At 40.3% G+C, this 53293-nt stretch overlaps 4 protein-coding genes and 1 long non-coding RNA gene across 8 annotated transcripts; 2 read left to right on the plus strand and 3 right to left on the minus strand.

Annotated features, from left to right (window-relative positions):
- Positions 1-4361: 4361 nt before the first annotated feature.
- LOC120561165 lies at positions 4362-27890 on the minus strand. The gene is made up of 12 exons (XM_039804149.1): positions 27347-27890; positions 23038-23125; positions 15226-15272; positions 12444-12662; positions 12165-12279; positions 11965-12061; positions 9516-9603; positions 9283-9422; positions 8354-8564; positions 6829-6922; positions 6621-6699; positions 4362-5648 (listed from the first exon to the last, which is right to left on the minus strand). Exons 4-12 carry the CDS (start codon positions 12532-12534, stop codon positions 4632-4634), a joined length of 1932 nt encoding a protein of 643 aa, XP_039660083.1. The 5' UTR covers positions 12535-12662; positions 15226-15272; positions 23038-23125; positions 27347-27890; the 3' UTR covers positions 4362-4631.
- Positions 27891-28822: 932 nt separating this feature from the next.
- Positions 28823-31597, minus strand: LOC120565245 (3-mercaptopyruvate sulfurtransferase-like). Its single transcript, XM_039810867.1, has 2 exons — positions 30917-31597; positions 28823-29771 (listed from the first exon to the last, which is right to left on the minus strand). Exons 1-2 carry the CDS (start codon positions 31494-31496, stop codon positions 29473-29475), a joined length of 879 nt encoding a protein of 292 aa, XP_039666801.1. The 5' UTR covers positions 31497-31597; the 3' UTR covers positions 28823-29472.
- Positions 31598-32932: 1335 nt separating this feature from the next.
- Positions 32933-38055, plus strand: rps19bp1 (ribosomal protein S19 binding protein 1). The gene is made up of 4 exons (XM_039810880.1): positions 32933-33192; positions 33654-33830; positions 35484-35581; positions 37532-38055. The coding sequence occupies exons 1-4, from the start codon at positions 33138-33140 to the stop codon at positions 37679-37681; spliced, it is 480 nt and encodes a 159-aa protein (XP_039666814.1). The 5' UTR covers positions 32933-33137; the 3' UTR covers positions 37682-38055.
- Positions 38056-38774: 719 nt separating this feature from the next.
- On the plus strand, positions 38775-50301 carry LOC120555869 (apolipoprotein L domain-containing protein 1-like). Of its 4 annotated transcripts, XM_039795030.1 has the most exons (11): positions 38775-39366; positions 40538-40651; positions 41077-41184; positions 41537-41644; positions 42001-42108; positions 45384-45479; positions 45579-45618; positions 45696-45747; positions 46862-46991; positions 47171-47359; positions 49420-50301. In XM_039795030.1, exons 1-11 carry the CDS (start codon positions 39358-39360, stop codon positions 49846-49848), a joined length of 1383 nt encoding a protein of 460 aa, XP_039650964.1. In that variant the 5' UTR covers positions 38775-39357; the 3' UTR covers positions 49849-50301. The 4 variants fall into 4 exon arrangements, with proteins under 4 accessions (XP_039650964.1, XP_039650956.1, XP_039650974.1 ...); XM_039795022.1 differs by lacking the exon at positions 38775-39366 and having other exon boundaries at positions 40277-40651; XM_039795040.1 differs by lacking the exons at positions 38775-39366; positions 42001-42108 and having other exon boundaries at positions 40277-40651.
- On the minus strand, positions 41084-43046 carry LOC120555888. Its single transcript, XR_005638772.1, has 3 exons — positions 42988-43046; positions 41505-42091; positions 41084-41167 (listed from the first exon to the last, which is right to left on the minus strand). It is a non-coding gene; the product is annotated as an uncharacterized LOC120555888 (long non-coding RNA).
- Positions 50302-53293: the final 2992 nt, after the last annotated feature.

Below are 53293 nucleotides of genomic sequence, written 5' to 3' on the forward strand. Positions count from 1 at the left end.
GTTGTAAAGTATATCTCTATTGTTTCATATATAACGGTGTGCTTATATATCATAGACCATGCAAGCAGCGTTTGTTTGATCAAGTTAGAAAGGTGAATAGGAATGTTTTCAATTGTAGATGCACACTAATTTGCAAAAATGTAACTTAAAGCTTTAGTGAGTAACTTTTTTGATATTAATAAACGTCCGTTACATTCAAGCCATTGCCAAATGAGTTGCTAAAAAGCTAATTAAGACTATCAGCTCCACACAACTCTCTCTGGATTTCCCAGTATGACTTTCCCGCGCAAAAACTCGAGTGAAGACAATTACCTCTTCTGAAGAGTCCATCATGTTTTTTTAGTCCTCTGTCCTCCTTGGCTACTAGCAACTTCATCGAGGAGTATGAAAATTAGCATGTCTGTCTTGTTTTATTATCAATATCTAATGAGAGAGCAGCATAGGTAAGCCTAGAAATGCCCTTTGCTTTTGTAATTAAAGTTCTACATTTCAAAGAAGTCAGTGATTACATTTCGTTTGTGATCGGGGAAAAGTTTAAAGTAGCCTAACTTTTTGTTTTTGTATCGTCATTGATAGATATCCCCAAGTTTGTCAATGTATATTTTCAGTGGTGGAATGTAACGAAGTACCAATACTTCATTACTGTACTTAAAGGTCCAATATGTAATATTTGTACTGTAATAAATCCAAAAATGACACCAATGCCTCATCAGATATTAAGGAAACATGTTAAACTGAAATACTATCTTTTCTGACAACAATGCTAATGTCAGTATTTTTTCTTTTTGAAATTTACATTCCATGACGGAATTTATGTTTATGTTTTGATCTGTGTGTTGTTATCGGCCCAGTGTCACAGCCAGGACGGGTTGCCAGATATACCTGTAAAAACGTAAACCCAGCGCGCTACAGCTGTAACGGTAGTACAGCCATGAAGGCAGCACACAAACAAACAGGATCAACGGAGATAGATTCTACCCGACCTAAAAAAAAGAAAACAGCATGTTTCTAACAGTTGCGTGACCAGAGACGTAACAACCCCCTGGTAAATATTGGAGATGTATTTGAAAGATGGAGACAGCTTAGATCCCAAAAGGACGCAGAATTGGCTTATTTCCTCCTGAACAGGTAAGCATAGCTTCAGGCTAATTTATCACAGCCACAAGGGACGGGCATTTTATGTCATTTCAACATTTGTGTACTCACATTGAATTATATAGCTAGAGTACCCGAGTTGGTTACTCGCAAAAACAGTTGAGACACAGCCAGTAAAGTGATCCCGACTGGTCCTGGCTAACGCCGCCATGCTAACCCTGTTAACTGCTAACGTTACCGGGAGGACCAGGCAAGCAGCCCATGGCTGTTTAAAACGTGTAGTTAAGCGGTGAGTTATTTTAAGCCAAGAGAGGGGGGCTGTAAATCGGGAAGAGAGGACTGTGAGTTTGCAGTGAGTTTAGCGATTGTTGCAGTAATTCTAAGCCAATGAAGTGTGTTCCGTCGGCAAGGTAGTGGTATTTTTAGCGTTTCGTATTGTAATTCTAAGCCGAGGAAGTGTGCCTGACTGGCGTGTGGAGAGGACGGTGACGTTGTTGTGTTTTTAGCGGTTCAAACTGTAATTTTAAGCCTAAAAAGTGTGTCTGTCAGTTGGTTACAGAGCTCCGCGTGAGCACGGGCTTTTATGACTGTCAATATAGCCAGCATCTAACGTTAGCTACTCCGCTCAGTGACATATATAAAAGACTCTGCTGTGCTGTGGAGTAATGTCTGGCTATGTGAGACTAGTATCTAACATTAGCTACTCTGCTGTGCTGTGGAGTAATGTCTGGCTATGTGAGACTAGCATCTAACGTTAGCTACTCTGCTATGCTGTGAAGTAATGTCTGGCTATGTGAGAAAAGCATCTAGCAACATTGTTGTGAATGCTGCGGTCTCAGCCTGGCAACCCCCGTGAACTTCGAGTCTGGGCAGGAGGGGGCGGGGGAAACGACTCTCCAGTATTTTGAATTGGTAGTGCTGTAACTATTTTAACCGCTAGCTGCCAGGATTATATACAATATTACATATTGCACCTTTAAGTAAATTTTTCATGTATCTGTACTTTACTTAAATACAATCAATAGTGCATACGTCTGACTTGTACTTCGTTACATTTTGCAGCAATTATCTATACATTTCTACAACGTTCCGTTACATTTTCGTTACATTTTCTGATCAGTTTTTCCCCCTGGCAATATTATGAATCCCACTATGGCCACACCAAGACCCGCCCTTCAATAGCATTTATTGGCCAGGCGTCCATGCTTACGCAAGGTAACATAACCCCATTTGTTCAGGTCCTATCCCCTGACCAATCGGCTATCCTAACCTAAACCACTCAAGGTCAAATGCCTAACTCCAACCAATTGAGCTGCTTCGTAGGGCGGGTCTTGGAGTGGCCATAGTGAGATTCGTAATTTTGCTTCCCCCTGCCAAAACGTCTTCCTGACCGTCACACGTTTGCAGTCCGCAGGGAAGCTGTCAGTACCCGATCCGTGCTGCCTGTACAATCCGTTCTGTGCATGCGCAAAATGTTCGCTGTTGTACGAGGATTTACGACACTGCCCGATCTGTTCCACGCTTCCGGTCGACAGCCAAGCTAGCGTTAGTTTAGCTAACAGCTAACTGCTAGCTGAGACAGCATGTAAACTTTAAAAGACCCTCAAAATAAAACTTGAAAATAAACGTTAACATATATAACAGCTGTTACGTCAGTTCTACTTTACTTGTGCTCATTTAAAATACAATCACTCAATATTTGTTTTTATTGTTATTACTGTAAAGTCTTAATGTAGCTGTAGCCTGCTTCTCCCATTAGGTTTGACTTAACGTTATTTTAGACTGAATCTAGCTGTCAGCTAGCGGTTAGCCGAATTAGCTGCTAAACTAACGTTAGCTTCCGTGCTAGCGTGGAACAGATCGGGCAGTGTCGTATCCTCGGTAAAACAGTATTATCATCTGCGCATGCGGAGAACAGATCGTGCAGGCAGCACGGATCGGGTACCAACAGAAGCCTTCAGCAGCGGCCGTCTAGCTCCCGGTGCCGCTCGCGATATTACGAATCCCACTATGGCCACGCCATGACCTGCCCTTCAACAGCATTTATTGGCCAGGCGCGTACTACTGCTCCAGGTACTACTGCTCCAGGTACTACCGCTGCTCCTGTCACTGCTGCTGCTCCCAATACTCTGGTCGGTCATATGTGAAGCATCCGTTCACATAGGGTTGATATACAACCCTTATATTTATCTTAAAAACACTCCCAGTCCTCCTCAGCTGTGAAGCCACATACTTGTTGTCCAAGCACGTGTGTTCTCGCTAGATAAATGTGTGCAGCATTCACTGTCCCGTGGGAAATAATGTAAAGTCGAGCGTCATGTAGATCACCCTGATAGATAACCAGAATTGTAAGTCAGAATGTAAACTGGGCCACTTTTTAAGTCTTATGTGAATATTGTATATAGGGCTTTTGTTAATTTATTGATAAACGATGTATTTACTGTAGATGTAAATTTTATTATGCAATGTTTTGTGACCTGTGTGATCTTAGCCTGTGGGACTACGGATGGAAATTAGCCCTTGGCTACAATCCGGCATGTTTACATTTATGTATTCCATGTTTGTTTATTAACATGCACTGTCCCAATCAAATAAATAAAGTATTATTATTATTACAGATGGTAAGCACAATTACATTAACCTAAAACTAACTTAATTAAAATGCCACAGCCCATACTGTTATTATTAGAATATAGACATTAGAGAATAAATCGTTATGCAAGTACTTTTAATACTTAAAGTACATTTAAAATCAGGTACTTTTTACTTTTTACTTAAGTAGGGTTGTCATTGTTGTACTTCTACTTTTACTAAAGTAAATATATCTCTTGTTATTTGTACTTTTACTTAAGTACTCAGATTCAGTACTTCCTCCACCACTGTATATTTGACAGAAATGTTTGAAATTGAGTAAGTAACAAATTATTTCACTGCCAATAATTCATATTTTGTTACATTCAAGTATATTCCAGAAGTACTTTTAATACTTAAAGTACATTTAAAATCAGGTACTTTTTACTTTTTACTTAAGTAGGGTTGTCATTGTTGTACTTTTACTTTTACTAAAGTAAATATATCTCTTGTTATTTGTACTTTTACTTAAGTACTCAGATTCAGTACTTCCTCCACCACTGTATATTTGACAGAAATGTTTGAAATTGAGTAAGTAACAAATTATTTCACTGCCAATAATTCATATTTTGTTACATTCAAGTATATTCCAGAAGCTGGAGAGAATAGATGTATTATATCTACAGAACAAGATATCTGAGCAATGTTATTTTTTATTTTTAAACAGTGCTGTCATCTGCTAGTTGACTCTGCTGCAGTCTGTTCACATTTGACCGCTCTTACATCACATGTCAGTCTATCCAATTCAGAGGCATGTTGGTCTACCTCGGTTTAAACCGCCCCTTGGAAATTGGAAAATAAAGTGAGAGGTTTCAGACTACACACATTTGCGATTTGGTCTAGCAATGTCAGGCTAACAACATACAGTATTGTACAGCATTTACTGTAAGGCCTGCTGTCAGTTTTTAGCTCTGTTCCTGTCGAACTGGCATATATCCGTCACTAGAGGGCTCCACTGACTCGTTAGTTGACATTAGAGCAATCCTCTCAAGTAAATGACTTGGCAGAGTTTGCAGAGCTGGACTCAAACCTGGCCCAGAGAAGTTCAAAGGCAGTGGTGTGAAAGAGGGCAAGGAGCATGATAAGATGCTGGAAGGAGATGGAGGAAGCAGGAGGCTTGTAGATTCAGTGGACTTATCCATATCTTCCAAGCTTTCCTCCTGACTCATCTGCTCCTCGCCCCCGCTACCAATGTCTGAATCCAGGCTGCAGAGCTCAGGGCTGTCAGCTGGCAGCTTCTGGACTTGCTCGTAACCGGAACAAACCTGAATGGAGCCTTTGCCTAAAATATCTACACTGCCTCCAAACAACTTCTGGAAATCTATTTCTTTGCCATTCCCTCCCTCCACCTGCTCCTCTCCTTCAGGCCCATCCTCATGGCTATCAGTCACATTGATGCTATCTGCCTCGAAGCTCTCTTGACTGACTTCTTCACCACTGCACACGCCTGAATCCAGTCTCTGGAGCCTGAAGCACTCGACCTGGAGCTTCTCAGCCTTCTCATAGTCTGAAATTACCGGCATAGGCTCACTGTTGTTTCTGCCTTTGGAGAGCAACTGGCGGATCTCCACTTCTTTCCCTCTCACTTCCCTATCCTGTTCGGCATTGTTACCTTCACCTTGACTACCGACGGGTCCATAAGGTGTATCGGTGGCACAGGGCGCCAGATTCCCCGCAGTGAGCGAGGAAACAGGAGGAGGAGGAGGAGGAGGAGGAGGACACAGCTGGGAGTAACTGGGGTTGGAGAAGTTGGAACTGGTCGACTTGTGGCTGCTTTCACTTCTCATCTTCTCCAGCAGTGCCGCCTCTGGCCCGCAGGGTGCAACAGCATCCACAGTGGACGTTACCTCAACAGAGACGATATCCACCGGTTTTAAGAAGGACTGAAAGGATTCCCTGGTGAAGTAAGGGCTCAACCAATTCTGGAGGAGAAAATGTCAAAGATGGGGGAGCAAGAGGAGGAATTTGTCAAAGTTAAAAAATACAGAAGTAGTTTAATTTGTGATACAAGGTCTGTAAATAGTCTGCAAATACCCAGTGTTTGAGGTGTGTCCGTCTCTTTTCTCTGTAGCTACAATAATGTTGGATTATAAAGGTCACTAATGAGTCATTTTTTCTGTCTGGTTTCACAGCCTATGTGGGCTGCACATCCTGCTGTTTTGTGCCTTTTTAAACTGCTTTTTTAAGTTGCTGTGTTTAAAGCTGCACTAATGGATATGTATTTATTAACCATGGATCATATGACGGTGTACCACTGGTAATGACAAAACCACAGAGAACTATCTCCCTACTCTGCAGATCTGTTCATCTTTATTGAGCCTTTTAGCATATTTTAGAGAATTATTTGGGTTATTTGGATTGCAAATTTAGGGTAAAATTGTAGTTCAGCCTCACTGATATTGTCAAGCCCGTATCCAGCTGCAGCAGGCAGCTGTTTTCAGGAAAGAAAAAAAGCTCTTACAAACTCACTATATGCTAACTGTACAACTGACAGACACTCTCTGGAGAAGAAACTAAACATCTATCAGCCAAATTGACACCAAATAGAGTAAAAAAAACAAAGAGTGAACATTGGACGTACATGCCGATGGTGGCCGTGACACAACGCCATATAAATGCTAATGATGCTCTCTCTGTGCTAAATATGTAAATAGGTAATTTTACGCTAAAATACTTACCATAATTATACATTTGCACATCAATGCAGCTTTAATGTGTTTAATGTGCAGCTTTTAAGCTTGATCTAATACAGTTTTTACAGTGTGCTATAAACATTTTATAAGAATGCACATTTGAAAACAATTACAAATTGTTTCCACTGTAAATCAAGTCTGTATTTGCAGCAAAACCTGATTCAACTGAACAGGAAGAAAAAGAAGATTTCATACGCTCACCTGGAAATTTGCATCATTTAGGAAGGAGTTTGCTGGGTTCGGCAGGGGCGGACCTTTGATTCTCTTTGCGATGTAAACCCTAAAACACAAAGATGTAATCCTAAAACAGAGTTGTCGGAAAAAATATACTGCTCTTGAACATAAAAAACAACGTGTTATATGTTTTTGTAGCACAGGTGACACAAATTTCTTTGTTGTGTCTGCTTACCAGGTGGTTTTGTCTGTCTTAAAGCGTATGACAACCAGAAACACGGCCAATCCTGTTGCCACGGCAACAATGCCAAAAACACCCCCAGTAGGATCTGTCAAACACAGGAAAGAGCATATCACGTTAGCTAAGAGGTAAGACCACTGTATTTATCCCACCGTAAAGACCAAATCTGTCTTATATGTCTGTGATTTTCTTGCAGTTCTCCTGATACTGTACACAATGGCATGTTAATCAATTAGATACCCAGATCTAGAAATGTGCTCTGGGAGAGCAGGTAAAGATATTTCAACAGAACAAGTGGGAAAAGTATGACATTTCAAAAGAGAAACGTTAGTGTATGTTTTAAGTGCATTAAAAACACATTAGACTTGGATTATTATGTGAGAGTACACCTGTCTAATCAACATAAAACATTTCCGATGTGATGTATTTTTCCTTTAAACTTGCATTGTTTGTCCAACTCTCAACTCTCCTACTCCAAATCTCCAAATGCAGCCTGGTCTCCTGGAATGGCGTATGAATAACACATTGATTTGTTAAATCATTACATCACAACATTGTTGTTTTTTGCTTTGCTTTTTGCGTAGTTGTAGTTGCACCAGAATTTCTACTGAAAACCAATCTGCGTCAATATTAGACGGTCAGAGGAAATTCTCCATAAAGAGGTGACATAGTATAAAGATAGAAAGCCCATTTAGGGTGACTGGGAGAGTTGGTGGATGGGTCAAACAAACACATTGTCACCCAGGAGGCCGCTGTTCGTGTCCCGTGTGAAACCAAAAATCAACGTTGGGTCATTTTAATTTAAATAGTAATCGTCATTATTTCACCCAAACCACAATGTTTTCCTAAACTTAAAGGCATAGTAAGCGATATTAATCCACTACACTTTTTGTCAACATCAGATAATATCTCCTCACAGCCACCCAGCTCTCTGTTTTCTGTGTGTGTTAAAAAAAATCCGTTGTTAATACAAACAGAAAACAAACAAAGGAGTGCACAAGCCACAAAACACTGTTCCAGCCAATCAGCAACAGGCAGCGACAGTTAATGATTGGGGGGCAGGCAGCATTTGAATGTGCCGGCCGGCCGGCCAGTAGTTATCGGTCTGTGAATCTGGGGGGCGGAGCTTCTGAAGGGAGGGGGGGGGTTGTATTTGTTTGGCAGTTGAGTTCACATATCAGCAATCTTTGCACAGAATCACTTACTGCACCTAACCAAGATGTTTTCTTCCCAAAAACAAAGTGTTTGAATTTACAACGTTAACCATGTTTAAAACTGCAAACTGTAGTGAACCGTCATAGTTTGACATGTATAAGTGACGTCAAGTGTTCCTGAAAACTTATGTGACGAGTGGCGTGTTATTCATACTATTTACCATGAGCTCATAGTGCCAAATGCTCAGCAGGACTGGAAAGTAATCAAATACCTGAACTTGTCTTCAAATAACATGTTATTTCCCACTGCCTGCATTTCTGAAACTAAATCTCAATTGGCTTTGTTCACATTTGGCAACCTTTACCTGATGGTGGGGGGGGTGGTTTTGCTCTTCCTTTCCGAGACACCCATGATGTAGTGGGGCTCCAGTCACTCCACATTGACTCGGTGTCGCGTTCATTGGCCTTCACTCGAGTGCGTGCCTGGTACGTCTCGGCTTGTATTATCTGATTAGGGTCCAGCTCCGCTGTGCAGTTATATTCACATTGAGTGTCTATTATTTTCACAGAGGGATCCTGAAAATGAAGAAATGTGTGGATATTTAATGGGCTGATTTCATGTACAGGTGCTTGGATTTTCTACTACCACAAGGCATGGATCATTCGTGCAAACAATTTAACATTCAATCATAAGATCTATGATTTCTGACAGAATACACATAGGCCTACTCATTTAAAGGTCCCATGACATGGTGCTCTTTGGATGCTTTTCTATAGACCTTAGTGGTCCCCTAATACTGTATCTGAAGTCTCTTTCCTGAAATTCAGCTTTGGTGCAGAACTACAGCCACTAGAGCCAGTCCTACCATGAGCTTTCCTTAGTATGTGCCATTTCTGTGTCTGAAGCTATTGAGGAGGAGAGTGGGAGTGGCAAGGTGGATGGTGGGGGTGTGGCCTTGACCAACTGCCACTTTTCTCATTTGAAAGCCATGATGTCTCTCTCTCATGGGTTGGCCAAATTCTCTGGGCGGGCAAAGCAGGGAAAGGGGAGGTAACCTTGCTTGTTATGACCTCATGACAAGCAGATTCCAAAACGGCTCATCTGAGCTTTCATTTTCTCAAAGGCAGAGCAGGATACCCAGGGCTCGGTTTACACCTATTACCATTTCTAGCCACTGGGGGACCATAGACAGGCTGGGGGAACTCATATTAATGTTAAAAAACCTCATAAAGTGAAATTTTCATGCCATGGGACCTTTAAGCATTCACACACAGACACAGAATATATACACACACTCCATGACTCATCCTTTTGTTTCCACTGCAATTGGGAGATGTAGGAATTGATTCTTCCATGCGGTATGGGTGTAAGTCGGGATGACCAGGAAACGGTGGTAGAGTTGATATCTGGTTGTTGCGGAGGATCCAGCTTTACTGCAGTATCACACACACATAGTTTGTTTTAGGTTATCGTTGATAGCTCACAGGGTAAATCACATAGAGTGATATGATATTCATTGTACTCACTGTGACAAGCTGGCGTGAAGGAAATGCTCAAAATCTGCTTCGCAGGGCCACAGCTTAGATGAATATCCAGCTGGTGGTAGGTCACAAACTGAGAAAATTTCAAGAAAAGAATAGAGCTCTTAGGAAACATTCATAAGATAACAATACAGAATTAAATAAGATCTTAATTCATGTTGTGGTTTGAACATCATGATGTTTTTGCTGGTAGTAAAGGTGATCTGCTAAACAGGTGAACTAATAAGATGGTCTGATTAAAAGCTCCAGATAATAGCCTTAAATGTAGACATAAATGCTGTAGCCAGTGTTGGGAGTAACGGCGTTTAAGTATAACGGCGTTACTAACGGCGTTGTTTTTTCAGTAATCTAATTAATTACTTTTCCCATTGTTGCAACGCCGTTATCGTTACTGAGAATGTAAAGTGGCGCGTTACTACAATTTGGTTGAATGAAGCGCGAGGTGTCAGGCTCTGGCTACACATCAGCTGCCTGAAGAGAGTGTAAGTACCGGCACTACTTCTCGCTCATTGAAATTAAAAGCAAGAATGTTTATGTAACATGCACGCTATGCCCAGGAAAAAAATACTTTATCCAACACTGGCTATACTAGAGCTTGCCAGATGTCAATGGAACAAATGACATTGCAGGGACAAGGACTAAACTTTGAAAGACAGACTTAATGTATTTCATGAATGGTTACTTGTTTTGCTGCTATTCAGCAATAAAGACCACTGTTTTGAACGGTTTGTTTATTTAGCCTTAATCTTCCCACTACTGTGGGTGGGGGGGGAGCCTTTGGGACATCTCCCAGCTGTAGCTGCTCCCATCAGCAGGATCAGCACCTTGGAGAGCTCCTCAGTCCTTGTCTCCTCTGTCCTTGACTGTCCGAAATTGTGCACTTCTGTACTTAAACTTGCTATTTTGAGTACATAGTATGTTCACACTGACAAAGTGTGGCCAAATGCAACGCACTACCAGTACCCGGATGCGGCACTCAAAACGATCAAAACGTTGAGTCGCCATTTTTTCTAACTAGCAGAAGCCACAGGACCACCATGTATTTTTGAACTTGTAAATATATGGTGTGCGAGGAAGCTACAGCAGATTGCTATATTATATTGAAATGCTCATTCATGTGTAATTACTTCCACCACCTAATCAAAGTATTCTCGTAAGCGTAGAATCTGCCATTTAGAATCATTCAGAATACATAGGAGCGACTCACTCGAATGATGGCAGCCATGTAGCGCCTCCATCTTTAAAATACATTAGCCAAAGAGGGACATACCTCCTCATTTCGCCATCTTACACCTATTGGCACCGTGACGAATGCAAGGGGGAGATTACTCGCCAGGAAAGCGAAAAATATAATTAAAACGACAACACAACACAAAAAAAAAAAAAAAATTTTTTTTTTTTTTCTTTTTTTTTTTTTCTTTTTCCTTTTTCCTCTTCGTAGGAAAAAAAAAAATAAAAAAGATTTATTTTTTTTTTTTTTTTTTTTTCGTGTTACTGGCGGATGCCGCTCCTTGCGACCGTGCATTTGCGCGGCACTCAGACACTGCAAATCGTCACCAATGAAAAGCAAACAGTTATCCAAGGGGTGTGGCTTAAGCATAGGGGGCGGGCCAAACCATCACCAATGAAGAAGGAACTCTGTGCTGAGTTCAATGACACCTCACATAAGACTACCTTAAACGGTTAAAATGTTATGAAAGGGGCGTGGCCTGAGTAAGTGGGCGTGTTTAAAGTATAGGGGGCGGCTCAGTATCACATGTAAACCACACATAAGTTTAATGTAAATCGGATGATGTTTGTCATATAAGGCTGATTTCCTGTTGCCAGCGGGGGGCGCTATGACCAAAAGTCAATATTGGCCTGTAGATGTCCTCAGGCCTGGACTTTTGTTGATTGTGGGAAATTTCAAGCAGATATGACAAAGTACACTGTAGTTACAGCCACTTTCTCGTCTATGCTAAACACTCAAAATGGCCGCCACGCCACGCCCACACCATTTGCCGAAAAGTTTTTCTTTTAATAACTTTTCACCTTTAAGGTGTTGAGATGGTACAGACTAAATTTGAAGTTGATCTGATGAAATCTCTAGGAGGAGTTTGTTAAAGTACGACATGTGGAAATGGCCAAAATCACTCAATTCGAACTTTCAATTCAAAATGGCAGACTTCCTGTTGGGTTTAGGGTATGGCTCCAATGAGCTTTTTGGTTCGTGTGGCCAGGACCTAAGCTAAGCTAACCATCTACAAGCTGTAGTCTTATTTAACAAATAGACATGAGATAGGTTCTAGTCTTTTCATCTAACTCTCAGTAAGAAAGCAAAGAAGCATGTTTTGCTTTGCTAAGTGTTAAACTATTCTTTCAATGACCACTATTTCATTCTTCTCTCAGTTGAGATATTATAGTGTGTGGTTACATGAGAGCTCCTCAGACTCACATTGCCTTCTCTTTTGTAGCTCAGGACGCACTTCTTTGGCATTGGTCTGGAGACGTCAACAGGCTCCAGGTTACATGAACTGCTATGAAATTTAGTACTGGAAAGAAAATGTCATGTTTCTTTTCATTTTGCTGCACTCACACAAAATAACTGTATATTTGAATCTGTCCAGTGTTTCTTTTTGGGACTGATGTCCTTACCTCCCTTTGGATTGTATTGTGCACACATTGTCTGGCTGATCAGACACATATGTGCTGTTCCACACACAAGTGATAGTAGAATTATAGTCCGTGTCGCAGGTGAGATCTGAGACACCTAATGGAGATGAGAAGAAAAGAAAAAGATGAAACTTTGTTAATTTCAAGGGCTTTCATATTCACTTGTGTTGTCGTTATTCTTGTGTAACAAAATATATTGAACTCTATTATTATGCCAGGCAATATAACAGTTTAGAATAAGTTATCAAAAAATTCACTAACTGTTATGGAAGCACAGAGAGTTTCCAGCAGCACAGGCACAAAGCAGAGCCAGAAGAAGAAAAAGCACAGGGGTTTTCTTATATCTCTCCATTTATGGTGTCATCAATCTTCTTTTTTGAGAGATCTCAAACCAGTAGGGTGGTTGGTTTCCAAAGCTGGGGGTTAGATGGATTGTTTTCATTTCAGGGTGGAACTCACTGCTTCCTCCTTATTGTCATTCTGTGCAAAGGGATGACACACACTGTATGTCTTCTGCTTCTTGATTTTGTAGTATTTATAAGACACACACGTACGTGCGCGCGCACGCACACACACACACACACACACACAAACACACACACACACACACACACACAAATACCCCTGCCCTTACCAGAAATACAGCAAGAAAAAACAGAAATAAAAATGTTTCAGATCCTGCCTCAGCTTGTCTGTTCTGTTTCCACGTACACAGACTGATTAAACACCTGTGTAACATGTGATACACAGAATACCCAGATACAGTGAAAATGTAATAGCCTTGTGAGACCGTCCTGATCTCGCGAGCTCCAGTTTTCCACTCGCAGATCAGTCAGGCGAGAAATTTGGAGCCTTTCGCCAAACGACCAACCAGTCAGCGTTGGTTTTGAGCAACGAGAAGCAACCGTTCAGTCTAAACAACATGGCAGCTACCACAGATGAGATGAGAGTAGCTATCGCGCAAGTTTTATCCGAATTAGAAAGTATTCCTTCATTGAAAGAAGAGCAAAAAACGGCACTGGAGGCTTTTTTTGGAGGAAAAGATGTTTTTGCTCTTCTCCTGGTTTCGGCAAGAGTTTGATCTGATTGGTTAATTTGGCCCGTAGACCATAGACAGATGGTTTATCCAATCTGCTAACCAGTATTTTCGCCCCTTCCCAAAAGTTCTCCAATGGAAAGTTCCCAGATGGATATGCCGAGCAAATGCGAAGCGATCCATCTGGTGGAGTCAGGTTAACAATGTAATACTTTGTAAGTAAATCCCCTGTTCACTGAGGCTTCAAAGGTCAGGATCAGCACCACACTTTTATTTTTGTATTTCTTATCTTTTATTTAATTGACTGTAGATTGGAAACAGAATCTGGGATCGAGGGTCCTGCACTTATTGAAGCCAATATGTTGAGATTTAAAGAGGAACTTAACACCGGGCTGAAAGCAGTGTTTTGTCGCCTTCCAACCCATTCTCATGAACAGGTTCGTATGATATTTTACGAAAGGTTTTACAGAACAATTCATATGATATCCTACGAAATAGGCGGCTCCAGGCTGGTCACTTGACAACCAGTCAAATGACATGTTAAGTTTTCACATTATTATTAACTAAAACAATGTAAATGTAGATTTTGAAACATGGTCAAAGTATTTTTGGAAAGCCTATTTTTAGCCTAAATTATAGACAGAGAGATAACACAAAACAAGTGCAAGAGATACAACAAAGGTTCCCAGCTGGAGTCGAACCCGATGCAGTTCATGGATCTTAACCCCAAAGCTACCAGGGGCACCCCAGGACCCAACTTGGTTGATATTGTACATAAGTAGTACCAATTTCCAAATAAACATCTGCAATTAATCAAATTACCAAATTACAAGTAGTGAACCTGGAACAGTTGGGGCTCCTGAAGGTTTGGGGCCCCGGAGCAGTTGTCCGCTTTCGCTTTGCTAATTGAACCTTGGCTGAATTTTGGCATGAATTAATAATGTCATAAGTTGTTGTTTTTTGGGTAATACAATGACTTCAGGATGCCACAGTTCACATTTTCAAATTCTGTACATAAGTAACTTCAGAGAGACTGAAAACCGTGTAGTTTGGGGGTGCATGTTTGCATGTGTTATCTAACAAGCACTGCCAAAGCATGATGCTGGCATTAATACTCACTACTTCATTAACTCTTTAAAACGCTGACAAGCCAATCATGGTCTACAATGAAAATATATCTTGGACTGTATGCTGTCATTGTATCATTAACAAAACCAAATTTCTATACTACTTAAAAGACAATTCTGGCACAAAATGAACCTAGGGGTTAATAACATATGTGTGCCAAGTCAAAGGTTCTGTTTTCATGCTAATCGAATGCGTCTCTAGCTTTAAACAAGCTACCGCAAACCGGTGGTTAGCTGCTAACGCTAGCTTTTGGGGCAGTAAGTAAATCGCTATTTTATACCACTAACAAGACTCCGAATAGCACCACACTTCAACGGTAGCATAATGAGGGTCCCTACATGTAAACCGAAGCATTAAGAACTTTTTAAGTGTATGATGACTGTTTTCCCAAATGGCACCTGCATGTAAACATGAATGCTGCTATCTTTATAATCTATCTTTTTAATAAACTTTCTGTACACTTACAAAGTTCTCAATGCTTCGGCTTACATGTAGGGATTCGATTAGCATGAAAACATGTCCCAGAGAACGTTCGACTTGGTACACATATGTTATTAACCCCTAGGTTCATTTTGCGCCGGAATTGTCCTTTAAAATGATCTTTAGACGTGTTATGTAAAAAAAGAGGACCAACAATAGTGCAAGTAACAGCAATTGATAAATTAATTATCAAAGTTTCATTAGATGTGGGTGTAAAGCTCTGCAAACCCAATGGCTATGATTAAACTAAACAACGTAAACAACCCCCATTAAAGCAGATCAGCTGTCTGCCTGCTCAGGTGTCATATCATCTTACCTGACACAAACAATAAGTGATATGTAGCACATATGTCATACCTTTTACATGGAAATGTACTAGTCTTATTCTTAGTGTCTTACCTGTTGGTGAAGCTGCTCAGGATCTGCTTCAAAGAGCTGGGTTCGTTCTATTTAACAATGGAAAAAAAGGAAATGAAAAACCCACACACTTTAATTAGGCAAATAGAAGATAAGGTTTGCACGCTTTGAAGGTCACTACTAAGAAATGTAACCGCAAATCCAGAATAGTTTTTTACTTCTCTCGAGTTAAATCCACCTACGCTCGAGGGTGTGAAAATTGAGTCTTCACCTTCAAGTTTTTGTTGTGGTTAAGTATGTTAACACTTCAGAGCAGATTCCTCTTGTATTTTCCTTTAACTGATAATTAACGTTCTAATGGCAGTACTCGTTGTGCACCTGTTTCTAGAATTAGAAGCTGATACAGGATAAAAAAACAAAAACAACAACACGGTCCTCACACAGGTGGATGCTGGCAGTGTGGATGCTACAGTTTTATCACCTGTAATAGTTAATTGTTTACCTTCCTTTACTTCCTTGCAGCCTGCTTTTTCCCCAGTCTGTTAGGTCTATTTACACAGAGCACAGGCACTCGCACACACACACACACACACACACACACACACACACACACACACACACACACACAACACACACACAAACAAACCCCATGCACATATGTACATACTTATGCACACATACATACATACTCACACTACATGTTATTCCTGCGTGTGCAGTTGAAGTATATGCGCAAGTAATGTATCCATGTATGCTAACCTGAAGTGTATGTATGTGCAATTGAAGTATGCATGTATGTGCAAGTGGTTAGTACCGGTATATATGTATGTGCAAGTGTTTAGTACCAATATACATATACTCTATGTCCAAGTGAAGTATTCAATTCTAGCCTAGACGGCTTCTCATAGCTTTAAAGCTCAAATGTTCTCAATTCTTTTTTTGCATTTTATGGCAAACACTCAACTGATACATACTATATTGAACGGTTGTTTGCTTTTGAATTTGAACCACAGTGACATTTAAAGTTTGTCAAAAACAGGATGAAAAATAAATGTGTCTCAGATACATGATTTGTGGTATGTGGTTATTACAGCCCACTGCAACCCGACCCACAAACACCCACAGCATCAAATGCAAAAAACTAACTTTCTCTCTGTACAATAACAGCAACACTACATATTTTCAACACCCTCTAAACATTTTATATTTGTAAAAATACATTTCTAATAAAGTACACTAGCAAACTTGTCTTTTTTGCCATGTGTACACAACATTTTTTTCAGTCTTTTTCCATTTCCGTGCAAAGGGGAAACAGCCCAAGTTCTTGCAGACAACCCGGTCACTGGTTTATGTGGTTTAATAAAGGTCAGAGTGTTTTTTTTTTCCTGAGAACCTGAATGTTCCATTATTCTAAAAGGGACACTTCATACTAACATCACTTCCTTTTCTTAAAACAGCACTAATCAGACTGTAGATCACATCCTCAGCTGAAGTGTATGCCTTGCCAGTTATTTGCATTAAGGGAAACAACTTCTTTGAAAAATTTATTAACAACTTTTTTTCTTTTTGTATTTCTGGATGTTTAATAAAAGGTGAGAAAGAGGAAGCTGAACTGCATACATCCTCTTAAAGCCACAGTACTTAGAAATTTAGAAATTAAGGCCAGCTGCTTCTTGTAAAGGTCAAAAGGTTTCCAGTATTGATCACAAATTAGTTCTTTATAATTTTTGAAACAGAAGGTAAATCTGTATAAGAGACAAAGTACGTCCCGTTGTATGGTTCCGGATACCAAAACTTTAAAAGGTACAATATGTAACATTTCTGCATTAAAATGTCTAAAATCAACCATACCTATGTCATATATTTTTATGAGTTGTGTTCTTACACTATCACAAATGTTTCCACCAAATGTCAAACCCAGAGAAATCTGTTATTTTATTTTTTTGACACGGGACGTTACCTTTAGTCGCCTTTCAATGGCGTCATATAACCTTTCACCATCTAGAAACTCGTAACTTCCGTCAGAACACTGGCACTCAGATGATACGTTCAGGAGTAATTGTAAATCATACAATGTCACAGAAAAAAAATACTTGTAACCATAATACTGCTTTTTTTGCCACACAGCATCATTTTGTGATTAATTACATGCTACTTTTTAACACAGTAATACAACAGAGACCTTATTTATTGATACATTGCAATATCGATCCAGCTTAACGTTACTACAATGTGCTGGTTGGTAGCTAACAAAAGTAGCTAACATTGATGCTAATGCTTTGTGGGTAACATTATGAGGTTACAACATCGTTGAACACGCTCATTAAGTTATTTTTAGTATGATTGTTTTGACCACGGTCAACAGCACTGGGCTAATTATCAATTAAGTTCACTAGTAACGTTAACGTTAGCTGTATAGATAGACAAGTAATCTAATGCTAATTTAGCCAGCTAGCACACCCCGGTCTGTCTGCCTCACTCCCCCGGCACAGAGAGACTCAGTCGGGATGAGAGCTGACAACAGCCCCGGGACATATAGCTAGCTAGTTACCGTTAGCCCCTAGTCACCTAGCAGCCAGTCACTTTCATTACAGCAATCCACCCGGCCAGCACTTACAGCACGTTACCTTGTTCATCTCTGTTTTTAGCCATAACGTTATGTCTGTTTCTGTGTTGAAAGCAACACAAAGCCAGACTCGAATTCCCTTGTGCTTACACTTACTTGGCCAATAAATCAGTTTCTGATAAAAATCTGAAATATAAGTTCTTTATTTATTAAGTATCTTTGCAGTGTGGGACCAACCTTATTTTTCAGAATTAAAGCATTATTTTGCAAAATGCACCCACTGAACTTGTGAAAAACTTTGTGAAAAGGTATTTTTCATTGCATGGCACTAAACAAATTAATTGGAACTGCTTCCACAGGCTTGAACTAAAGTTATGTTAAGACTTTACAGTAAGGGTACATGAATTATGAATTCATGCATGAATTAATTCATAATTTGTGCAATACTTCATTCCTTTATATCTTATGAATCACCAGGAATTGACATGAGTTCATAGCCTCTCATTCATGACCTCATGCATGAACAACACATCAACTAAAGCATTAGGTAAGGTTGGGGAAACTGCAGCTATTTTATTAGAATGACATGAATAAACGTTACTAAACTTAAGATGAATAAACATGAATGGGAAAACTTGTCCGTGAATAGATGCATTCTAATCAGCGATGGTGTTTAAAACTAAAAACTTCAACTCCCATAATTCCACGCAACTTCCCAACGTCATCAAAAGTCTGTGTTTACCATCCATTGTTTTGGTTGAGATACCCCTAAGCGGCAGAAAGTTACATATTGTACGTTTAATGGAAAGGACAGCTATGAAAGGGAGGAGAGAGAGGGGGAAGACATGCAGGAAATCGTCACAGGTCGGACTTGATCCCTGGACCATCTGCGTCGAGGAATAAACCTCAGATTCATTTTAATTATCTGATAAGAAAGTATCAAATCAGAAGTACTACTGCTATGGTTAACCACATTTTAACATTCAACAATAACAACAGTGGTTCAACATTTCCACTTTTCCAGTGTTTTGCAACTTTGTCCATATTAGGGACTAATGGCTAATGATTTTAGTTGTCAAACTCTCTATCCTGATTGGAACTGTGACAAGATATGTTCAGTGGAACCAGCTTACTTGTCGTGTCATCATGACACACAATGACACGATTCAAAGTCATGATGTAGCAACTTCCCCAATTAAAGGTCTGTACTTATCCAGCTCATGATTAGTGACTGATAGTGGGAAAAACCTCACTGGTCAAGCAGCACTTTGAATCAAGAAAACAAATAGAGAACTTTTTCAAGTCTCACAGCTACTATCGGCCTCTTTCTAACCTCTCTCACTGAGTTCTGTTTTTATGCGCCCACTTCTAACATTTGGATTTCCCCTAACCGGCTCCAATAGCTGACGCTCTGTTCTCTCACTCACTTTCCTCTCAAAAGCACAGAAATAACCACAAACTACACGCACATAAAATACACACGCACACAAACCACTTCCTAACCCCCTTCTCTTCCCAGAAAGCTGCTGTTGTTTCTAATAAGAAAAAAACAACTAACTGACTAGCAAGTATGCTCTTCCTTTATTGATCTCTTATATACATTTTTTTATGTTACTTGTGCAAAAACTACTAAGGTCCACTGGTGCCAGAATAGGGGGGGACAATGTGACTTTTTGTCTACCCACTAAGCCACAGGTAATACAGTCACGCCTCTCTCGGCAAGGCTTTCTCGGCGCCCACCTGCGGTGCACTTGGGCACGGGGTGGGATCAGTAAGAACACATTGGGTGCATTAAAGACAATTATGGCTTTTCACATTTACTACTTTCACCCCCTTTAATCAGAGAGTTCTCCCAATCATGACCCACTGACAGTTTAAGAAACGTATTGTTATCTGGGATGAAAATTGTTTTTTAAACTTTGGTTTTGAGCCCAAACAATATCTCTCTATCAAAATAACAAGTTTGATTTACATAGTGCCAGAGGCTTAAAGGAATACGCCACCGTTTGTTGATGGTCTCCCCTGGCTGTAGATAGGTGGGCCAATGCATTTTTTGTCTCAGTGCAAGTAATTAGGTTGTTTTTTTGTCTTTTGTTGGCTTACTTTTACTCACAACATGCTAACTGGCATCATAGGATTCCATTCACTACGCTAAGCCAACTAGTGGCGGCGTTGCCGGTGTTGCACCGGACTAAAACAATGCATGCACAAAAAATGCGTTGGCCCACCTATCTACAGGTAGGGGAGACCGTGATAAGCCCTATTTCAACAAACGGTGGCATATCCCTTTAAAATTCTCGTAGGCTATTTTGAGGAAAATTATCGTACGCAAGTCGTAACAATGCGAACAAATAGGCATAAATGTGTAATTTAACAAAACATGTATTGAAGCAATTTTTGACACGCCTACATATCTGCCCACATTGTTTCTTATAGCAAAACGCACAGGCTGCCTGCATGGGGGTCCATCAGACTGACAATGTTTGTAATAGTCTACTATATTACAACATTTAATTACAAGACAGCACAACTGGAAGCCTGTTTATATTCTGCATGAAACGGTTAAGGCCATAAGCTAAGCTAATCAAATACTAGTACACAACTGGGCTTATTCAGCCTGGGAAAACTCTGAAACTCTGTCCGGCAAATTTGAGATTTGATTTGTTCTGCAAGTCAGTCTAGCCTAATTGAAGCCCATTTGCAATTTTTCCAAATCGAGGCACCAATCCCAACCGTTGAGGAGGGCTTTACACAATGACAATAGCACAGCAACCCGTTGATGACGCTGTCGCTGCTACGTCACCCGGATCGTTGGTCTGATTGGTTGAAGGACTATCCAATTGCGCCCAGAGGCATTTGAGTGGCGCCCGTTGGTGACGCCCCTTTGGAAATGGGCTGTGAATGAACCTTGCAGATCCACTCTCAGTTAAAACTGAGAAGGGTCGTCAACCAGGCTAGGGCTTACTGGTGCATTCAAAAGAACTTGACTTGAACACAGCATACCTTAATGAGAAAGTTCAAGCTTCATCTCCAAGTCGCTGGCTGTGGGTGCGGCAGGAGAGAAAGACAGCCGTGCTTGCGCTATAGCACAGACTAAAACCAACCACTACATTTAAAAATGGTCAAATTATCCTACATTATGGCACTTTTAGCATTATTGAGGGCAAAATGATCATACAAATAGGGTATTTATCGTACACGAGCTGATCTGCCGTGCATAACTGTGCGCAATGCTAAGGTCACATTTCTCTAACAGCTGCTACATTGGCAGGCAGAAGATAAGGGAGTCTAAGTCCTGCTAGCATTTAAATGCATTAGACTAATACTGACTGCTACGGTGGCTAGTTTCACGCAATATACAAACATTTTAATTAACTTATATCCATACATTGGAATTTGTGTTAAGAACAAAGATTCAGGATATGTAGGCTCTTATGAAGTTTGTGTAACTACTTGAATCAGTCGGTGTTTATTGTACACAAGATGGTTATTACTGATCCTTATACAAGTAGAACTAGCCTAAAAAAGCATGTTTAATAGTGACTTAAGTTATGCTGTGATCAAATAAAGCCTGCAGGATCCAATGTGCGATGGAGTCGCATCAGAAACACAGGGACCCACATTGTGTGAGCTCATATCGATAAAAAGAGATTAAAACATCAGTATTCTAGACTGTCTTCCCAGGAAGAACAACAGCATCAGACAACACACCATCACCAACACAGCCACCTGTGTTGTTTACACTGGTCTGTTTTCGGTTTGAATACTTGCTTAGCTATCGACAGTTCTTTGTGTTGGCATTTTAAACTCTGGTGGATTTATGAGGACTGTGGTTAACTGCTCCTCAGATCTCTGAAGGGTAAATCCAGACAGCTAGCTAGACTCTCAGTCCAATCTGAGTTTTCTGTTGCATGACTAAAACAACCTTTCAACAAATTAACATAACTTGCAACAGCATCATGTAGCACGTAGGAGTAAACAATAGAAGCCGAAACAGCAGCTGCAATGTGACAAATCAGCATAATAAGACCGTGGGCTTGAATTATATATTCAACATTTAGGCCTATTGAATAGATTGCTACAAAATTTGGGACAGACAATCCTGGTTCAGAACATCTATCCCAATAAATGTGATGGTCCTGGTTATTTCTCTTGTGCCACCTTGACATCATGTGTGAAAATGTCATAAAAAACTGTTGGGAGGATTGCCTTGAACTTTGGTTCAACCATTAATTGTCCCAACCTGTCCTGCAGGTCAAAATTTAAACTTGTCTAATACTTTGGTCGCTAACATCAGCATGTTAGCACTGCCATTGCGAGCATGTTAGCAATGCTACCGTTAGCATTTAGCCTAAAGGGTGTGGCTGTTCACTCTTGTTTATTAGGCAAAAAGCATATGTTACGCTGATATGGTCTCCTAAACACCCCATTGTGAGTTGTCTGGGTCCCTTTCTCTCTCTCTCTCTCTCTCTCTCTCTCTCTCTCTCTCTCCTCACTCCCCCACACTGTTTCCTTTTGTCTCTCACTCCCTCCACCTTCTCTCACCTTCCCACATATTAAACCCCACACACTGCCTTTCTCTCTCTTGTTAAATATATTTTGTATAAAAACTTGTGTGTATGTATGTAAGAATGTATGTATGGTAGGGTGTCATCGCTTACCTTTGAGCATTATAAAACCCATATTTTAATAATGACACCATGTGAAGAATTTCATGCCAAACTTTTATTTGTTAGTATTTTCTACACATAAAGTTGGATGGTTGGAAATTGTAACTAGGATGGAAGTCTTAATTTGAAAAAGTTCACCGGCATGACTTTATGTCTCACTAGCACTAAATTATCTTTTTTAAGATTTGGCTAAAAAGGTTTGTTACCACAGTGACATAACTTGCAACCCAATTTTCCAATCCAAACACCAAACATTTGCTGTCATTGTCATATTTCATTGGCAGACCATGAGAGGAAAACTTAAAAAAAACAGCTAGCAAGAGGACCTTGAGTTCAAAATATTGTATTAAACTTTGTGTAAAACATTTTTTTTTTTTAAATGTTACCAAAAAGGTCTTTCATCATTGTGACAGATGCCAAAGTTATGATCATCAAACACACCCAATAAACTGTCTCATGAACAAACAAAACTCGCTTTATCATCCACACCATCATCATTGCCACTTCTGATATAGCATCAGTTCCCGTCAGCGACTCATTCATTCATTACACTGAAAAAAAGCTTGATCTACATCAACAAATTCCTCTTAACCAAAGATAATTTACACAAGAACCTACCTCTCCAGTGTCTTTCTGTCGTTTTCATGTCTGTAGACTCATTCAGACTTAACTGAAAACTTAAAAAGCTAGACCATCTCTTGTCAGCCTGTGAAGTGACGTAAAAAAAAACGGTGGTTAATGTGGTTCCCCTATACCAGCATAGTGACATTACAATCCTGTGTTTCAAGAGGAACTGTGAAAGAACAGGGTGGAAACCCTTTTATGGTTGGCTCTTTTTTTTCCATTCCATTTTCACTGCTGTAAAAGAGCTAAAACGCTCTTAAGCACTCATTAAAACACAAAAATACGTAATACTTAATACAAACTCAAGGACCCTTCATTTGTCCTTGAGTTCCTTTACTTTGCAAACTTAAAGGATAGCTCAATTTATAGTGTAAGTAATACTTTTATTGAAATGCCGTTATTTGCTTTCTTGGCAATAGTTGACAATGAGAATATTAATACCACTCTCATATATGTATGATAAATATGATAAAGATGGTTAGCATAGCTTAGTATAAAGACTGGAAACAGGGGGAAACAGCTAGCCTAGTTTTGTCCAAAGGTAACAAAATCTGCCTATCAGCACCTCAAAAAATCACCAGTTGACATGCTATATCTAGTTTGTTTAATTAATTTAAAAACTAAGTGTAAAAACTACATGTTGTTGGACTATTTCCTGGCCAGAGGAGTACACATGGTTGGTTACTGTGATTATTCTTTCTCTCCAATTGGTTCTGAAGTTATCACTTACTATCATAATTCAACTCTGTAAGAGAACAGTCCTCTTTCTCTGTCAAACTCAAAGTTCAGCTGAAGTTAAAGGTGTAGACACATATAGCCGACAGGCGACCGTTGACAGAAAACCCCGTCGATATGATCAGTCGCGTCCCCGAGGTCCAAAAAACTGCCACAGAACAGACCAAAAAGACGAGAGGAGACGAGACGTAATACATCTCTATAACAGCAGGCGGCGCTAATCTGTAATGTTGCCCAAGAAATGAAAACCGGCAGCTGATTGGATGAATGCGTCACATGGGTTTGTTTTCTCCGGAAATTCAGAGCCAGACTGTCATAGCGGCCGTTCAGAATATACGATCTCATATTGTACTAAAATAGTTCACTGAAACATGTTTCTGAAAACATTTTAAGTGAGAAATAGGCCGTGCAGTTGCTGAATCTGTCTTCATTTCAGCTCAACAAAGGTCAGTTTAAAAGACTCTAGTCACCTCATTGCGCTCGTCATTTCCGGGTGAGTCCCGATTTCACTGCCGCCGACCGAACATGTCAGGTCGGCCAAAATGAACGCCGACAGCCCCCCAGACGGACGACGGCACAGGACACACCGAACAGATTTGAGTCACTGACCTCGCCAGACTGTCCCACGGCCAATAATCGGCCTGATGTGTCCCGGCCTTAATATGCAGCAGTCTGAGTCAGCCAAGTGGGTATCTTCCTAACTTAAGGTGTTAGGGGATATTTCCTGGTAGTCATGTCTAAGAATGAGATATCTTGAGTCACAAGCAGAGCGACTCATGCATTTGCACAAAGAAATAGTTATGTTGGACTTTACAAGGATGAGGAACTCCAAAAGACGGAGGCAGACTACCAGGAAGCAATCCTCTGCCACATAGGGTTGCAAGACTTTGGAAGAATCCAACTTTATTCATTTAAGTCAGACTGCTGAAGCCTCATATTGATTTCAGCTCAACTTTAAAATGCTATGAGAGCAGCTGAGTTTTGGCAGCTAAAATGTGACATACACCTCAGACCCACAAAAATGTGCGAAGTTGCTCTACTTGGGACTGTCTTTGACTTTGAATAAACAAACGGCAATTCCCGAATTTAAGGACGTTTCAGAATCCCACACATGCAAAGCACAACCAGCTACAGACAACAAGTGGCAGCGAGACGTATCTGTATATGTGTGTCCATGTTTGGGGCCGTGTTTGGGGGGAAGGTAACCTGCACATCACACGCAGACGCCACATGCAGAACGCTTTACAACAGCGGGGAGGGACGCTTTTCCTGCTATTGTATAAAATTGCTGTGAGCTAGCAGAATGTAGCGTAATCTCGGAGATTATTCCTTGACAGCACTTTGCAATGCGAGAAAATCTCAGAGTTGAAACGGGCAGACACATCAGTTTTCATCAGACTCACCCTGGATCAGGTTAATTAAATCTACTGCTAACTTACAACACTAATAACATTACCGTCGCCAAAGACAACACTGTCTAACTCTCTCTATCTCTGTCTCTCTCTCTCTCTCTTTTCTCTCTGGAGTAGGCTATACAGTGGAGGTGCTAAGTGGTTTGGGGTCCTTCTGTAAGTAATTTTGGGGTACAATTTGGTTTTGAAGAATTCTACAAGCAGCAATACCAAAGGCCAAGCAATCGCCCGTTCCAAACAGGCACATTTTCAACAGGCACTGCACTAGTACCTTTAATTCAGTGATAGCCTTCAATAATAAAGGCCTGGTCAGACTAAGGTGCAGGTTGGACATGTAGGGCTTCACTTTGTTTACCTAATTGTTTTTTTATCACTACAAGTAAGTTCTTCCATGCACTTTTTTTGCCTGAATGCTACTATGAAAAGTTAAAGGGATTGTTACTATAACAGAAGATACTGATTGGAGAATCTCTGCTTTGTTTGTTTCACTTTGACTCCCCCCAGTGGTAGCATCAGAAAGATGCTGAGAACATTTGCATGGATATGCACTGTGGCAGACAGCAACACTGCTAAGTCAAAAAATTGTTAACTTACATTGCAAAACCAACAGTTAGCCTTCACAGCGTTGTGATCAGTTAACAGCAAAAATACAAACAGGTTGCTGTTATGCAGACTGACCATCATAAGCTTTCACACCCACAGCGGGTTCCGGAAGTAAAAGTACAGTGCAATTTCTCCATTGACAATTGGAGTATAAGCCATAAAATGGTAACTGTCGATGGTAGACTTAAAACCAGCTATGACATGACTAAGCGATTGTATATGTTCATATAGATGCCAAAAGTTCATGGGGCACCAACCTTGTTTTGAGATAAATGTCTTTTATATGTCTTGGATAAGTACTCCATTACCCACAATCCTGAACAATCCCACAGTGATGCCTTTGATTGGTGGAACTCATGCTGGTGAGGAGGGGGAGCTGCCTGCACGATCCGTCATGCGCATGCCCAAGATGATAATCCTGTTTTATGAGGATTTACGACACTACACGAATCACGAATCTGTTCCACGCTTCTGCCGTTAGCCTCCACCGGGAAGCTAACGTTAGTTTAGCTAACAGCTAATTTGGCTAACTGCTAGCTGACAACTTGATTCAATCTAAAATAACATTAACTCAAACTAAAGCAGGCTACAACTGACGTAACAGCTGTTATATATTTTAATGGTTATTTTCAGGTTTTATTTTGACGCTAGCAGTTAGCTGAATTAGCTGTTAGCTAAACTAACGTAGCTTCCTTTATTCAGTGGTTTATGGCAGTGGTTCCCAACCTGGGGCCTGGGCACCCCTTAGGGGGGCGGCAAAGATCACAGGGGGGGCACAAGTCTTTATCTGGTTTAAGGTTGAGGTAAAAAAAAAAATATTTGCACATGTTAAACAAATTATGATAATACACCAGAATATATAATATACATACATACTTAGTAGGCCAGACCTCCGGGACCTCTTAACCTGGGACCCTTGCTGTCATCAGGTCAGCTGCTAGCTGCTATCATCCTCATTTTTCCTGCCGCCACGGCATCACTATTTTATGAATGAAACATTCATAAAACAAGGGCTGATAACTCCTTTGTATCAAAAAAGAAAGTAAGGCGCTATCTCGAGAGTTACCTCAACTTCGGTTTCGGGAGGGGGGGGGCTGAGCCTCTTAGACATAAGTAGGGGGGGCGACAAGGAAAAAAGGTTGGGAACCACTGGTTTATGGGATGAGTAGTTCTTTCATTTGGTTGTTGTCAGATGTTTTGCTGCTCTCAAGTGCAAACTGTTTAATGTTACCATCCTGAACAAGATATTTGTCATTAGCAAGGTCTGTTTGTATCAGTTGAAATCCAGAACATAATTTTGTTGTTAGAAAATAGAAAGGCCTTCATATATTGTTCACTGAACAATTCTAAAGATTACACGTTACTAAAGAAAATAATTGTCAATCCTGAAAGAAAAAATGACATGTGGTTTTATATTTTTAAAGTTTGATTTGAGAACAGTCTTGGCAGTGTATTTCTCCCGTAGCTCGGTCCATCTTCAACACGGTGTCGGAGGAACTCATGTTCACAACAAGATAACAGAAATAATTTCTTTATCAGATCAACACACTCACCAGTTAGGGCCAGGACGAGATGGCTACTCCCTCAGGCTGGAACAGCAGAGATGACGAAGTAGAAGAATTATTTGACTACTTTTTGTGCTATTTGTACAACATCTGTAAACGAGAATATTGTGAGCAGACTGACTTAGTTTCTGACTTATTATCCGCTTGAAAACTAAAAAAGGGAAGTTTGGAAATGTTAAGGCTTCATTTCCCTTTTTAATTTTAAGCTGTACTTTCCATGTCCTCTTTATTATTGGGGCATGTGTGAGAGGTAGTAGGACCTACTTAATATGATCAGTTATTGTATATATTGTTTCTCATTGTTTTTATTGCAATCCGAGAATATTTTGTACTATTGTATGTGTGTGTGTGTGTGTGTGTGTGTGTGTGTGTGTGTGTGTGTGTGTGTGTGTGTGTGTGTGTACGTGTGTCTAATCAGCAATAAGCTCAAAGGTCTGAAGTCCAAAGGTCAAATTTAAAGCGCACTTTTCTACCAGCCTGCCAAACTAGACGCTGCTCTCAGGTCAGTTTTGTGTACCTTCTAACTTAAAGCGTAACTCTCACCAAAATGCAACCTAGGGTGTTTTTATGAATGTACCCGAGTCAACCTTTTGTTTAAAAGCATATTTAGGACGGAAGCGCCACTTTTAAGATTGACCGTTTTTCGGTTAAATGGCCTTTTGAATGGGAGTGCTAGGGGCACTTTTATGCTAGCCTCAAAATAGCTATTTTTAAAACACTAAGAAGGCTCGAAACAACATGCTCAAAGTACCACCAGGGGCTCTACACCCTACACCCAAGCATTGACAACATTGTTTGTGTACCCAGAGTTTACTAAAAAGAAAGGTTTTGAACAACTCACTGTAGCTCTTGTTGTTTCCGGCCGCAGCCATTTTATCAGTCAAAAACAATCGATTTCTGAATGCAACGTAACAGGGAGGAGAGTAAAGACGGAAAGCTCCTAAAGCTTAGTTCCAGATAAATGCACGGATAATTTGTTGTTCTGTCGTTAGTGAAAAACAATACTGACCTTGTAGTTGAAAAAGGAGCCTCATGTAAGAATGACATTTCCTCCTATGGAGTCCGTTCATTCGCATTCGATATCGACTCGTTTTGACTGCTGAGGTGGTAGCGGCCGGAAACAACAAGAGCTACGGTGAGTTGTTCAAAACCTTTCTTTTTAGTAAACTCTGGGTACACAAAAAATGTTGTCAATGCGTTCGTTAAGGTGTAGAGCCCCTGGTGATACTTCGAGCAAAGTTTCATGTTGTTTCGAGCCTTCTTAGTGTTTTAAAAATAGCTATTATTAGCTTTTAAAATACAGTAAATCTTAAAAGTGGCGCTTCCGTCCTAAATATGCTTTTAAACGAAAGTCTGACTCGGGTACAATCACAAAAAGACCCTAGGTTGCATTTAGGTGAGAGTTACGCTTTAAAGCCCCTCAAAATGTATACTTACACATATTTCATGAAGAGTAAAAGTACATGAGATTTTTCATCTATAATTTATTCCAACATAAGCATTACAGCTGTAAACAAATCTTTTCCGGTTTCAAAACGGATTATAAAGTCAAGTTTAGTGTTCACATATTGCCGGCTCTTTAGTCAAGTCATCTAAGGTGTTTGAAACAAAAGAAATGTCCCTTAGTGATGTATGCTTGCGATTACCCATTGTGTTTTTAATGTCAAAGGAATAGTTCGATTTTTTTTGCTGAAAATTAAATAAGAATATGAGTTTAGCATAGCATAAAGACTGAGGACAGAAGAAAACAGCTAGCATGGCTCTTTTGCCCTTTCTTTTTGTGCACGGATTAAACAAGATATAACGTGATAAATTAGTCTAGTACAATAGTGCTGGATGGCAGATTTTCTAGATCTGTGAACAGAGTCAGGTTAGCTATTTTCATATTTAGTATACAGACATTAGAGTGGTATCAATCTTCTCATCTAATTCTTGCCAAGACAGCAAATAAGCAGTATAAGCAGAAAGTATTTCCCAAAATGTCAAACTATTCCTTTAGCTAAACCTTAGCACTCAAAAACAATCAAAGAACATCCCCCATCTTTTCTTGTCCTCCAGTACCAGTCCGATCCAGTCTTAACCCACCAACCACACCTCCTGCTATCCTGAACCAATCACAAATGTTTCCCTCGTCCTTCAGATATGACGTGCTCGGGCACGGCGCGGGTGTACCACTCCGACCACCCGCCGTCGTACACCGACACCCCCGGGTGCCCGCACTCGTGAGCCGCCAGCGCCACAATACACGCAGTCACGGCCGAGCCACACAAGACACAAATAGGGCGGCCGAGGTCCACGCCAGCCTGGGCGAACAGAACGTGGAGATGCTCCTTGGGCAGGAAGTGACCCGATGGGGACAGGAAGGAGTGGAAAGGCATGTTGATGGAGCCGGGGATATGGCCTGGCTCTGTGTCTGTCGATCAGAAAGAGAGAATAGAGTGAGATATATAGAGTGAGTGAGTGAGTGAGTGAGTGAGTAAGAGAGTGAGATATAATATTTTATAATAATTGGCAACATTTCAGTTTGCCTGAGGTCAAGGTTCAGTGCTGAGACTGCTTTTACAAAAGGAGTTTCACGTGTGGATGGGCACAGCACATGTGTGTGTGTGTGTGTGTGTGTGTGTGTGTGTTTGTGTGTGTGTGTGTGTGTGTGTGTGTGTGTGTGTGTGTGTGTGGGTGTGTGTGTGTGTGTGTGTGGGAGGGGTGGGGGTGTATGGAATAAGATAAGGCACGTACTATGGGTGTCTTATCACTGTAGACTTTCTGTAAAGATCAACATATCTAAGGGCCAATATCTACATTCTAGGCTATTCAGTCTACTTCTACTGTCCCGCAGTGTGTGTGTGTGTGTGTGTGTGTGTGTGTGTGTGTGTGTGTGCGCGCGCGTGCGTGTGTGGGTCCGTGACTGTAGATAAAATGCATGTCTTTATCACTCACTAAGCTCTGTGGTGACTAATTTGTGTTTGGCTAACGTGCCAGCCATTCAGCACTCACAGTAGTTTGTGTGTAAGCGTGATCAATGAGTGAACAGCAGCTGATCAGTGAGGCTCAAACACATGTAACTTGATTTGTGCGATCAATAAGGCTATGGATTAATTATTTGTGGGGCAGTTACTAAAGAGGTTTTTAGTTAAACACAGGCAAGCCAACCAAACAAGCTCCAAACCAGAATCCAGTGTTGCGGTTTTACGGGAGAAATACACCTAGTGTTTTTACCATGGGACTAAGGATAAAACATTAGTTTTTTATAGCCTACGTCATCTTTTATAAATGATACAGCAACTAACAAAGTGGAATAAGCAGTTCAATAAAAAGTTATGAAAATTAATGAAAATCTTTCAGTGCTGTCTGCTACATTTTCTTCATTAAAAAAACTCTGATCTCATGAGCACCCAAAACTGCAACTCAGTTATGGGTTAGCCTATGAAAGGAAGATAAATCAGCAGACGGCACAGCCTATGTTGTTAGACAATTGTAAAAGATATCTTAAGGTAATAAACGCGTCCTGTGAAAGGGATCCATGATTTAGAGCTCCACCTTAACATTACACACACTCACTGTCTCTGGGTTCCGGGTCCAGTCCTCTGAACCTGCCTGCAGGCCTGGCGTCTACCACCTGGAACCTTTTGGTGTCCAGGTTATTCAGGATGTCCTCATAGCTCTTGATCCAGGAGCGGTTCAGGGAGGCTTTAAACTCGGACGGTGTTGGTCTGACGCACTGGTCACTCACTGGTCGACCCTCCTGCTCCCAGTTCCCGAGCCCCCCGTTGAGCAACGAGACCGCTCTGTGCCCGAACACCCGAAACATCCACCACACCCGGGGCGCCGAGAACGCGCCGAACTTGCTGGCGTCGTACACCACGACGTGCGTGTCGCGCTCTATTCCCAAATTCCCGACATAATCTGCAAAAATCTCCTCCGACGGGAGCATGTGGTCCAGAGGAGAGGTTTTATCACAACACTGATCTATGTCAAAGAAAGCTGCGCCCGGGATGTGCCTCTTCTTGAACTCGCTCCTGGCGTTGCGTCGCAGTTTGGGCAAAAACCAAGAAGTGTCCAAGATGCGCATTTTCCCCCGGGCCAACACAGCCTCCGCGAGCCATTTAGAGGTGACCAGAGCTCTCGCTTGAAGCGCCATGGTTAACTCTGGAGAGGTAGACTAGGCTACAAAAGTTTACTATAGGTTACTGATCGACCTGGTTGTGTGTGAGAGAGAGAGAGAGAGAGAGAGAGAGACAGAGAGAGAGAGAGAGAGAGAGAGAGAGAGAGAGAGAGAGAGAGAGAGAGAGAGAGCACCGTGCAACAGCTGAAAGTGATTGGAACCGGTGACGCGGCGTTACACTAAACTGACAGCTTTGTAATCAGTAACTATACGGGCTATTCTGTAAACTGTGTAGGCCTACCTCGTACATACGTTTACAAATAAGCCTATAAGTCACTGCACAATCACATTCAGTTGTAGGCTACAGTCCAAAGTATTATTCCAAAGTGACAGACACTCGCTTACAGCTCTCTGCATTCATTAATTTCTGACCCGATGCAGCAACATACACGCTGGACCTTTGTTGTGACGCTGCAGGTCATCTTTTAGTGATTACTCTGAGATGAGTTTGGATATTTATCTATTTGTTTATTTAAATTCTTGAAGGCAGCTAAGGTTGGAGACAGCCAAATTAGGTTTGTTACGGAAAGTAAGTATAGGCATAACATAGTCATAGCCAAAATAAAAGTATTTGATTTTTCCAATATGTAATTATCTAGGCTTTGCTGTCCCCTCCTCTTGCAGTTGGTTATACTCTACCAGCTCCTTAAAATATTCACAACCATGCACAATTAGGATTGACACATTTGTGGACTGCACATTAAAGACATTTTTTTTTGCCATAGAAGGCTATATGCTACAGCTGCTGATAATGTGCGCTCCTCTTAAATCTGCAATCCATCGTTTCATACTTTTCTTTTTCTCTGAACATATTCTAGTGTGGAATTAGAGCTGGGCAATACATCGATATCGATATGAGACTAGATATCGTCTTAGATTTTGGATATCGTAATATGACATAAGTGGTGTCTTTTCCTGGTTTTAAAGGCTGCATTACAGTAAAGTGATGTCATTTTCTGAACTTACCAGACTGTTGTAACTGTTGTAACTATTATTTGCCTTTACCCACTTAGTCATTATATCCACACTACTGATGATTATTTATAAAAAATCGCATTGTGTAAATATTTTGTGAAAGCACCAATAGTCAACACTACAATATCGTTGCGGTATCGATATCGAGGTCTTTGGTCAAAAATATCGTGATATTTGATTTTCTCCATATCGCCCAGCCCTATGTGGAATGTTGGTGCTTTTATTTCACTGATGCTCCCTCAATTTGTTCAAATTATTAGGCTAATCAAATTAAATGTATTATTATTATTATTATTATTAATATTATTATTATTATTATTATTATTATTATTATTATTATAAGTAGTAGCAGTAATAGTAGACGGCCTAGTAGTAGTAGTGGCAGTTGCCTATAAACATAATAGGGTAGGCATCATATGTCAATGGTAGGCATAGGGGTAACAAGTTCCCAAGGGGGAACGTTACACATCTTGGACTGTTTTCCAGCCGGTTGCTTTTAAGTGGTACACAGGAGTAGCTTACCGGATGTTGATAGATTCACACCGATTCACACGCGTTGATGTTCAGAATTAAAGGCGATTTCTTCTCGATGTAGCTTGTAACGTTAGTCATTTGAACTAAACCTGATATTATTAAATCAGGATGTCGGCGTCGTTGATCAGGAGAGGACTGGAGCTGCTGAACGATGATATTAAAGGTCAGTTTAGCCTTGAGGCTTTCTAGCTTTATTACAGGTGGCTAACAGTAGCTAGCATTGGACATCAGCGGTACAGACGTGGTTAACGTATTCACTCACTGCTGCTGTCTTTAAATAAAAAATGACTTCTTTTTTTTCATTATAAGTGATCATGTAATTCAAAAACAACCCACTACAAGTTAAAGAGCTCTAACATATATATATATATATATAACATTTTTTTTTTTTTTACTTGTACAAAATAAAGAAAAGTATACGTTTTTAGCATTAACAAACCGAGAAAAACTAATTAAATGTACATTATGTTAAGGTAAACCCACCAAAATGTATGGTTAAATATTTTATTGTATTAAATAAAGTATACTGTACTATATCCAAATAATTCCAAAATGTGTTGAGGTTAGTAGGCCTACACAGAGAAATGCGTTGACTTTGGTTTTCTGCCTTTCTCTTTGTCCTAGATGTCAAAAAAGTCCAGAAGAAGAAGAAGCAGCAGACCCCCAGCTCGGCCAAGGTGATGGAGCTGGTGAGCACGAGGCGACAGGGAGTCACCAAGCAGGTCAAACGGCTACAGGGTCGCCTGGGTCCCGGCAAGAGCAAAGCTACAGTCAAAGACAAGAGAATCAAGTCTGCAGTGGGTCAGTCCGCTCATAGTCTATATCGACGACGTTTCATTTCTGGGATTGTTCAGGTGCCGCCTGGAAATTCCGCTTTCTTTGTGTTGTCATTTTAAACTCCGGTGGAAAGGACAATTCCGGCGCAAAATAAATCTAGGGGTTAATAACACACGGGTACCATCTCTGCAGGGTAAATCCAGACATCTGTCCAATCTGAATTTTAGGCTATTTTGCAGCAGCACCGTGGCTCTGTCTGGTGTTGAGTGCTGCCCAAGACGATTGTGATTTGTTTAAAGCAACACTATGTTATGCCGCGTTCTATTTACCTCGGAACTCGGAAGCCGGAACTGGGAATGACCTCATACTAGAGCTGCGATTTTTTTTATTTTTTTTTTTATAAAAAAAAACTTGATTTTCGATTTTTTTTTCCCCCTTCCATTTAAAACAAAATAACTGCGAACTGTAAATATATTTTAAAAATATATATTGTATTTAATTGAAGTGCATCAACATAAACAAAATTGCAAACCCTTTCTCTAACTGAAAAGTCACTGTGCAGTGTGCAACAAAGATTGTTAAACATCCAAATAATTTATACTGTATTTGGATTGAGCTAATAAAACAACAAAAAATCCTGAGGTAACTCTTAGTTGAATTGAACATGTAAACAGTAACACCATTCGCCATAAAAAAAATGTAATTGCATTTTAAACAAACTTTGCAAGGAAAATGAGCCTATCAACAACAGCAGGCTTGAGGCAAGCTCAGTGACAGTTGACAATACCCCCACCCACACTAAAGCCCCTCTCCGATGGGGCGCTAGTTGCTGGAATAGCTAGGTATTTTCTTGGCAGTGTTGTTATACAGCTGAGGAAGAGCAACGTCAGAGAAATACTTGCGGCTAAGTACTGTATATCGAGCGTCCAAAACTTTCAGCATGTTGTTAAACCCTCTCTTCTCAACAGAGTAAACTGGCAGCATATCCGTAGCTAGGTAGAGGGTAATTGCCTCCGTTATGGCTTTCCACCTTGCCCCGCTCTTCTCATACGGTACACTGTTTGAAAAGCTTTGTTGAAGAGTTGTTTGCTTTGCAAACGGGGTGCTAGCGCTAACGCCACTAGAGTAGTTTTCTTTTCGAAGAAGGCAACACTTCTGCCACTCAGCCACATGTCTTCGCTTTAAATGCTGAAACAGATTTGTCGTACTGCTACCAGCAGCAACAACAGCCTTAAGACATCGTTTGCATCGAGGTGTTTTCGGTTCCTCATCAGATGCCGTAAATCCAAACCAACTCCACACGACTGAAGTCGAGGAGCATTTCTACAGCTGCAGCTCAAAGTTACATAGTGTTGCTTTAAAGAAATTCCAATAAACCAGAGCACGTTTTTCTCCCATCTTGGAATGTTGTGTGGACTAGCCAGACCCACCCCCGCAGAGCTGTAGAGGAGGGTCTGGCAAAGCGAGACTAGTCCGCTTATAGTCCTGCACAGCATTGGCGTTCCAAGGGAAACGCATCCTAAAGTAGAATTTTCATGTGTTTTTTCACAAATGTGCAGCTGAAAATAGAACATTTTATCTTAACAGCATTCATAGTTAATGTTATTACAGTGTATCACAACCTCTGTTATGCCTTTCTACTCTAAATGACCTCTTCTTCTTTGGTGTCGATTGTAGAGGAGTTCAGGAAGAAGCAGGGGAAGAGTCACATGAGCGATAACCTCAAGTACTTCATGGAAACTGGCTACAAAGCAACAGATTCTGACACTTCGAAGGTAAGAAAGATCTCTTAGCCTGTTTTAGTTAACAAAACAAATTCAAAAAATTTCAAAAAAGGAAATACTCTCACACGTAAACAGAAAAAACACAACCGTACACCTTCAAGTTTGTCTCTTTTACCAAACCAAGACCAGACCGATGGCCTTGTTAGCTCATCATAAAACACACTTCATTCAATCAGCACAGAAATGGAATAAAACTCACCAACACCGTCTTTCCACTGTTCCAACAATCACCAGCTCTGGTTTGGTCAAAATAAATTCATAATTCACTGAGGAAGATGTGAAAATACGCCTGAGCTGCAGCTCGTTATTATAAAATAAAATGACCAAATAGAAAACCCCAAAAACCTCTTGCTGGTCTTGGTATTAAGCTGCAGACACACAGACCAGACGACCAACCCTCGGCAGAAAAGGCATTTGGACTGATCAGTCTCCCCTAGTTGGTCAAAAAAGTGCCTCGGAACACACCAAAGCGTCGAGACGTAATACGTCTCCATAACCGCAGGCAGCGCTAATCTGTGTCGTCGCCCAAAAATGAAAACCGGCGGCTGATTGGACGAATGCATCACGTGGGTCTGGTTTCTCCGGAAATTCAAAGACAGACTGTCAATGGCGGCTTGTTCAGAATACGATCTCATATTGTACCAAAGTAGTTCACCGAAACATGTTTCTGAAAACATTTTAAGCGAGAAATAGGCCGTGCAGTTCCTGAATCTGTGTTCATTTCAGCTCAACAAAGGTCAGTTTAAAAGATTTTCATCAGATTTTGAGGGACTCTAATCACGCTCATTCCGCTCCCATTTCCGGGTTAGCCCTCTACCAATCAGATTGGTAATTTGAGTCCGACTGCCGGCAGTGCCCGCCCTGCTGATTTATACATGTCATATCGGCCAAAATGAAGGCCGACGGCCCCTCGGACGGACAACGCCACGGAACACACTGAACAGAATCGCCAGTCCAACGGCCGATTATGGGCTTGGTGTGTCAGCGCCTTTAGGCACACCTCTGTCCAAGTGAGGAGTAAAACCGTCACGCACAGTAACGCACAAATGGGCTGTCATGTGCGTTTTTTGTAGGATACTGTGATCATACTGTTGATATCGGAGGGCAGTTTGAGCCGAGGCACCACCAGTTGTAGCAGCTCAGGTTCTGGAGGCTCCCGGCCGCCAGCTGCAGCCTCCCTCGGCCTCTCTCTGGCTGAATACGGCTGAATATCAGCTCAGTACATTATGTACACTGTAAAAATAAATAAAAATCTCGTCCCTAACATCCTCTCGCTCGTATAGGGTTGGGCATTGTTTGGAATTTAACAATTCTGATTCCAATTCTGATTCTTCCTTTCTTTTCTTTTTCACAGGGATTTTTTCAACGTAAAATAAAGCCACACTAGAGCGCTGCTTACTGTGTTCCAAGGCTGCAACACAACAACCAAAACTTGCGCATATTAAATTGGGAAGCGATGATCGGATTTGAAGCCAAATCCTCTAAACGATTCCAATAAAAAAAACTATTCTACTGGAATTGTAATTTTTGACAAACAATTCCAATTAGGAATCGGTTCTCGATGCCCAATCCTACGGTCGTAGCTACTTTGTAAGACAAGAGAAGAGAACAGGGAAGTTGGTGAACGACATTGCGCCCCCAGCTACCTCTGTAGCTGTTACACTATAGTTCTTACGTTCCCCAGTGATGTCACTGGGGTATGGAAGTAGAGCAGATTTTGGAGCTGTGGCCGGCTGAGCCCCGGAGACACCGAGAACATTGGAAAGAACTGCAGGCTTTTTTAACGCCTCATCCTTCATTCAGATAGATAAAAATACGTTTGAAATCGCTGAATTGTCCCTTAACTTTAACTTTAACTTTCCAAGTGCTTCTGCTTCTGTCTACTGTCTACAAGTGAGTTTGTCATACAGCGTTGACTTTGACTCTCTCCGTCTCACTCAGATCCTGAGCCACAATTCGGGGAGACAGTCTCGGAATCGGCCAGAGCAACCCACCAAGAAGGCCAAGGAGTCGCAGTCTTTGTTCACAGAGGAGGAGTTCCAGCAGTTCCAGAAGGAATACTTTGGCAGGACTGTCGAGGAGAAGAAATAAAGCGCAGCGAAACAAAGACGCTTCAGCCACAGTGGAAACACCAGGGCTCCGTTTTGTTGATCAAAGTGGGTTTCTGGACCAGCTAATGTTCTGGAAGTTCCATTTCACATGTCTAGACAATGGAGCAAGAGAACTTTGAGGATAAATGTTTTTTGTAAGATGAACCTGTGCTGGTGTTATGACTGCAGACCCATACTGTCGCATACAGGGGACATGAGATCTACAGCGTTTGGAGTTTCAATCCAAAATGTGGTTTTGAAAGTACAGTGTCATATGCGTCATCTCATTTGAGTCACTTCCTTTTCACACATTGAAAATGTAACCTTCATTATATTAATACAAATTCCACAACAATAAAATGTTTTGCATTTAAATTGTTCAACTTCTTCTCCATAATTATAATTGGCATATAATTGGTATTCTGATTCTTGGTCTCCTGCAGTCAAGACTCCAATCAGGATAGTTCAGTTTGTATTAGAAATTAATTGAGTTAAAGTGCTCATATTATGCTTTTTGGTTTTTCCCTTTTCCTTTGTGTTATATATCCTTTTATGAATGTTATAGGTATACAAAGTGAAAAAGCCCAAAGTCCACCCCAAAGGGACTTACCATCTCCAACAGAAAACACTGTTCACAAACTGCTCCAAACAGCTCTGTTGTAGACCAGTCTTTACTTCAGAGACAAACGTGCGTCACTTTGTAACACACGTTATAATGCTCGCCTAGCTGCTAGCGTGGCACGCCCTCATACTCTGCTTCTGACTGGCTAGTAGTACTTACCTAGGTACTGTCAGGGCACTCCCTCATACTCTGCAACTGACAAGCTAGCAGTACTTACTTCGCATGTGCGACTCCCAACAAAGATGGAGCAGAAGTGTGATGTCTCACTCTAGCTAAAACAGAGAGCTCAACACACAGGGTGAAAAGAGGAGCTGCAGCAATGTGCAGTACAACAAATATATGGTGTTTTCTGAAAATTAAACCCATTCTGGTACAACCTCTAAATACAATTATGAACCTGAAAATGAGTGTATATATATATATATATATATATATATATATATATATATATATATATATATATATATATATATATATGAGAACTTTAAGAGTTAGCATTGAGCAGAAACTCAAACCCTTTTTAATTTTAAACGAAAGAATCACATGGTAACTTTGTTCTTTTCATTCAGAGTGTGACCAATTAATCTTCGTGCACAAATATTTTCAGAAAAACAGGTTTAACTATTACATGAACATGCATTAATGTATTAAGTTCAGAAGACCAAATAAAGTTTCAGTTGTTAGTTAAAAATGTTGAGTTAACCCTCGCTGCTGTTTGTCATTGCAATAACGTTAAAGTTATTATTAATGAAGGGATGAGAAGTTGAAAGTTGTTTTGACAGTAGGTGTGCCGTGTTATCTGTTGGGCATGGATTTGACTTTAGAGAATACTTTTCATTCTAACAACAGCCGAACCATAACAGGTGTGTAAAGCACAAGAATGCAGATGCTTGAATGGCCATGAACCAGTCGAGCTGTAGAATGTCAATCATCTTCACGTACAACCTGCTAGGATTTTTGGATCGGCATTCAGAAGTCGATGGTGAGAAGGAAAGCAAGAGCAGCAAAGGAGAGCGATTGTGGAACGACTCAATTACAGCAGGGGAAGTTAAACAATGTCAAAGGTAAGAAATTAGATAATTAAATCAGGTTTAACGGTTTCAAAGAAGGAGTTAAGCTGCATTTCTGTTAAACCAAATGCTACTGAACAAATTAATTTGAGTGAATGCACAAATTTGGTATTTAGCCTAATGTTGGTTAACTTTGGTGTCCAAGCTTCACTGCAGAATCATCTATGTGCAGAATTTGACACCAAAAGGCATTTTTTTCACATTAATCTGCTGTGGAAGGAAACTTGTTTCTCTGTGCTCCCCTTAAATCTCAGTTTTATGACGTGTACTCGCAAGATTTTGTGACATCACAAATATTTGAGAGCAAATTGTGGTCCAAAATGTAATTTAATGTAATATAGAAAAATGAAGCCTCCAGTGCACATACACTGAGAATTGAATTTTCAGTGAAGTAGGACACATCTTGTGTCCAGCAGTTAAACTTGTCAAAGTAATAAAATGTGCATATTTACAGCTTTTGAAACAGTTCATTTAATACATTTTCTGTGAAAATGATAGACCAGACACATTAATATTCAAAGCAATTATTTTATGTCTTGAAACAAATCAATTTCATCTGCGTCACATTATTTCTACGTAATATCCAGTTTGCAAAGGTATAAATGAAACAGCAGTCATCAAGGTATTTGTTCAGGGCAAAAGTGAAAGCAAGAACACACTTGGCACACTCCCGTCTATAGTAAACAAGTTGTGAGTGTGCCAACTACAAAGACGTTGTAGATCTTGTCTGACGTGTTTGGCCAGCTCGATTCAGTTCAGTTGTCCTGAATCTCAGCAGGTAGAGTCCACCTTGATAAATACTGCAGTATAGATGAGTTTGATAACAATATACAAAGCAGTTGCAATTAAATGGTTTTTTTTCCTGATGTGTAATCAATATAATCTTTTGTAGGGATCTTGATAGAGTCAGGTTGGGAATTTGACTCCAATTGGGATCATGTTTAATCATGAACACTATTTAGTGGTTAATATAGGCTCAGAGTTCTGAAAAAAAGGCTTTGAATTAAAGTTGTGAACTGCAACTTTATAATCTAAACATCAGACAAATTAGGGAAATGAGAAATTTCAAAAATCACAAAATTAGAGTGAATGAATACTTTCCTAATAAAGTCCTGTGATTGGCAGCCTCAATGCTTAAATGTGTCACCCCCCTGTCTTACTGCAGCCAAACCCACCAGTTCCCTTGCCAAGGAGGAAGTTTTTCCCCTCAAACAGCACGGAGGACGACAATCTGTTACCATGTAGCCCCACTCCTCAGTCTCCCACGAAATCTCCACAGGTTGGTGCATAGATGAGATCAACTTTTGATATTTGTTATTGAACTGTTTTTTCTGAATGGGCATGGGCTAATATTGATAATTTTGGTATCATTATTTTTGATATCTTCAAATTTGACTTTGTTCTTGACATATAATTCCTAATTAAAGTGCAGGCTAATGGCATCATTTTATTGTGTGCTGTACGCCTCTGTGGCATCTCTGTCTCCTTACATATACGCTGAACAGATACTGCATGCATCATTCAATCCAAACTTTGTGATGCATAATTCCAAACTTGCATACAATACATCAACAGACATCTAATAAAGTCGTACACACATTAGGAAACACACAGTAACATTATTAGTAGTACAGTATATTTGTATCTTTCACACAATAACACTGTCAAATATTACTACTCCTGGGTGTTTTCACTGGAACTCAGGGAGGTTCGGTCAGCTCAACTCCTCCACCAGTGTCACCAAAGAAGTGGATCCTTAGCCAGAGCTCTGGAGGATTTGACTCTGGAAATGGAACTGTAGAAATAGTAAAGGTAACATTTCATGTTTTATTTCCAATATGTTGTGGGACAAAATCTACTCATGTAGTAAAAGAAATCCCCAAGGTTCCCCACAGTTTCCTTAAATGTTTATGTAGGATACAGCGTTAGCAACTCAGCTAGTTAATAAGTACAATATATATTACAGCTACTGCATGTATCATACAATCCAAACTTTGTGATGCATAATTCCAAACTTGCATACAATACATCAACAGACATCTAATAAAGTCGCACACACATTAGGCAACACGGTAACATTATTAATAGTATATTTGTATATTTCACACAACAACACTGTCAAATATTACTACTCTTAATGAAGGGTGTTTTCACTGGAACTCAGGGAGGTTCGGTCAGCTCAACTCCTCCACCAGTGTCACCAAAGAAGTGGATCCTTAGCCAGAGCTCTGGAGGATTTGACTCTGGAAATGGAACTGTAGAAATAGTAAAGGTAACGTTTCATGTTTTATTTCCAATATGTTGTGGGACAAAATCTACTCATGTAGTAAAAGAAATCCCAAAGGTTCCCCGCAGTTTCCTTAAATGTTTATGTAGGATACAGCGTTAGCAACTCAGCTAGTTAATAAGTACAAAATGAATATATTACAGCTACTGCATGTATCATACAATCCAAACTTTGTGATGCATAATTCCGAACTTGCATGCAATACATCAACAGACATCTAATAAAGTCGCACACACATTAGGCAACACGGTAACATTATTAGTAGTATATTTGTATATTTCACACAACAACACTGTCAAATATTACTACTCTTAATGAAGGGTGTTTTCACTGGAACTCAGGGAGGTTCGGTCAGCTCAACTCCTCCACCAGTGTCACCAAAGAAGTGGATCGTTAGACCGAGCTCCGGAGGATTTGAGTCCGGAAATGGAACTGTAGAAATAGTAAAGGTAACGTTGTTTCATGTTTTATTTCCAATATGTTATGGGACAGAATCTAATCATGTAGTAAAAGAAATCCCAAAGGTTCCCTGCAGTTACTTTGTGAGCCCAATTTTAGGAAATATTGGGCTAGGGTAAACAAAATCATTTAACTCCTAAAAGCCCTTAAAAGCACCAGTTTTAAAAAAGCATAAATTAAATGTATATAATATATTATATTAATTTTCTTCGAACAGGCTGATAGATGTTTTAAAGACAAGCAACCTTAAATATTTTTGTAGGATACAGCGTTAGCAACTCAGCAAGTTCAATATGAATATATGACAGCTACTGAAACCACAAAATATTCTAGATTATTTCTCTAAAATTTCATTTTGTGGATAACTGTTCCTATGCATTAACAAAATAGTTCTTATTGATGTATGTTTTAAAAATGTACATATATGTTTGAATAATTTAAGAGGGTATTTAAACCTATAAACAAATGTCACGAAACTATACCCAAATATATTCCGCAAGTAATCCTATATGACTTTAGGAAAAATCTATTTAGATGTGGTGAAAGCACTCAAATCCTTAATCACACAATGTTATTAAAGGAGAACTCCGGGCAATTTTTACGTTAATCTTGTCTCGCTATATGTATATGAGTACTGTCGATAGCAAAAAAAACGAGCCGAATCGGTGCTAGCAACACGGAGCTGCTGCAGCTAATGCCGAGAGCTCCCACTCAGCTAAAACGACAGTTATGGGGGCATAAGATAAAGAGTGTCTTTGTGCCTCTTAACAGACACAAAATGCAATTAAAATGTCTGTGCAACATGACCAGGGCCCTTACATGACAACAAGATGCGTTTAGCAACTTAGCCATTGTTTAAATTCACCTACCCTCTTAGCTGCTAGCTGCCGTCTGGGATGAGTGAGTGTGTTCAGACAGGCTCCGGTAATAATCATCACACAGCAGTTCCATGTGTATTTGTAGCATATATATCCATTTTTTGTGCTGTCGTTGGTGAATATGAGTCTCTGCAGTGGCGAATTGTGTGGTAGTTTCCTTAGCCAGGCTAGCAGCCCCGACCGGGCATCCTTCTACTTCCTCCCCGCCTCCCTTGCCTGCCGCTGCCGACAACAATCCACAGGCGCCTGCTGGTCTGGTGGATGTCCTCCAGAGGACAGTTCATGCTTTCACGGCGAAATATTGAAGTTTATTCCCCCCTCAAAAATAGGTCAAGAAACAATTCAAACCCATTTCCAATTTTTCAAAATCTTGGCACCAATCACAACTGTTGAGGAGGGCTTTACGCCGCCTTCACACTGGCACTTGAAATCATCTCCGATACGGCTTCGAAATGACCGGAAGTCATTCATTTCCTATGGAGATTCGCAGACCGCATGCGAATGGGTCCGAACAGGGTCCGAACGAGTGCGGTGCGAAAAAAATCGTGTCAGTTGGTCATCCGGATGCGTTCAAAAAATTGAACTCTTGCGAAAAGCTACGGACGGTTCCTATCCGACGGAAGCTAGTGTTGCTATGGTACTGATAAACAAACATGCTAATGCTAATTGGTTAGCTAGCAACAGACGTCTAACTATTGACATTATACCGCTGTATCACATTTAACCAACGTGACATGTCAACGTCCTGGGCAACTTTACTCATTATCTTGCAAGCTTATTAAAAAGGCAAGATAATGCTTCACACTATTTCTCTGAGGTAGACAGATTTGTTGGCTGGTGCGATAACTCCTTAATACTGAATGGAGCCAAGACTGTAGAGATCATTTTTGATCCTAGAAGTGTAAGAGACCATAGTCCGGTAATGATATATGGTAATATCATTGCACAGGTACCTTCATATAAGTACTTGGGAGTTTATATAGATAATTCACTATGTTAGTCTTCTCATGTCAACAATCTTTGTTCCAGGTTACAGCAGAGACTATATTTTTTACGAAGGTTAAAAGCGTTCGGAGTAAATCAGAGAATTATGTACTTGTTCTACCAGTCTACTTTTGAGAGTTTGATCAGATATGGTATTACGGCATGGTATAGTAATTTGACTGTCCAATTAAAATCAAGGTTGGGACGATTGGTGCACACGGCTTTTAAAATTATAGGGGGTGTGGGGGAACGATCACCCCAAGAGCTATTTGATGCTTCAATTTTAAACCATGCCAAGAAAATTGTGAGAGACGATACGCATATCTTGAATGACAATTTTAAATTATTACCTTCGGGAAGGAGGTATAGGGTCTTGATGTGCAGGTCTAATAGACTAAAAAACTCCTTTGTTCCTACTGCAATCAAGGCGCTAAATAGAAATGAAATACTGTGAACTGCCTTCTTGTGCTTTTTTTAAACTTATCTTATTTTTTTTAACGGATGCTGTATTGTGTGAATGATCTATTATTGTGTTTTATGTTTTTCGATCATGTGTTTTATGTTCTTTGATCATGTTGCTTTGTATGACTAGACTATGCACGGTGTCCAAGACAAATTTCCCAGTGATGGGACTAATAAAGTATAAAGTGAAAGTGAACTTTACTCCACGCAGCAGCCTTTCTATTTATATCTGTATAAGAGAGGTCATAGAGAATCGGACATTCAGACACTTATCAGTCCTTCTAGTTGTCCTCTGCCATTTTTGTAAATCGCTTCCGAAGCTTTTCAACGGTGTAGTACGACGTCCGCTGGGGGCGTATTGCGTATTACGGAGTTGATTTCAACTGCCAGTGTGAAGGCGACGATAGTGCGGATACGGCAAGCAGCTTTTTGTTTACATTCAACATGACGGCCACCGATTAAGCGCAGCAACACGTTGATGCTGCTGTCGCAGCTACGTCACCCGGATCATTGGTCTGATTGGTTGAAGGACTATCCAATTGCACCCAGAGGCATTTGAGCGGCGTCCGTTTGGCGTCCGTTTGGAAAAGGGCTGTGAATGACCCACTCTCAGTTACAACTGAGAAGGGTCTGGTGTCAACCAGACTAGGTTTATTGCAGTTTAATGTCAAAAGTAAAACTGCTTGTGAAAAGTGGATCAGGGGAACACTGGTGGAGTGGTAGAAAATCATTTCCACATAAGCTCTTAAATGTGTGGCAGAATAACATCCTGTCGATCTGTAATAGAAATCACACCTATTTCGAAAATTCTGAAGGCTGCAATTGCAACATTTGCAAAATTTTCACAAAAAAGTGAAAATAAACCATCAGACTGCCTCCAACCTGCTGTGAGATGTACGTATCTTCACTTAACAAAACTGGATTGTGACTCATTTTCCCAGGTGGTGGCCAAACCACCAGTTTACAACTGTCAACCAAAAGCTTCTCCTCTGCCTCAAAAAATCCCAAAAGAACGGCCTCATGATGGACACAAAATGGTGGCTATTTTACGATCATTAAGCTATTTCACTAAAACAATATCAATAGAATACAACTATAGTTTTGTTTTGCTGAATTTACCTGTCTTTTTCTATCAGGATGACATCTCTTTGTCCAACTGGCAAAACGGACTGAAACGTGAGTCAGAAAAACAGTTTGGTGTTCTTAATTTGTTTGGTAACTTGTTACTGAACTCAAGTTGTATTGACTTGCAGCCTGGACTTCTCTGTGCAAAGACCTCCAACTTAGAGGAGAGGAAGAAACAAAGTAAGTACATCGATACATGTTTTATATTTCTATAGTTAAGGCATAGTGGTGCATAGAACCAAATTTTGCTAACATCAATATGCTAACGTGCTCAAAATGGCAACACTGGCATGCGGATGTTTATCAGAGATAATGTTAACCATGTTCAGTGTGTAAACATGCTGACATTAGCTTTTTAGCACTAAACACAGAGCACAGCTAAGGCTGATGGGAATGTCTTTAGTCTTGCTGTTTTTTGGTCATAGAGGAACATGAACACTTGTGCTAAATTTCATATCAATTCATCCAATAGTTCACCAAAGTCCATAGGATTCATCATCTGGGAACATGACTGTTTTTACAACATTTTAAGTAAATGTTGACTTATTCCACAAGATAAAGGACAACTTTGAGTTGTGCTGATGGTGCTAGAAGAAAAGTCAGGTCATCATCAAATTCTTGGTTCACCCTCTGGGGAGCATGGCACGGTGGCTCAGTGCGTCACAGCAAGTTGGCACTTCAGATCCCCTGTCCAGGCAGGGCCGTTCTGTGTGAAGATTGCATGTTCTCCCCGTGTTTGCGTGGGTTTCCTCCAGGTGCCCCGGTTTCCTCCCACCATAAAGACGTGCATGCTAGGTAACTAGGACTACAGTTGAAAATTAGCCATCTGGCTAACACTGGCGCATTTAAAGAAATGTTGATTAATGTGCATCGTCGTAATAAAATAAATACAAAAATCTTAAATATTTGTACCAAATTTCATGGCAACCCATCCAGTAGTTGTTCAGATAGTTCTGTCTGGACCAAAGTGGTGGATCAACTGACGAGCATTGCCATCTGTGGACGCCAGTGTCGTTAGTGTAGTGTAGCTAAAACCACTTGGTATTCATCAGGGGCCAATTTTCTAATCAACTTTAGAATGACTGGGATTCTTAGGTCACAATGTTATACATGAAAGGCCATTTAACAGCCACACCGGACTTGGTGCGAGCTAATGATGATGCATCTTGTTACCCACTGGTCCAAAGCACTTAAGTCTTAACTCAAAGTAAGTCTTTGTTTTAGACTCGACTGGACAGGTTCCTCTAACTAAAGCTGACTGATAATAATCAAAAAAAATGTCAATACATTCCAGAATCATCAAAGATGAAGCTAAACAGCTCTACAAAGCTATCCAGCGTTACATCTTCCTGCTGTCTAAACATGGTGACACTCTGAAGGGGCACACTGCCGAGCTGCTCTGCATTGCTGACAACTTGGACAAGGTAAAAAGGCCACATATGCTAATCAAAGGCCATGTATATTGCATTTAAGTTTATGATAGGAGTTATACTTTCATTCAAACTGATCATGTATAAAGACTGTTCTTTCTGGATACAATCAGCACTAGTCTAATCAAATACTTTTAAGAAGATATCTATAATCAATTCCCTTTAATCTTGAGGTTTCAAAGGGGACAAAGATTGCTGGCATCACAGGAGGAGCTACAACTGCAGCAGGAGGTGTTGCAGCAGCGGCTGGGGTGATTCTGGCCCCAGTAACAATGGGATTATCACTGGCACTGACTGCAGTTGGTGTTGGCGTCGCCGCAGCTGGCGGCGTCACTGGTGCATCAGCAGCCATCGCCAACAAGGTGACCAGACATTACACAAACTTTAGTGATTTATATATATTACAAGGTTTTCACCATTATAAGGCTACGGTTCAGCACCTAAGCCATTTTTGGGCACCACCAGCGGAATAAATGTAACCAAAATACTTTACCCACATCAAATATTTGTAGTTGGTCCCCATAGCTTTCTTTGGCAAGTTTTGTCCTTAAGTTTTTTGAGTGTTAAAGCTATAGTGCGTAGTTTCTGTTGCCCCTGTGAGGAATTCTAAGTAATGACAACAAAACTGCCAGCACGTCCACATGATACAAGCCTTCTGTGATTACGCACCACCCCCACCCCTCCTCCACCCAGTTGCTAGTAGCCAAGGAGGACACGGAGGATTAAAACAACATGATGGACTCTTCAGAAGAGGTCATTATCTTCCCTTGAGCTTCTGCGCACTAAAGTCGCCAGATGACACAATCTTCTGAAAATAGTCATACTGAGAAATCCAGAGAGAGTTGTGTGGAGCTGATAGTCTTAATTAGCTTTGAAGCAACTCATTTGGCAATGGCTTGAATGTAACGGACGTTCATTTATATCAAAAGGTTACGCACTAAAGCTTTAATTTTTGTGTTATCTACTCTAGCTTTTTCACCATTTTAAACAAAGATATGGTAATAATGGTCCAAAATGATGTAAAATTGCTTATTTTTTTAAATTAAAAAACATATTTTCTTGAGAGAGGACCCCTAAACTCCCGGAGGCGCGCCAAAAACGCGTGCATGCTAAAAATAGAACCGACGCCTATTTTGGAAGCGTTTCCAGGCAAAACAGAATAGGAAAAGATATGTTATTTTGACACAAATACATATTAATAAATGACATGTTGATGTTTCTCTTCTTGAAGTTTCTAGGTTTTGACATCAATGCAGATATAAATGTAATTTAAAAAACAAATAATAATAATTATCGATTTTCAAATATTGCACCGGTCAGTACAGAACTAAATATTCTTTAGCCTATTTTGCTGTCAATACTGCCGATGTTGTATTTGCTGTAATCAAATCAGTAAATATTTATGTTTAACATGAAGTATAATACTGCTTGAGTGCAGTAAACATGCTATTATTTCATTTTATCAACGGCAAACATGTGTACAGTAAAGGCTAGCAGCAGCAGCGCCACGTCAGACACGTTTCTGGTGTGAAAAGACATAGAAAACGCCACACAGCCGCCACGCAGCTGACATGCAACAGAAATCCCACGCTCACGCCACGTAGGCAGTGTGCAGGAGGCCTGAGTCTTCCACAAACCTAGGGAAAACACTGTATTGTACGTTTTTGATGGTGGTTTGTGTCTGTGGGGTGTATAAAGGGTTTTTAAATGTTTGGAGGGTTTTTTCTTTATGTTGTACTTTATTGTATTTAATGTAACTTAATCTATTCTGCTGTCAAAGTAAAGCACGTGCATTAAGCACTAGTGACAAAATGTCATGCTCAAGCTTTGACAGATGTTCCTCAGGCAGCTGACACAGAATATTCCTTCCTTCAAGTATGGTGCAAAAAGAGCACAAATAGAGTATTGAACATGGTAGACAGAGAAAAATAGGACTTGATGCGCTCAACTCACGGAGATACTTAGAAAGCTTTGAAGGTTTGGTGCTGGATCCTAAAAGTGAATATTAATAGACAAAGAGAATATTATAGTGTTCCAATGATGGTTAAAAAGACTAGAAAACTATACCTAAAATCTTCTTTCATATAAAACACAGGGAATACGATCTGTTCAAGTGTTGTCATTTTGGCCAACAAATGATTTAAGTTAAAGCCACTAGGTGTAAAACTTGAAACATCCCCGATGGTATCACTGTGGCAGACAGCAACGCACCGGCTGAAGCTCAAAGCAAAATCTAGACCGCGCCAGTTTCCACCAAGATTGCTTTGTTTCTCTACAAACCAAATTGTATGCCAGCAGAATAATAAAAAAGAAAAGAAAATATGAACACAAAACTATTTCCCACATAGTGGTTTTAACTTTTTATTTTACCATTGTGTGTTAAAAGCTGCTGTATAACAGATTAGGAAACCTGTTCTTCCAGGCGAACGTCAGTCAAGGCAAGAAGAAACTCGAGAAGACCTTCCATGAGTACAAGGACCTGATGGTGAATATTCAGGATTGCTTGAAGTTCATCAATGAGGGCTTAGAGCAGCTAAAGCAGCATGATCTGTCTGTTCTGAGTGAAGCCAGGAAGGAGTCGGTGAAAGTAGCAAAGATGGTACAGCTGGCCACTACAGGAAGAGCCAGTGCCAGGGCCATAGAGGCTAACAGTAAAGCGTCCGGGCTGATGGAAGGCTTCGCCCTCGGCATCGATCTCTTCATCCAAGGAAAGAATGGTCAGAGGCCAAAGAAGGACCTCAAGTCGGCGCTTGCTACGAAAATCCGCAAGCTAGCAGAGGAGCTCAATAAGGGTTTGGATGAGCTCAAGGAATTGTTCAGTGAGCAATGTTCAGGAGTGAAAGGTTTTTAACTTGTTGACCTTCTCCTGCCTGATTTCATCTTCATACGTTTATATTTGCCTATTTTAAAAATATATCAACATATCTAGCAATGTAGTATGTGTAGGTTAAAAAAAAGGAACAAACCCAAATACTGTATAACACAACAAGGAACAGACTTCTCAGTCTCCACTTTAATGTCCTTATTTTTCTCCGCAAAACTTCAATGACTAGGAATACAGAGCCACACGTAATTACACTGATTAGACAACTTGAGTGGTTACAGCTTTAGTAAAAAGATGTAATTGTTTTATCGATTTAGATTTTGTAATCATTATCTATCTTATTATCTACTGTATAACCAACTTGGTTATACAGTTGATAATCTATGATTAATATGTTATGTATGTTGTTGCAGGTTCAGAGTGGACCTGACCTGAGAGTTTACTTGGACAGAATATAATAAATATAATTTGGGAATTGTGTTTGTGTATTATTTCTATCCTTTTAATTTGCCTGGTGTTGTTTTATGCAGAATTTCGTGTTCAGTCTTTGTTTTCAATGCATTATGTGAAGACTTTGAATTGCCTTTGTGTATGAAATGTGCATTCTACTGCTTTAAATATTAGGTAGGCTATTATAGTCCCAAGGGCGTAACTTTGGGTTACTTTCAACATTGGTGGGGGTGAGATCTCCAACTATCTAGTGAGGTCCCATCAAAAGGAGACAAATGTTGGAAAAAGCGACCAAATGCCCATAAACAGCGTCAAAACTTCGGAAAAATCAACAATAACATAGGGGAAAAAAAAATAAAAAATTGTTGTAAATATGCCTATGTCACTTTGGATGAGGAGCAAGGTTACCTCCCCTTTCTCTGCTTTGCCCGCCCAGAGAATTTGGCCCACCCATCATGGCTTTCAAACGAGCAAAGTGGCAGTTGGTCAAGGCCACACCCCAACTCTCTACCTTGCCCCCCCCCCTCTCTCCTCCACAATTATTTATGGAGTTATATTCCTATCTTTAATCAAGAGCGCATTCTTTCAATTTGAGAGCATTTCTCACTGATATTACGTTCAGATTTTGTAATAATTTCCCTCAAAACCTTGCTCTCACACTCACAATAGTCACTGCTCGCTTGGATTTGCTCTGCTTGTGCTCAAAGTTTGTGCTCGCGCTTGGATTTTCTCTGCTTGTGCTCAAAGTTTGTGCTCGGCGAATTTTCTCTGCTTGTGCTCAAAGTTTCTGCTTGGACTCAGATATGTTGTTGTTTGGACAGATTTCCTGCTCTCAGCTTTGAACCTTCTCCTCGCACTCAGGCTGATTCTGCTCACTTGCAAAGTTTCTGCTCCAGTTCTCCCTGCGCTTGGATTTTTTTGTGTGTTATAACCCTATCAAAAGTCAACAACCAATAGAATGCCAGCTGTAGTGTTGACCAATGAAATGATCCCAACCCCGTTGAGGGTGCGTTCACTTTACTTTAGAACGTCTGTTGAGGGCCGCTGCACTGTAACCTGACTGTAACCAAGTTTATATCCCGCGCCGTTTATAGCTTTATTATAAGTATATGTCAACAATGTGCACAGAATGGTCGACGCACTTTCACCTGCACCCGTCAGGAAACGGGAGAAAGCTTTGAAGTGGGACGTGAAGTTATGTCCACAACTACGAGGGTGAGTAACATAACTTAAGCACCTAGCTAGCTAACTAGCATATGGCGCTAGCATATAGCCTATCTTGATGTCCAGAAACAAATATATGTTCTTTATTGTATAGCTAGCTAGATTGAACGACATATGACGGACAGTGTGTGTATATGTGATGTCCCTACTTTGTATTTTTTCCTCGTTTGGTTAACCATGTTCCTGGGATTTGGCTAATTTCATGTTAGAGCCAGTAGTAAAACATAAACTGTAATATAACTGAAAGAACACAAGAAACTGGATTGTTTGTGTCAGTTTTTGCATCACTGTTGTTTGTTGTTCATCAGAATTTAGTCTTCATTCCTTCATATAACATTAGTTTGAAAATAGATTCATAGCAATCTGTATAAAACGTAATGTTAAGTTCAATTTTATCACTATAATAAAAACAGATCTAGAAATGATATGGTTTCTTATTTGCTCCTTAAATAGCAGTTATTTGTTTAATTGATACAAAGCAAACTGAACAGAAAAAACAAGTATTTTGTTTTACTTTCTTTTCATCCAGGTGGGGCTGAGGGGTTTGACCCCTGTTGATCTGTGTGTCATATCACCAACCCATGATAGCTAGAATTCACCCTGCTACTCCAGATCTACCTGCTGTATGTCTGGCTACAGACTACAACAATCTGCTCCAGATCTACCTACTGTACGGCTGGCTACAGACTACAACCATCTGCTCCAGATCTACCTACTGTACGGCTGGCTACAGACTACAACCATCTGCTCCAGATCTAGCTACTGTACGGCTGGCTACAGACTACAACCATCTGCTCCAGATCTACCTACTGTATGGCTGGCTACAGACTACAACCATCTGCTCCAGATCTACTTATGTTAAAATACAACCATCTGCTCCAGATCTACCTACTGTATGACCGGCTACAGACTACCACCATCTGCAAGTTTTGTTTGTAGTGCACATCACCATCAACAGCTGCACTTAAAGTCTCTTGGGTTCATATGGGACTTGGTTGTTCTCCATACTGCATCAAACACTGTATTATGTTTTGTGTTATATTAGTACAGACAACAGTAAGTATCATTACTTAATCACAGTATATATTATTCTGGTGTACACTGTTGACTTGACTCCATGCTATTGACTATACTTTAGCTTGCCACCTCAAAACTTTACCTTAATTGCTCTTGTATAGTTAATTTATCTTCTACTAGTTGTACATACCTCCTATTTAATTGAATTATTCTTAATTTGTGTTGCCATACCTGAATCATCCCTCTTGTGAACACTAGCCTTATCTTATCTTTATTCATAACCTTGCTCACAAACTCACCTGAACCTGGGTCATCTGTTTGCCAATATCAATGTTCCTGCTACAGTTAATCCTATAGGCACATTGTACTGCTTCACCGTCGTAGTGAACCATACACTTTTAAGGTTTTGTGTCAAATATTGTGCAATTTGTTATGAATTACTCATTGTTTTGACAAGGTAAATTAAAGCTATTTACCAAGTGTCAGCTCTGGTAAATTTAATTGTACTGTTTTTTTTATAAATGTTATGGAACATGAAAAAACAATTTGCCTTGATCAGGGTTTTAATTTGTTGCAAATGTGAACATGGTTTTAATAATCTGTATCTTATTGCTCTGAAAAACTACAATGATTTAAGAAATAGCAGTGATACTTATCAACATTTATTGAATTGATTGAATATATGGACAGACATTACAGGCACCTATTCATGTCAACAGAGAAAACAATAATTTGTTCTCTCTTTTATCACTTTGATTATGCGCTGATGGTGCAGAAAGGG

This window comes from Perca fluviatilis, chromosome 1, assembly GCF_010015445.1.
Source record: "Perca fluviatilis chromosome 1, GENO_Pfluv_1.0, whole genome shotgun sequence".
Taxonomy (NCBI): Eukaryota; Metazoa; Chordata; class Actinopteri; order Perciformes; family Percidae; genus Perca; species Perca fluviatilis.

Excerpts from the sequence above, each read along its gene's own strand:
- LOC120565245 (XM_039810867.1), bottom strand. The coding sequence starts at position 31,496 with ATGGCGCTTCAAGCGAGAGCTCTGGTCACCTCTAAATGGCTCGCGGAG. Across the intron at positions 29,772-30,916 it reads GGACCCGGAACCCAGAGACA|ACACAGAGCCAGGCCATATC; the intron begins GTGAGTGTGTGT and ends TCTGATCGACAG.
- LOC120555869 (XM_039795022.1), top strand. The coding sequence starts at position 40,511 with ATGTGTCACCCCCCTGTCTTACTGCAGCCAAACCCACCAGTTCCCTTG. Across the intron at positions 42,109-45,383 it reads GAACTGTAGAAATAGTAAAG|GTGGTGGCCAAACCACCAGT; the intron begins GTAACGTTGTTT and ends TCATTTTCCCAG. Across the intron at positions 45,619-45,695 it reads CTGGCAAAACGGACTGAAAC|CCTGGACTTCTCTGTGCAAA; the intron begins GTGAGTCAGAAA and ends ATTGACTTGCAG.
- rps19bp1 (XM_039810880.1), top strand. The coding sequence starts at position 33,138 with ATGTCGGCGTCGTTGATCAGGAGAGGACTGGAGCTGCTGAACGATGAT. Across the intron at positions 33,831-35,483 it reads GAGAATCAAGTCTGCAGTGG|AGGAGTTCAGGAAGAAGCAG; the intron begins GTCAGTCCGCTC and ends TGTCGATTGTAG. Across the intron at positions 35,582-37,531 it reads CAGATTCTGACACTTCGAAG|ATCCTGAGCCACAATTCGGG; the intron begins GTAAGAAAGATC and ends CGTCTCACTCAG.
- LOC120561165 (XM_039804149.1), bottom strand. The coding sequence starts at position 12,534 with ATGGAGAGATATAAGAAAACCCCTGTGCTTTTTCTTCTTCTGGCTCTG. Across the intron at positions 9,423-9,515 it reads CTTCACGCCAGCTTGTCACA|TAAAGCTGGATCCTCCGCAA; the intron begins GTGAGTACAATG and ends GTGATACTGCAG. Across the intron at positions 6,700-6,828 it reads AAGACAGACAAAACCACCTG|GGTTTACATCGCAAAGAGAA; the intron begins GTAAGCAGACAC and ends TTTGTGTTTTAG.